Source organism: Hibiscus syriacus, unplaced genomic scaffold (assembly GCF_006381635.1).
Source record: "Hibiscus syriacus cultivar Baekdansim isolate YM2019G1 unplaced genomic scaffold, ASM638163v2 tig00112353_pilon, whole genome shotgun sequence".
Lineage (NCBI taxonomy): Eukaryota > Viridiplantae > Streptophyta > Magnoliopsida > Malvales > Malvaceae > Hibiscus > Hibiscus syriacus.
Window position 1 is genome coordinate 196,667 of NW_024063313.1, and position 72,089 is coordinate 268,755.

Here is a 72,089-nt window from a genome sequence, read left to right on the forward strand (position 1 = left end):
TCTCGAATTTCACCATCATAATAAACAATAGCTGAAAGTCGCGTCATTCTTTGAGTTTAAAAGTGCGACAATATTATATTTGCAAAAAAAAAATAACTGAAACGAACCTGATTAAATAAATTATATATGAACGAAAATATAACACAATAAATTTTTTACACATCAACGTAAATAATTTAAATAATATAATATTATATTATTACCTGCACCGCAAAACTATTTCGACGTATGCTCCCGCTTTTCAATTTTACAAACATAAAAATTAATTGAAAATAATTAGTATAATATTTTTTCAAATAATGATAATAAACAATAAGTATAATTAAAAAATTATAACAAAATTACCTTATAACGAAAAATCGCACGAACTTCTAAATCAAATATGAGAAGATTGTCTGAATTATTACTCGTTGACGGAATTATTGTATTAATTTATAAGTTGAGAGGAGAGATGCAGGAGATGTGAGAAACTTAACCGGCGGAGGAGGGTATTTATAACCATATAAGGCGCGGTACCTGCACCGCGCTATATGTAATTATTCATAAAAGATATAGCGCGGACCAGAGACCGCGTTAAATATAATTCTGGTACGGCGTATAGCGCGGCCCCTGATCCGCGCTATACTCCTACGTGGCATATAACGCGAATCAGGGGGCGCGCTATACGCACGTGTAACTCATGTCAGCATATAGCGCGGTATAGGAGGCACGCTATACCCCACGTGACGCCAAATCAACATATAGCACGAGACAGGGGGCGCGCTTTACTGCTACGGGTGTTAGATCGAGAAATATAATCTAACCGGTGTTAGATCGATTAATATACCGATCACCAGTGATTTTTCGAGAAAAACACCCAGCTTTAGAGCATGTGGATTAGCTGCAATCAGATTGATTTTATCAATTTCAGATCAACATATATACTTTTTTACTAATTAGTTGAATGAAAATGAAACGGGAATTATCTTTTCAAATCCTATTCATTGTAGGGATATTGAAAAGTGAAAACTATCAACTTTTTGTCAAGTTTAAGTTCAAGACGGGTTAGGTTCATAATCACTCCACATTTCCTTTATCATCTTGCTTCACCTACTTTTTTACTAATTAGTTGAATAAAAAATAACCTTAGTTTCAATCTAAGAGATTGATCAGTTTATTTTGGATCCGAAATAAATTACCGAATGTGGGTCGAATCTTCTTTGACGTTCCCGATTCAACCTATCGTTGAAATTAGGGGGAGGCATGAAAATTAGTGAATGAAATACAGAAATATGAAAGAACAAATCACAGATGAAGGTACCTCGGAGTCTATGGCGTGGGTGTTTTGAAATCCGACTCCTTCACGCTCTGGAATTAAAACACCAGATCCCTTTGTTTTATAAGTTATGAAATGAGGATAAAATGGAAGGGGGAAATGGCGAGATCGATTAAGTTTGAGAAACCTTGAGCTTTTCTGGTCCAAATCTGCTTGAAAATGTCTCTAGTTAAATCCTTGAAGAACAATTATACATTAATGTCAAACAAACTGATCCAAATGAGAAAACATTAAGGAGATTGATACAAATAAGGAAGAGATTACAGGTTCAAGAAGTGGAGTTTCGTTGTCGTCCATGGCGGGATTGATTTGATTTTGTTCCTCGATTTTGACATTTCGCCGGCGCCCGTCCATTTGATTCCCAATTATTTTTCAAGAGATATATGAAGGGAAGCTGAGAACGAGAATCCACCGTAGCTCAGAGCTCAGTAGTTTCATGCACATATTCAATTTCCCGGGAATTTTTGCCTTTTCTTATGCTTAAATTAGAAGAAATGTAAATATGAATTTGGCTCCAAATTTAATTTCGAGTTGTATTTTGGAGTTCCGATTGGAACTAATATTTTCTAATATTAATCTAAATATGTGTTTAAAAAATTTAAAAAAACAATTCCATACAATCTAATTTATAGTGATAAAATTATCCATTAACATTTATATAAATAGTCACTTTAATTTATATTCTTTTTCTTTTTACATTTTAACCGTTAGTATTTTGTCAAATTACCTTATATTAAAAAAATTGTTAGTTGATTAATAATTAATATATGTTGATGACTTAATTATTAATATTTTATTTGTCACACTCATACGTATCATATCACTCATAATGATGACGTGATATGTGCTATGTCACAAAAATGATAACAATTATTAATTGATATTTAATATAATAGACAATTATTTCAAATCGAATATATTACAATGGTCTATTACAAGGATGATCTTTTTAACCTATACAACGTCATTTAAATATTTCTAACTTTGTTAATGAACTTAATATTTTATCTTATTAAATTAGATAATAACTAATCAAGTTTTTTTTATTAATTATACATCAAATTCTTTATTTATTTGAATATATACTTAAATAATTGGATATAAACTAATATGTTTAAAAAAAATTCTTCCTTCTCATCCTAGTCTTAATGATCTTTAATTCATTCTCAACTATTTCTTGGTATACTTTCTTCACCTCTTATTAATTTAACAATAAATAATTTCTTACATATTATTTTTAGCTACTCATGATTAATTAAAGTATTAATTAAATTGATTCCTTTTTACGAATAATAAATTATTTAACCTACACCAACTTGTAAAGGCCTTTGCATCCATGTAAGGAAATAAACAATCATATGCCATTTATATTTCACCTACACTAACTTAATAATGTGGATGTTGCATTCATATCTACTTTCTTAACTTGCTTAAATTTTATCTCTCTAATTTGGTTACTGATTTTTTATATGAAACAAATTAATTTGTTATTTCAGACTTATCAAATAAAAATCAAACATGAAAATTGATGAATTTTATATAAAACATTCATAACGATCAACGAAATAATCTCTAAAAAAACATTTAATATACTTGATTAAAGTAATCAAACTTAAGACAATAAATAAATAAAATGGTCCCTCATGTCACAAACCCAAGCATTGCTGTTGGAATTGCTTCAACAGAAAATTATCGAGCCACGTGTAGTCAAAATGGGAAAACCTGGACCTCAACAGTGAAACCAATTTTTTTTAAAAGGTTGGTTTTGCACCTTATGTCCTTCTATTTTCCCATTATTGCATAAAGGGGCTTGATAAACTTCGCCTAATTCGCTTTAACAGTCCCTCGTTTTCAATATTTACCAAATTAAATCACTTAAACATTAAAATTGATTTTAGAATTTTAATTAAAGAATATCTCGACATTTAACTCTATAAACAAAATCAGTAATACCTTTATCAATGCCACCTTTTTAAAAGATATCTAACAACTCAAAAATAAATATTAATTAAAAATAATATAAAATACTTCTTAAGAAATAATAACATCCTCCTTAGCTAACAAATTTCAAGGGCTTAAATTCAAGATTTCATGGTATAAATCATGCGTAGATTCTTCTTATCTTTGTTATGGTTTGTATTAATTTTAAATTTATTTTAATTTAGATGTGGATATATTTTGTTATTATACTTTATGGTTGTCAATTATTGTTTCATTTATTTTAATACTTTATATTTTGTAATTATAATTATAATTAACATCACAAATTTTCTTTAAAATAATATTAAAACTCTAATTGAAGTCTTATAGAGAATATGAGGATTTAATAAAAAACAAGAATAAAATCAAAAAAATTAAATCAACATAAAATAATAAATATATAGTTATTCTTTTGAAGGATTAAATATGAATTAATAATAAGTTCGTCCATTGAGAAGATGTATTAGATTCTTCAAGAATAATAAAAGATTTAAATTCTAACGTTAAGAATAAAAAAAATTAAATTGAGAGAATCATATCAATAATGAATTTCTTTAACAATTAATTCAAAAATAATTATTTAATAAACTAAATACTTTTTATTAAAAATATGATAATAAAATAAGTTAATTATCAATTGATTTAGCGAGATGAGAAAATAAAATTAAAGTTTCAAATCTAGTTATTATAAATAGAAAATTAAATTAAAAAATATTGTTTTTTAAAATTTATAATATAATCAAAATAAATTAAATAATAAAATGAATATAAATGGTTACAATAAAATATGAAAATAAAAGGAATAATTATATGAGAAAACCGATCTAAAAAGACCCGCCACATAACAGTTCACACACACGCCAAAGGGATTCGCAGGTATATATAAATTTTCTAGGTGACAGTCATGGTGATTTTATCACTGCCCGTCTCTCTCTCTCTCTTTCTCTCAAACTTTGCTAAGCAGACGCCAAAAGAAACATTCTCTGAAAAGGACAGAACAAAGAAAATAACAAAAACTTGAAAATTTTGTTGAAAAATGTTCATCATCTTCTTCTAAATTTTCTTTTGATTCCTAGCTTCAATCCAAACCCCCAATATTTTTGTTGTTGCAAAGTTCGGGAGAAAACTGACGAAGAAAACATGGGTGGGGTGACGTCATCAATGGCTGCCAAGTTTGCCTTCTTTCCACCCAATCCACCTTCGTACAATCTAATTAAGGATGAAGCAACTGAAATTTTGCTCTTGGATCCTTTCCCTCACCGCGAAAACGTAGACGTTTTGCGGCTCCCAACTCGCCGCGGCAATGAAATCGTTGCTGTTTATGTTAGGTACCCCATGGCGACTTCGACTCTGCTTTATTCTCATGGGAACGCCGCTGACATTGGCCAAATGTATGAGCTTTTCATTGAGCTCAGCATCCACTTAAGAGTCAATCTAATGGGGTATGGATTTACTTCGTTTTCTGCAAATTTGAGCTAACTTTTTCATTATTATTCATCAATATGTTTGAGCGTTGTGATATTGGTGTAGAAGTGAGTATTTCCTTTATATGACAAACTTTAGATGTGTAAGGCTAAGATGTGATATTTGATGAGGGGTTTTTGTGTAAGTTCTAATTTATGTCTACCTTTGGCCAAATGTATGAGCTTTTCATTGAGCTCAGCATCCACTTAAGAGTCAATCTAATGGGGTATGGATTTACTTCGTTTTCTGCAAATTTGAGCTAACTTTTTCATTATTATTTCATCAATATGTTTGAGCTTGTGATATTGGTGTAGAAGTGAGTATTTCCTTTTTATATGACAAACTTTTCTAGATGTGTAAGGCTAAGATGTTGATATTTGATGAGGGGTTTTTGTGTAAGTTTCTAATTTATTGTCTACCTTTTGTTTTTATGATCTGATTGAGGTTCCTGGTTGGGAAAATTACTTGTTTATTGAGCTTCAAGAATGCCAGTTAGGTTGTTCATAATCATGGTTCGACTGAATTCAGCGCTTGAAATCTTGTGGTGGTTTATTTCTTAATTCAGATCTGTTTTCTCAAGCATCTTTGGGTTATTCTGTTATCGTGTGTGTGATTCTTGTTATCGACTCTAAACCACAAAAGGTCGGTATGCGATGGTGGTTTCTGAGGAATTTTACTCACTGTCTACCTTGCTTCATCAAATTAGATCAATGGTAGAATGGCATAGATCGGGACTGTTCTTGTTAGGATACTCCCAATCTATGTTACTCAAATCCAGGTATGAGTGTTGGACATGTAAATGTGTTCAATGCAGGTATGTTCAATTATTTCAAGATTTCAATGTGATTGGAGCATCTTTAGAGGATCATATTCCTATATATCCATATCCGGATATGCATCGGACACAAATACTTCAAGAAAAAAATGAAGAGTTGGGTGATATAGCTCTCAACTAAGGTCAATACCTTTTAGCCCTTCATGGTTTTCTGTACTGTCGGTCTTAGATCTAGGGTTTAATGGAAACTGTTGGTTATAATATGGTTATGGAGCATTCAATACTTGTAATTGTCATGCATGAGCAACGAATTCTTTTCTCATAGAGAAAGGAAAAGTTATCTATGAAAATGCAAATTGAGGCTTATAGCCTGTTCATGTATGCCACTTTATTGTTATATAAACAGCTATAATTGACTTGCCCTGCACTTTATTTTTATCGAAATACCCAAATTCGACATCCAAGTGTATGAGAGAACTTAGGAAAAAAAATAGCATTTTCGTTTACAACACTTACATATGAGTTTGAGTAGCATAGATTTGCTAGTAGTATACAGATCTTTCTTTTTGTGTTACATTGCTGCTTGTGTTTGAGCCTCTATGAAATGCTTAACTGCGGGTGACATCTGCTACGGCGCACACAGTTCCTAAGGTTAATGTGTGAAACTGTTTTTATCCCCTCATTAGCACGGCTTCTTGAATATTTCAAATAACGTATAAAAATATTTGCAGGTATGACTACTCTGGCTATGGACAATCGTCGGGAAAGGTAATTGTGGCATGAATCTTCTACTCATACTATGTGTCTGAATTACTTGCATCCGGAAAGCTCTCTCTCATGTTCATCTATATGTTTTTGCTCAGCCGAGTGAGCAGAATACGTATGCAGATATTGAAGCTGCATACAAGTGTCTTGAAGAGAATTATGGTGCCAAGCAAGAAAATATCATCCTATATGGTCAGTCTGTCGGAAGTGGTCCTACTGTGGATCTCGCTGCTCGATTACCTCGTCTAAGAGCTGTTGTTCTGCATAGTCCTATATTATCCGGGTTAAGAGTCATGTATCCTGTTAAGCGCTCATACTGGTTTGACATCTACAAGGTTCTATTCCCCTCTCATTGGTTCAGTTCTATAAATTCTGATGTTTGAAGCATCCATATGTTAGTTTCATCGTGTATCTTATCTTGATTTACATGGATTTGCAGAATATCGACAAAATCTCATTGGTAAAGTGTCCTGTGCTGATAATTCATGTAAGTTTCCGGAACTCAATATTTTGCATTTGTTAATTGCATGAAACAATAATGGAAATGCTACTTATTTCTAATAAATTGTGACATTCTATTTTGCCTATAATTTTTTATCAGCAAAGATATTAGCACAAGAAATCTGCAATTGTGGGATAAAAAGGTGTTAGTTATGTTATTCACTTCGAAAAACTTGAACACATTCATGTCGGGTACATAGCCCATATCCGACACTCACACCCAATTCCTAATAACATTGGGGACTAGTATGGTGATTTTTTTTTTTTTTAAACGACTGGTATAGTGAATTTAGGATGAAACTTTTGTGAGAAAAATGTAGGCTTTATGTCGTTTGCAATTAAGAAAAATGTTTGAAATTTGACAAGTTTAACGAAGTACCTTAAAGAGGAGTTGGGTGATGAAGTTTATTGTTAATCTGACGATTCAAGTTTATATATCCGAAGATGGAATAAATGGTGAAATAAGGTTCCTAATTGGCCTTAAACATTTAAGTGGGGATGTATTTGTGATTAGCCATGTGATTGGATTGATAATTCAGCTTGTCGATGGGAGATTGAAACCTTAGGGCTTGTTAATGGTTAACAAGAGTCTCATATCCTTTTAGGGTTTTGACAAAGATTCTGCTTACCTTTGTTTTATTAATCATTCCTTTAAATAGTCATATCTAAATCAACTTTGGGAGTCTTATGCTATTTAACATCGGTTTATTTTTCTCGTGTAGATTAATTGTATTGTTTTTAAGACGTTATTGGTTGGGAAGATATATGTGTGTGCTTGGAATGTTTTTATTAAATTGCAAAGAATATCTGCGATTGGCATTAACTTTGGTGATTTGGTGCTGGCAACGAACTTAGGGAACTAATGATGATGTTGTTGATTGCTCTCACGGGAAGCAACTTTGGGAACTGTGCCAAGAGAAATATGAACCATTATGGGTGAAAGGAGGAAATCACTGTGATTTGGAACTCTACCCGGATTATATTTGGCATCTCAAGAAATTCATCTCAACTGTTGAGAAGTCACCTTCTCGAAGAAATGCTTCCCGCAAAAGTACAGATGCTTTTGAACAATCTAGGCTAAGTACAGAATATTTAGAGGCTCCAAGAAGAAGCATCGACCGCAGGGACAAACCAAGGAAAAGCACTGATACTCGGGACAAGCCTCGTTACAGTACTGATACCCAGGACAAGCCAAGGAAAAGCATTGATCGGCCTGAAAAGTTGAAAGTTCACGAGTATAACAAGTTTAATAACATGGACAAGCTTGAAAAGCTTAAAATATCGTTAGACCAGATGGAAAGGATGGAGAGATCACGCCGAAGTGTGGAATACTTTGATAAATCCCGGACAAGCATCGACCTCCAGCTAGAGAAAGGAAGGAAGAGCGTTGATTGGATAGATAGAATGCCAGCTGTTTAGAACCTCGTGAAATTGGGGGAAGGAATTTTATAGAAAACTGAAACAGAGAAAAAAATGGTGGAATTGGTTTGGGACATTAACTTAATTGTTTTACAACTTGTAATTTGAATCTTCAAAAGCTGCATGACGACGGTGTTTACGGATTGTAGGTGTCGCAATGGCCGGACAAAGTATGGTTACAAAGGTAGGGTTTGGTATATGTTTTAGATTTGTTCTTCTTTGATTTTGAATGAGAAAAAACCGAGAATCTAACCTGCATGTTCATTTTGGGGAAAACTGAAAAAGCTTGTAATTAACAACTATTGTTTCACTATAGTTTTCAGTTTTTTGATGTCGTGGATTTATCACATGTGATTAGGGATGCTAATGGAGCGGATAATTACTCTTTTTCTTTTTATTTGTTTTGATCCCCCACTCCATTTTTATTTTTCTGTTTTCACCTCCAACTGCAAACGATATCTATCTTCTTGTCTCCATTTATTTAGGGGGCAAGTAAAACTACATTTTATTTTCTTTTTAAATTTTAAGTTATTCAAATTAATTCAATTTTTTATTCTGATTTTGAGTTTGAATTTACGAAACCCGATTAATCAAAAATTAAAATGATGATGTTTTGATATTTAATCAAGTAATTGTGATTTAATCATTGATTTTTTTTTTTTTTTCAATTAACATTATATTATATTATTTAAAATTCGAATAAATATATTCAATATGATTTGAAAAAAATCCAAATAAATTACGAATGGTAAGATAATATTTATAAATTTGACTAACTAATTTTTTCAATCGAGTACTCTCTTCTAAGTTCACCAAGGCTTTAGTTTCTACCTCTAACCTCTTCCTTAGAATGATATTTATGATCTGATCTCTAATGCTTTATATTATATTAAACTACAATGAATATATGTTATTGTAGATTGAAATCCAATATTCGATAGACTGGAAGTTGTTTTTCACCTGAGCTGTTCCTAGTTTCATGGCATTGGCATTGGCATTGGAAAGTTTACCTGTCATTGCTTTGCTTCATAACTTGTTTCTTAAGAAATAAATAGAGTTGAAGGAATCACTTTATTTTATATTATATTTCAAAATATTATTTTTTTAAAGAAAAATATATTTTTCTAAATTAATCGATGAGAATGAAGTTATGAATATAATAGATATTTTTTGGGGGTGATATTATACAATAGATAATTTAAATCAAACATTAAATATTTTAAATAAGAGTTACTAAAACTTATAAACGTTGTTAAATTTATATCTAATAATATATTTATTATTACTTTTATATGTATTAGTTCAACGATATATAATTTGATTCAAAAAAGTTAAAAGTTTAATCAACAACAGAGTGTAGTTTATAGGGGCGAGGGGGAAAGTTTTGATCTTCCATAATTGTCCTTTGGTTAACTTCACAATTTCAATCTGATTAAAACTCATTGGAGAACTCTCTCTTCCTCACTGTTTTTCTCTCAATCCCTCAATTACTTATCCAAATCCAAATCAGAATTCCTAATTCCACTTCCAATTCCATCCTCCGTCCAATCTTATCATGTAAGTCATCAAAATTCATTCTTCTTCTTATACTAGAAAATGTTGTAAATGGATTCTATTTGTTTTTCCTTTTTAATTTGAACGAAATTCAGCTAAGAAACATATCTTTCCAGGTTGCAAGAGGAGTTAGCTAGGGAAGCTATAAAACACGCTTTGAATGCGCTGAAGAAACGGCATTTACTCGAAAAAGGAGATCATGTTCCTGCTTAAATTGCTCTTTCCAGGCCCATCATCTATCAGGTTTCGTTTGTTTGCTTTATGGTGCTATTTTGATCATAACAATGTACTGAATTGCTATTTTTTGAAGAAGACGAGTTAATGTTGAAATAGGAGTTTATGACTATGTTGCAAGATTGTGAAAGCAAGTGGGTTTGAATTAAAGAATTGGATAAATCATTGGCTTTCCAATAGAATAGAAAGCCATTGTGCAATGTTGTTTGTCTGACATGACTCGTGAGTATCAGATACGAGTATGTATCCACACGAGTCCATTCAATCATTCTTTGAAAGCTTTTTCATGTATTTGGAGGGTTATTTCCTACACCCATGCCTGGTATGTGTTAGACACGAATACTAAAGTAAAATGAAGAGTCAGAGCAACATAGATATTGGGTAATTGGCTATTTACATGGATGTAGGTGTGATTGTCGGATCCGTGTCTGGGCCCATTGCCCAACACAAGTATGTTCTAATTTTTTAGGTTTCATTGGATTTTTGGATCATATCTTCTTCACTATCAAATGTACATTGAACGCAAGCGTAAGAGATGGATACTTCAAGAAAAATGATTAGTTAGAATAACATAGGTAATTGGTGAATTTCTTTGTAGGGTTCGGAATGGAAAGAGAAAGCTGAAAACTTGGAAGTGGAACTCCAACAATGTTACAAAGCACAGTCTAGATAGTCTGAGCAACTAGTGGTTGAAGTAGCTGAGTGTAAAGCTTTAAAAGCTTCTCTACAAGAAAAGAAACAACTATTGCTGAATTGGAGAAGGAATTGACCCAAACCAGGTTTGGTTGTGTTCTTTTTAGGTTTTGGCGGGTAAGAGTTTTTGTTTTTTTTGGATTTGAAGTCACTGTGAAATTAATAACAGATACAATATTTAAGCTGGCAGGAATGAGTGCTCTCAATTAAAAACAGATATAGAAGAAAAGATTAGAGCTTTGGATTTGGTGATGATTGAGCATCAGGAACTCAAAGCTCAATTAGAACAAATGACTATTAAAGCCAAAAATGCAGAGGCCGAAAATAAAATGTTAGTTGATCGTTGGATGCTTCAAAAAATGCAGGATGCTGAACGGCTTAACGAGGTATGGTATATTTTGGTTTTACAGAACAAGGTATATTTCGATTGGTTGACTCGGAGAATGATAAATTGCTAGGTCCATATGTGCTTGAAATTTAAGCATGTTGGGTTTATGATCCATTAAGAGGTTATTCATGCATACACTGTAGCTAATTCTGAACATCATGAAACTGTCTCTGTTGGCATTATTTGTGACTTTCTCATTTCGAAATTTAATTGGAAGCAAAGAATCTTACTATGATAATCAACTCTGAGCTGCATGCACTGTGCATTGCACAAGGAAGAGAAGAATTAAAAAATAAAAAGAAATGAGGGTTCAGGGCCTGGAATGCTTGTATTTAATCTTTAGGAGGTCCTTAAACAACTAATTTCAGTGTTTAGACCCATCATCTGTTTACTTGGAGCTGTCCGATTTTAGGTTGGACGAAGAGAGCATGGTCTTTGCTCGTGTCTTCTTGGGTGACTAGAGGCATTCAGTGGTAACTTTTTTGTTTTTATCAACTTCTAGGTTTGTTTGTTTTTTATATTCCTTTAACTTTGTCACGATCGAGAGGAGCTTAAATGAGCAATAGTGTCATTTAGAGTTATAGAACACTCCAGTGCGAGTATGAAACCTAAATGACAATTGACATATGTCAATGGAATGAAAAACATTGAATCCTACTCCTTAATTGTGAAAGAGTATGATTTGTTTTTCAATATGCCCGCTTGTTTGGAAATATTAGTGCTAACTTTAGTTTTCCTTTAATTAATTTAGGCAAATGCACTTTACGAAGATATGATTGAGCGGCTCAGGGCCAGTGGTTTGGAAAAACTTGCTCAAGAGCAAGTAGATGGTATTGTCCGTAGAAGTGAAGAAGGTGCTGAGTTCTTCACAGAATCAACTGTTCCTTCTGTTTGCAAATACAGGATCAATGCCCACGAAGGTGGTTACTTCAATACTGTTAGAGTACAATTCCGGAAAATTGATTAGTGGGGGATAGGATCGGTCGATCAAAATGTGGGATACTAGCACTGGATCTTTAATCCAAAATCTTTCTGGCTGCCTCGGTTCCGTCCTTGATCTTTCGATTACCCATGACAATAGATTCATAATAGCAGCAAGCAGTTTAAACAACTTGTTTGTATGGGATGTCGACTCAGGACGAGTCCGGCATACTCTCACTGGTCACAAAGATAAAGTTTGTGCTGTAGATGTGAGCAAAGTTTCAAGTCGTCATGTTGTTAGTGCAGCTTATGATCGGACGATAAAAGTGTGGGATTTGCAGAAAGGTTATTGCACCAACACTATAGTTTTTCACAGCATCTGCAATGCCCTTTGCTTCAGCACAGATGGGCTGACAGTATGCTTGGGTCACGTGGATGGAAATCTCCGTTTGTTTACATCTATCTCTCTGTTCCGAAATGGAAATGTTGTATTGACAAGTGGGAGAGATAATTTGCATAATTTATTCGATATACAATCTTTGGATGTTTGTAGTACATTCAAAGCAACCGGAAACAGGGTGGCATCTAATTGGAGTCGGTCGTGTATTAGTCCTGATGACAACTATATCGCTGCTGGCTCGACGGATGGATCCGTCTACATTTGGTCGATATCAAAAGCTGACATTGTAAGCACACTGAAGGAGCACACTGCTCCTGTTCTGTGTTGTACTTGGAGTGGACTTGGAAAACCGTTAGCCTCTGCAGATAAGAACGGGATTGTGTGTACCTGGACATGATCCGCTGGTTGTATATGGAACCGACACTGAATTATGTCACTCAATTTCTGAACGTATTTTGAGTTATATCCCGATGCTCATTTCTGAACGTGTCATACATACATGGGTACTTGAAAACCAATGTAGTTTTATATAGACAAATGCAAGACACTTTGAATTGGACGCGGATACGGCATCTTTTGTGATTTCAATAGGCATCACACCAGGATCAGAGGACTTCTTTGAGCGCTAAGCTTCGCAAGTGACGGTTCAAATTGGACATAATAATTAACATATTCGATTCAAAAGTTAAAGGCGAATGAAGTAAATTGGTGAAGAGAAAGTTTGATTATGTATGAAATTCAGGTTAGTTTGGTCAAAATCCTATAAGTTAATTGTAGCTTTCCCCCCAAATCTGTGATTCCTTTGCATTATATCATGCCTTTGGCAGTTTCAGCTTGAACCAACAAGTACAAGTTGAATCTATAATTTCTGTAGTCGTCAAACATGACAGACTCAACAAGGCTTAACTAACATACTGTTTCTCAACTAGGCTTAACTAACATACTGTTTCTCAACAAGGCTTGCACAGAATGCCAGATCGAACCTCTCTTCCGGTGGATCTCCGATGCAATCAAACACTGCATCTGCAGTTAAGAAGTCTTCATCGGCTGTATAACTGCAACCAAGGACCACTCAATGTTAAATATGAATTGCAAATGCATGACTGACATTATAGGGAATCTTGTCTTTTCGGTTTGTTAGTTTTGGACTGGTCACTGAAAGGAACATGTTGCAATGCAATCAAAAACCAATTATCTTCTAATGCAGCCTACAATTTACTAGCATAGATGTCTGGTTTAGTAAAGAGATTTACCCGCTCTTTGTCACTATGCAAGTCATTCCAGCAGTTTTGGAAGCAGCAAGTCCTATGGCACTTTCTTCTACAACAATACAGCCAAGGAAGAAAAAAAGAGTTAATATGTTGAGTATTGATCATGCGCATTTAACATGTTTATGTTGTTCCGACTCCTTATTTTTCTTGGAGTAGCAGCGGTTGACATCAGTATTAAACAAATATCTAGACATGATGGACGGGATTTAATTTCAGATGCCATTAAAATAGTTAAGCGTTTCAGTTTTCCTTCAAAAACCAAAAAAAGAATCCGAGTTACATACATATACGGGATTTAATTTGTTGTATTTTCTATATCCAAATACATCAGTAAAGGCTATGCTATGATGCAATACCTTGAAAGTTCAACACTGAGTGTGTTTGCTGCTAATGTATAGATGGCCTGCCAGAAAGAACATGTCAACTTTAAGATAATCCATCTTCATGTAGACAAACTTATGAACTTGACTAAGTATTAATGAGTTATCTTTGAAAATATATTGCCTTGTACATACCACAGATTAATAAAAAATAATAATAATGCGTCCCAACTAGATATAAATGTATTAAGAGGGATAAAATACTCACTGGATCAGGTTTCTTACGAGGAACCACATCTCCGGAAAATGTCTGTATTTTTTTCTACACGTTCTGTTCCCAGTAAACAAGAAAATACCGCAGAGACCTATAGAAATAGTAACGGATAAGGAATAGAATTGAGGATTCAAAAAGAGCAAATCCAGACACACTCGGCGTGAAGATATGATTGTCCTCTAAATACATGGAGATGAACACTTACATACTCATATCCGACACAGACACTCAAGTCCGAGTAACATAACTGCAAATCATCCTTAAACTTGGCAATATGTGCATTTGCATAGCGTTGTATATTTTGCGGTGTAAACATCAAATTATACAAGTCCTAATCCCTGTAGATAGTATCGTGTTTAAATAAGTTATGCTGTGTTTATCAAATGATTTGCAGGTGTAATAAATTGTTTGTGTCCAGAATTACCGGATTTAACCATACAGTTAATCATAGCTGTATAAAACCTGATTAGCATACCGCCTTCTCATTGGATGTACTGCACACTGCAACTTTTACTACTTCTCCAAAGCTTGATCAATCAACCTGTTTAATGTAATTACAAATAAGGCTAGAATATGGAATTCTCAAAATAACACAAACATTACTGGGGAATCTAGTGAGTCGGCAGACATGGGACGCAAATGTTGGACATCAACTTTTATAATGGAACATTATAAAGACTGCATACAAGTAAGAGGATTAACTTGGCTACACCGGGACGAAGAGGTAGCAATCTATTCTCAATGAGGGCCATGAACAACTCAGTTTTTCGTTTATGAAGTGAAGCAATGAACTTCTTTCTTCCTTCTTCACTCTTTGGAGCTGTATCTCGCCACCCTGTCTTGTTATAGTAAGATGTCGTTCTTTAAAAAAGAAAAAAAAGGAAACCATACAAGCAAATTAGTCGAACTCTGATTTCAAAGATAGAGTGAACTGTATGATAGTAATAAAATGATTACATTCTTCAAATCCATGCTTTTGTGTCTTTCAATAATCCAATTTCATGACTAATTTCATTCTCACCATTTACATGACAAATAATATTAATCGAGTGATAAATGTAGCATCCATGTTGAGTTATTTAGTAGTGAATTTGTAATGTATGAATCCCACAAGGTCATGTTTCTTATACTCTCAAATATATAGAGTTGCGATTTTGCTCTATCCGATAGCTGTATTCCGCAACAATTGGCATCAGAGCCAGATCAGAGTGTGTAATATCTACTTATTGTCTTTGTGGTTGCCACCAAAAGGTGGATCCTCCAACATAAGAAAGTAAGAAGGTATTACATATTCTTTGAAGGTTCCAGAGAACTATTCACGATAGTGAAATAGTGGGAGCTATCCGTAATAGAAACTATGGCTGGAAATTAGCAGCCATTGTTGAAAATATTTTATGGTATAATCACATCTCCCACTTGAAGATTTGATTGGAACAATCATATCTTCACACCATTCTTTCTACCTTGTACCTTCATGTTGCTTACGTTTCTGACAGACTATAAGAGGATCGATACCAGTAAATTTATCAGCATTGATTGCCTTCGTCAGAAATCTGCTATGTTTTCTTTAGTATAAATTTTTTGTATATCTACCTTCCCTTCTTCCATCTTTTCACGAATGAAATGGTACTGAACTCGTATGTGCTTTGTCCTTGAATGAAATGTTGGATTCCTTGCTAGATGCAAGGCGCTTTGAATGCCACAAAATAGAGAGTCATACTCTTGATTGTGCCCAAGCTCCTCCAAAAGCATCTTCAACCAAATTGCTTCTTTACTGGCTTGTGTAGCTGCTACATATTCTGCTTCTATTGTAGATGTAGCCACAACTAACTGCAATTTTGAAACCCAACTTACAACTCCACCAGCAACTTTGAACACATATCCTATAATAGATTTGATTTTATCCAAATCCCCTGCATAGTCATAATCAACATACCCAATGATAAGTAAGTTTGATCCTCCGTAACATAATGCAACATTTGAGGTCCCTTTAATGTATTTCAGGATCTCTTTATTGTATTCCAATGCTCTTTGCCTAGATTCGCCATGTACTGACTAACCACTCCCAGTGCTTGTACAATGTATGGTCTTATGCATATCATAGCGAACATCAAACTTCCCACTACGATGCATACGACACTTGAGACATCTTCATCTTCTCTTCTTCACTGCTAGGACTCATACTGGAGGATAATTTGAAGTTAATAGGAAGAGGGGTAGAAATTGTTTTACTATCTTGCATGTTGAATTATGACAAGATTTTCTTCAAGTAATTCTTTTGTGAAAGCCAAATCTTCCTATTACTTCTATCTCGGTGAATTTGCATCCCTAGAATCTTGTTTGCTGATCCCAAGTCCTTCATTTCAAATTCCGTAGCCAATTGTGCCTTAATTCTTCAATATGATCTTTGTTGGGTCCTGAAACCAACATGTCATCCACATACAACAGTAATATAACAAAATCGTTATCACCAAACCTCTTAAAATAAGCACAAGGGTCTGCATTAAGTCTATTGTATCCAAGGCATATAATGAAGGAATCAAATCTCTTATACTACACCTCGGTGCCTACTTTAGACCGTACAGAGATTTGTTCAACCTGAAAACCAAGTTCTTCTTTTCGTCTTCTTCAAAACCTTCAGGCTGGAGCATATAAATCTCTTCTTCAAGATTTTCATGAGGAAAAGTTGTTTTAACATCTAGCTGCTCTAGATGTAAGTTCAATGTAACACATATTGCCAAGACTACTCGAACTGTTGTCAGTCGAACCATAGGAGAAAAAATTTCATTGAAATCAATACATTCTTTTTGAGCATATCCTTTGACCACCAGTCTTGCACGATACCTCTCAACTTGATCATCACCATTTCGCTTGATTTTGAAGACCCATTTGTTACCAATTGGCTTCATTTCTTGTGGTAGTGACACAATGTCCCATGTATTATTTTTATGAAGGGTTTCAATTTCTTTTTGCATCGTCATCATCATAGTGAAGCATTTGAGCTATTTATTGCCTCCTGGTATGTTGATGGCTCACCGTCCTCTGTTAAAAGATAATATGAAATATTTCCTTCTATAACATAATCTGAGTGCCAATTGGGACGTCTTCTCACACGATCTGATTGACGAGTTGTTGGAGCTTCAGAACTCCCTGGTTCTTGTTCATCATGTGTTGGTTATGCTTCAGAAGAATCTCCTTGTTCAAACTCCTTTTCCACATGTATATGTGTAGTCTCTGACTTTTCAGCGCTATCATCTTCTTCTTTTCTTTGTAGTTTATCTTCTACAAAGATAATATCCCTCTTGATGATCACTTTGTGGGCAGTGGGATCCCACAAGCGATACCCCTTTACACCATTAGCATACCCCAAGAATTTGTATTTCCTGGATTTTGGATCCAGCTTTGAAATTTCTTGGGAGTTATACATCACATACACAATACTTCAAAATACATGGAGGTTTGAATAATAAGCTAGTTTACCAGTCCACATCTCCATTGGTGTTTACAACTCTATTGCAGTTAATGGAGCTCGATTCACCAAATAACAGACGGTATTGACTGCTTCTACCCAGAATGATTTTTCTAGGCCTGTATCCCTCAACATTGCTCTTGTTTTTTCTAACAAAGTTCTATTCATCCGCTATGCCACTCCATTTTGTTGAGGAGTGTTCGCTATTGTGAACTGTCTTTTAATGCCTTATTTCCTGCAAAAGTCATCAAATTCTTCACTTGTGTATTCTCCTCTATTATCTGTTCTGAAACACTTGATCTTATTTCCAGAATCAAATTCCACCTGCGCTTTTAAGTTTTTGAAAGTGGAAAACATGTCTGACTTCTTCTTAATAGGGTACACCCAACATCTCATGGAGTAATCATCAATAAATGAGACAAATTATTTCAACCGGTGCTGCTTACTTGTTATGCAATGCTCACACAAAGTAAGTGATACCTTTGTTAAGCCTTGAAGTAGCTTTTGCTCCACTAGGACTTTCATTCCTTGTTATGACATGTGTCCAAGTTTTTGATGCCATAACATTGCAGAATCTGAACTACATGAGGCAACAGAGGCTTCTGCTTCTAGCAAAGTCTCTCTCTTTAGCATGTACAAGTTTACAGCTATATTTTCGCCTTTCATCACCACAAGCGCTCCACGGAACACCTTCATGGTTCATTTTTTGTTTCAATCTTGCTTGCATTATCATCCAATAATCCGTAGGATAATAAATTTTTCTTCAGGCCTTTCACGTGTCGCACATCTCGAACAATTTTAATTATTCCATCATACATCTTCAATATGATGGTTCCCACGCCAACGATATCTAAGACATAATCATTGCAACTATATACAGATCCTCCTGAGACAGGTTCATAATGATGAAACCACTCTTCTTGAGGTCATGTGATATGTTGCTCCGAATCAATGAGCCATATATCTGCAAATCGTTTTCTTCCTTCCACGGTGGTTGACGCTTCACAGCATAGAGCATCTCCATCATCAGAAGTGTTTGCGGTATTACCTTGTGGATTTGAGTTTTTATTTAGACTCCAACAATCCTTCTTTAAGTGACACTTCTTTCCACAGTTGTAACACTTTAAATTCTTCTTGCTTCTCAACTTCGATCTAACATGTTTGTAAATGCTGCTTTGGTCACGTTCTGTTGATATCCCTCTCATCGTTGCCAATGCTTCTGCTTGTTGCAGATTTACTTGTCTGTCTTCCTTGTTCTTGCACCGATTTTCTTCTTGTAGAACAGCAGCTGCAACGTCATCGAAGACTAGACTGGTGACATTACTGTTTGTCAAGTTGATGATGAGTTGATCATACGAATCAGGTAGACTTTGAATTAGAAGTTCAACATGTTCTTGTTCTCCTATTGTAGATCTTAAGGATGTAACTGAAAAAAATAAAGTGTTCAGTGTGTTTAAGTGCTCCGTCACTGAAGTAGATTATGGCATACGGAGAGTGTACAATTTCCTCTTAAGGAAAATTTTATTGTACAACGATGTGGCCTCGTAGAGTTTGGTGAGATGATCTCAAATCTCCTTAGTTGTCTCCTCCTCCTCGATGCTTGACAATACTTCATCTGCTAATGCTAGATGAAAGTTTGCCATAGGATTCCCATCTATTTCGATTCATTTGTTGTCATATGTGAAATCTACCGGCCTTTCACTGATAGCTGCTAGACAACCGTCTTTCCTCAGGATGACCTTCATCTTCAATTTTCACAATGAGAAATAATTTTTCAATATCAAATTTCATTGTCATAGCTTCTATTATGGATAGCTCCCACTATTTCACTATCGTGAATAGTTCTCTGGAACCTTCAAAGAATATATAATACCTTCTTACTTTCTTATGTTGGAGGATCCACCTTTTGGTGGTAACCACAAAGACAATAAGTATATATTACACACTCTAATCTGGCTCTGATACCAATTGTTGCGAAATACGACTATTGGATAGAGAAAAATCGTAACTGATAATTTGAGAAAATAAAAATGAAGATAAAGAAGATACAAAATTTACGTGAAAATCCCCTAAATAATATAGGGTCAAAACCACGAGCAACGGTAGAAGAATTTCACTATGAGAAAATAGGAATTACAACATCTCTCAATCTAACAAGGAGAAAACAATAACAATTCTCTCTTGATAAAAAGGATAAAACAACTCTCAAGAAAACTCTCTAAATTCTTTAGTATTGGGAGAAAGCTAGAATGACTTGGGATGATTTTGAAGCTAAATGAGCTAGGGTATTTATAGTTGAAGTTTAAGGACTAATCTTATAAATACCCTAAAGTACAATGATAAATTGTGATTTTACCATTGTTCAAAAATCAACATTTTCGGTGCATGCACCGAAAGCAAACCCATTTGTACATTTGCACCGAAAGTGGCTTGGCCACTTGTGCTGACTTTTCATCATATAGTTATGTTCACTCTTGCAAATTTATATAGCAAATGGAAACCAAATCTAAATGATCGAATTCACATTCTCAAACCTAGCATAAAAAGAAATAAAGATGTAAAGAGATTACCTTTCTTTTCCACCACCAATTTTGAGCAACTCTCCATATAAATCCACATCCCCATGAAACACCCAATTCTTTATGCAATTAGCACCGTAAAAAAATCCTTAAAAAGAAAACATACAAATAGACAAAGAAGAAGAAGGAGGAATATACTTCGTTGAAAGTATCACAACGAGAACACCATCACAGTAAAAAAAAGAGCAGAAGGAAGAGTATTCGAAGAAGAAGAAGTTGATGAGCATTTGATCCTGAAAGAAGTAGAAACTTTCTCTGTTCTTCTTCTTCTTCTTGAAGTAAAGAGTGAAGAAGAAGATGGTGAATTCTTTGCAATGAACAAATGACGATGGTTGAAAATGGGAGCTTTAGGTTTAACAGTTGAAGAAGATGAAGAAGAAGGGAATTGTGGTAATGAAAGAGAGATGACAGTGGAAGCCATTTTCAAACTATTATTTTAGCTTCAGCTTTGAAAGATTGACAGATTCTGTTGGTTATAATTGGTAGGTGTTTTTTTAAATCTCTCTCCACTTATCCGCTACAGTTTTCCACACAAATTCTATCCATATTTCAATGTGAAACCGGGTCGGATCTAATTTATGATATGGATCTGGTTAAGAAAATATGATCATGTATGAGTTGAATCAATCGAATAAATTTAAATTAATTGAATTGAAACTATTATTATTGTTTGAGTAGTCTTAGATAATTATAAGACAATATATGTTTAATTTTTTTTCTTAATTTTAACAATATATATATTTTGCATACCTAAAATCTTAAACCAAAATAATACTCTTTTTAATTACCGAAATCTTTTGATGAAATATGTTTTCTAACCAAATTGAATAAATATTTCATGTATGTCACATATGGTATTAGTAATCCAAATATGTATATGTTATAGGTTTATAATATGTTTTTTATGCAATTATAATATGTTTGTTTTAAATACATATACCGATAAATGTTACGTATATGTTACTTATGCTATTGGAAAGGCAAATGAGTTATTGCAACTAAGTAACATTTTTTAATTTTTTCCTGTTTTTCCAATAAAAAAAACTTTTGTCTGTTTTAGAAAAAGAAAACAAGACATCCTGCCAGGGTTAAAACCATAATTAAATATTGATGGGCTGAAATATTAGACTATTTAAGAAAAATATAAATACTTATTAGATATTTAAACTCAAAATTAGCACGAAATAAGCGACTTTAGTGATTAAAGGATTGTTGCTACCCTTGAGATCTCGAGTTTGAGCACTGCACATGTAGGGGTATGAACGTTCATTGTCAAATAGTTGAGAGTCTTTGTATAAATATTACATTGTATTTACCCTAGATTTATATATATATAAAAGAACTCAAAATTCAAAAGAGAACACTTAATTTATGTAATATTTAAACTTATAATGATCTAAATGTTATTAAACCAAAATTTTGAGAACACAAGGTTATCCTTCTTTAGTTCTGTCCCCCCTATTTGATTAAATATTTAATAAATTATTATATATTTTTTAATTTAAATATTTATTTTCACCTGAGTCAAAAATACTATTTGTAACCCCTAGACCCGACCTATGTGTAACGACCAGATCTAGTAAGTTACAATAAAATTTTTCAAAAATATTCTTCGATAATTTAAATACCTATTATGAATAATCACCTTTAAAAAACATAGTTATTAATAATAAATTTTAATTCGAGTAATATATAAAACCATAAATGACTAAGTAAAACCATATCTTCACAAATCAGCATCGATGAAATTCTAACATCAGTCGCAAAAGCAATATACGTTGCAAGACAAATATTTCAAAATAATTAGGCACATGTCACAAAAAATAATGGCAAATCGGAAGATAAAACATTACAACAAAATGCATTGTACGAATGTGTTGATCCTCCAAGTGTCAGGTATGGATCGCCTATCAAAGAGTTTCTTACAAAAATATTCAGTTCGAAGGATCTACTGAGCATTGGCTTCAATACGCTCTTCGACTGTATGAGAATGAGTATTCACTGGCTCTCGCGGACAGACGAATCTGGAGGAACTGGGTCGAGCAGACGAACGGTCAGGAGATCCATGAGTACCCACGGCAGATGGCGAGAACGGTGACGGTGGATAATAAACCCGGTTGGGTTTTGGTCGGATGATGATAGTGAGTTCAGTGCCGACGACGGTGAGGTAAGAAGATGATCGTGGCGGTTGGAAAACACAATTAACAGAGGTGACAGGGGGTTTCGACGAAACTTTAAATGTTCATCCACGAAGAATGACGGGCGTTTAGCGTCGGTGGTTGGCTGAGGTTGCTTCGTGGTGGCCTGACGCTTCGATTGGAGGTGTCGGAGTCGCTCACTGATGAGTGATGACAGAGGAGGGGCGATGAGGATTTTGAAAGCATTTGCTCTCGATTAAGGCCAAACGATAGCTGATTTGAGGTAGTTGACGGTTGGGGACGGGTCGTGGGAGGACATTGATTCTACTGGTAGTGACGAAGCATGACAATGGTAGTCGAAACGAGGTGGATCGATGAAGGGATTGACTAGGGATTTGGGGGAATTTGGGGAACTTGGGGTTTGGCTCCCGTGGGGGGTTCCGATTTAGGTATTTTTAACCCAAGCCTAACCCTTAAAATTTTCTTTTATTATTATAATCACTAATAGTGACATAGGCTAGATGGTTAAGGGATGGTTGACCATGCCCTAGATTATGGGTTCAAACCATCACATCCACTAAATTCCAATTTTTAAAATTTTCTCTACATCCCAAAATTGGAAAAATTCAAGACTAAGTCCTTGAACTTCCCAAACATACGAGATTAACCCAGATTTTTCAAAACTATCCATTTTAGTCCCTTAATTAAATTAAATATATTTTAAAATTAAAATTAGGGTGTGACACTATTAGACTAAAATTATACTGAATATACAAATTTTAACATAAGCCGGAGCCCTTTTAGGCTCTAACTAAGCTCCACCCCTGTATCCAACATTGTTCATGAAAATTTTGTAGGGTTTTAGAAGAGAAAATACCATGCCTTATTTAAAGTTATTTTAATAAAATTAAATTATTATAATTTAGTGTATATATATATATATATTTAAAAATAGGACTATGATATATTCATTAGTAAAATAAAGTAACATCAATACGTCTTGTCATATACATATTGGAAAATATATTTATGACTATCATAAACAAAATATAACAATAAGCGATCACTGATAGTTTGAAGAGAAAAAACGTGAATAGTGGAGACAAAAATATACAAGACAAAGCACTCAGACTTCCCTAAGCACCAAACATAAAAGAGGTGTCGTTGTTGTCTTTCGGGTGGGCCCATAATTGGGCTTCGACTAAAAAAATGTTAGAGCCACCACCGATCATTTAAAAAACATTAAGGTTGATCGGACACCATCTTTCATGATCTGCGTCTTTACCAAAGATATGTCGGATTCAGGAGTCAGTTACAGTCAAGGAATGATTAACACACTGGTACTGCCCTTTCGGTACTAATTTTCCAGTTGTCTTAATTAAGAGGGTAAACTTCAGAACAGTGGAGACAATCCAACATGATTTTCAAATCATTTAACTAGAGATCTGCTGTAACCAGACCTCTCTCGGCTTCTCTTTTAAATTCGGGAGCTCCCAAACTTCTCAACTCTTTTGCTACATTTATTCTTTGAGTTGGTGGGATAAGAGGTTGAAGACGCGTCAGAATAGCATCCAACGTCTTGAAGAAAGTGTCTTGGTCTTGTACATGCACTCCCTGAGATGCCTGTCCTTCACCTTACCTAACCAGGGTAGGTGAATTACTGCTTTCAGTAGGCTTATCTTCTCCCACTTCACTTCGGGAGTTATTATGTCCGGACATCTAATAAAATAAACACATTGTTCTATTAGCAAAACAACATACTCATACTATACCAGATCAGAAGTTATCACTATATGTTAGCATGTATTTCATTTAAAGACTCTATAGACTCTGGTTTATGCCTAGAATCGGCTAAACCATAGATCTGATACCATTAAATGTAACACCCTTAACCCATACCCTGTAACACCCCCAACCCATACTCGACCCGGATACGAGTCTGAGGTGTCACATTGACTTTTCAAACTTTGACTCTTGACAAAATTCAAAGAAAATTTAAACCTTTCATTAAAGTAAAAGCAGTTTAGTTACATAAACTGACCACAATAACCAAAATCAATCAGAGCATACTTAACTCAACCAATTAGTACATGCCAGCTATATTCAAAATTACCAAAATCATTTAAATCATATATTTTCTGATCTGAAATCTTGTAAGGGAGATGCTAACCTGTCTTGCTCCTCACAGCTTCTATATCCACTTTCTGTAACCTGCGTGTGAAACACTCACACGCTAAGTCGATGACTTAGTGAGGCATATAAAACATATAATAAAAACCATAGAATAATTATACTATCATATCATACAAAATCATATAGTAATTCATATATCAATTTCATACAAATTCACATACCTTTTTATGTAACAAATACATCCATGCACATATATCATCATCTATCAATATCAACATCCTTATCATAATTTCTATCATTATCTTTAATTCATTTAGAATATGATCTTGTACTTATCATTTCTATATATATATCATATAAAACATATATCATTTCACCTAGAAACACCCAAACATCATACAATTCATATAACATTTTGTATAATCAAAAGCATATCCATCATATATATATATTGTATTTGTTATTATTTCTTTATTAGCCCATGATACACTGGTGAGAACTAAAGATATTTGAGTGCATGAGGTTATGCACAAATCCTGTCACCACAGCTCATATAAATGCACCGAAGTGCTGCGTAGAATTGCACCGTAGTGCCACGTAGAATTGCACCGTGGTGCCATATAATAATGTCTATAAGGACCACATATCATTCCTTAAGAACCATATATATATGCCAAGGATCACATAGGTGTCTCAACAGGCCCCATACATGTTCTAAAGAATACATATATGTCCCGAAGGACCGCGTAGACCCTCGACTCTTGGCATGCCAACTATACCCCTAGCTCTCATGACACATAACATGAGCATTATCATTTATTGCATTTCATATTCACACATTCATATTACTTATCTCTTATCGCATGTCTGATATCTTATAATCATGTAATCACACAGCTCATGTCATTTCTTGTGAAATCACACATATCTTGTAATACATATAACTCCTATACTTTCTCATATATTCACATAGGTAATATCATAGGACTTATATCTTTTCATATGATTTATGTTATATTCTCTTATATTCACATACATGTAATACATATCAAACATGTTTACATAAATCATTTCTATATAATTCACAGGTACTTATATTATTTTTCATATACTCACATAGTCATATAAGATAATATTTCATATGACCTCATATATCACATCACTTATATACATATCCAAATATTCATAGATACATATCACTTAAATTATTCTAATTTACATAATTTATGGTCATATAGTTCCTATTACAAGTCACTTATCTTATCTCGTCTTCTCATATGTTCATATTTATCATACAACACATAAGTTTTATTACATACTTATATCACATTCATATATCACTAATTCATAATATAATTTACATCACATCATCTATCTTATTTTTTATTCCTTGGTATACACTTATATTACATAACCTATATTATACTGATAAACATATATATATTACTTCTATTATTTCTTTTATATATACAAATTAATCAATTTACTTAATTCAATTTCATATAACTCCTATAATTTTCTCATATCACTCCATATTCTATAACTCCTATTATATTAAATTCTCATAATTAATTAATTATACCACTATGTACAACTCATAATCCTATTATTCATATAACTTTTCCACATAATTACCTAGTTTCTATCGTTTCTTGTGGATTCACTTTCATCATATTCTTTTATTTTTACATATTTTATTTCATAATCCTATACTCCCTTTATCATATGAATTATGTAGGTTCTCTTATAACTCTTCATAGACATATATTTTCAATTCTATATATCATGTAGATCTTATCATATGACATATTCTTTATACTTACATAAATTATATAACACATACAAACATATCAGCTCATATAATCAATCATACATACATTTCATGTCATTCACCTACTTATAATCAACACTTCATGCATAATAAAATAACTATCAGAAATAGACTTATCACAAGTCCAATTTCCTTATAATCCTATAAAATAAGATGCACTCACCTGGGCCTCACTAAGTTAATACCGATCTCTCATATTTCCCCTTGATCGATCTTATTTGCCAAATATTCCGAAACTGATTTAGGCTCGGTATCTACACAAATATACAATTTAAGGCAATCTATCAAAATCTAACCTTATAACTTGATACTAATAGCTTAAACGACTTTAAGAAATCAACATTTCCATTTTCCTTTAGGGGGTATCGATTCCCTACTGTGGGGGTATCGGTTCCCCTCTGGCATTCTGGAATTATGGAATTCTGGAATTCCATGTTCGTTTGAGGGGGTATCGATTCCCCTTGAATCGGTTGGGGACGGGTCGTAGGAGGACATTGATTCTACTGGTAGTGACGAAGCATGACAACGGTAGTCGAAACGAGGTGGATCGATGAAGGGATTGGCTAGGGATTTGGGGAACTTGGGGTTTGGCTCCCGTGGGGGGTTCCGATTTAGGTATTTTTAACCCAAGCCTAACCCTTAAAATTTTCTTTTATTATTATAATCACTAATAGTGACCTAGGCTAGATGGTTAAGGGATGGTTGACCATGCCCTAGATTATGGGTTCAAACCATCACATCCACTAAATTCCAATTTTTAAAATTTTCTCTACATCCCAAAATTGGAAAAATTCAAGACTAAGTCCCTGAACTTCCCAAACATACGAGATTAACCCAGATTTTTCAAAACTATCCATTTTAGTCCCTTAATTAAATTAAATATATTTTAAAATTAAAATTAGGGTGTAACACTATTAGACTAAAATTATACTGAATATACAAATTTTAACATAAGCCGGAGCCCTTTTAGGCTCTAACTAAGCTCCACCCCTGTATCCAACATTGTTCATGAAAATTTTGTAGGGTTTTAGAAGAGAAAATACCATGTCTTATTTAAAGTTATTTTAATAAAATTAAAATTATTATAATTTAGTGTATATATATATATATATATATATATATATTTAAAAATAGGACTATGATATATTCATTAGTAAAATAAAGTAACATCAATACGTCTTGTCATATACATATTGGAAAATATATTTATGACTATCATAAACAAAATATAACAATAAGCGATCACTGATAGTTTGAAGAGAAAAAACGTGAATAGTGGAGACAAAAATATACAGAGACAAAGCACTCAGACGTCCCTAAGCACCAAACATAAAAGAGGTGTCGTTGTTGTCTTTCGGGTGGTCCCATAATTGGGCTTCGACTAAAAAAATGTTAGAGCCACCACCGATCATTTAAAAAACATTAAGGTTGATCGGACACCATCTTTCATGATCTGCGTCTTTACCAAAGATATGTCGGATTCAGGAGTCAGTTACAGTCAAGGAATGATTAACACCTTGGTACAGCCCTTTCGGTACTAATTTTCCAGTTGATCGGACATCTTTCATGATCTGCGTCTTTACCAAAGAGAAGCGGACAGGTTTACCCTCTTCCCAAAACGCACCGTTTCATCATGAAACGATGTCGTTTTGTATCGGGTATAAATACCCCAAAAGGCTGGCCCTTCGGGCCAGCTCTATCATTTCTTCTTTCTCTTTTCTCTCTCTAACTGAGAGAGAATTTTAACTCTCTCGCCTCTCTCTAAAACTGAGAGAGAGACCACCGGTCGACAGCCATGCTCCGACGTCGGCAACCACCGCCGGCCACCGTTGACGGTGGCCAGAAAAAACCCAAAATACCCTAAAATAGAGCTCTAAACATCCTAAGGTCCGATCCAAGGTTATTTTAATCTAAAACCCCATAATACATCGTAAATCTACGATTTTCACCTTCGGCATTTTGGTTCTCTGGCGACGTTTGAAGCTCTCCGGCGACAGAGTAAGTTCCTCTCTTTTTTTTTTTTTGGCTTCTCGTTGCTGTGTTGTTGGTTGGGATCGTTGGTAGCTTTCTGTCTTCCTTCGTTTTTTTTTCTCGTTTCTGTTTTTTTTTTCGGTTCTTCCTCTCTGTGTTTTTTTTATTTTGCAGGTAAGCCACCACCGAGGCTTTCGTCGGACCAGGCCCTTAGGAGGCTTTCGGTGAGTCACCATAACTATGGTGGTGACTCACCATAGGCAACAACGTGGATGATCAGAGTCATGGCAGCAGAGCTTCTAGAGGCTTCGGCGGCGAGGTGGCGTGGCACTGGAGTGTCGGCAGCTGGACGTTGGACCACCTGGCAGAGGCGACGGCTGGCCTTCTGGAATCTTGGAGCGGCTGGAGCTGAGAAGTGTGAAACCCTAGTTGGGTTTAGGGTTCTATTGGGCTAGCTGATCGGGCATGTACTGGATTGGGCCTCTGATGTAATTTGTAATATATATATATATTTAATAATAAATAATAATAATAATATATTATATTAATAATAATAATTATTATTATGAAAAAAATAATGTATACACACATTTTATGACACTTTGGACTTCAGTTTATGCCGAGAATCGATTAAACCTTAGCTCTGATACCATTAAATGTAACACCCCCAACCCGTACCCGACCCGGATACGAGTCTGAGGTGTCACATTGACTTTTCAAACTTTGACTCTTGACAAAATTTAAAGAAAATTTAAACCTTTCATTAAAGTAAAAGCGGTTTAGTTACATAAACTGACCACAATAACCAAAATCAATCAGAGTATACTTAACTCAACAATTAGTACATGCCAGCTATATTCAAAATTACCAAAATCATTTAAATCATCTATTTTCTGATCTGAAATCTTGTAAGGGGGATGATAACTTGTCTTGCTCCTCACAGCTTCTATATCCACTTTCTGTAACCTGCATGTGAAACACTCACACGCTAAGTCGATGACTTAGTGAAGCATATAAAACATATAATAGAAACCATAGAATAATTATACTATCATATCATACAAAATCATATAGTAATTCAAATATCAATTTCATACAAATTCACATACCTTTTTATGTAACAAATACATCCATGCACATATATCATCATCTATCAATATCAACATCCTTATCATAATTTCTATCATTATCTTTAATTCATTTAGAATATGATCTTGTACTTATCATTTCTATATATATATCATATAAAACATATATCATTTCACCTAGAAACACCCAAACATCATACAATTCATATAACGCATTTTGTATAATCAAAAGCATATCCATCATATATATATATATTGTATTTGTTATTATTTCTTTATTAGCCCATGATACACTGGTGAGAACTAAAGATATTTGAGTGCATTGAGGTTATGCACAAATGCTGTCACCACAGCTCGTATAAATGCACCGAAGTACCGCATAGAATTGCACCGTAGTGCCACGTAGAATTGCACCGTAGTGCCACGTAGAATTGCACCGTAGTGCCATATAATAATGTCCATAAGGACCACATATCATTCCTTAAGAACCATATATATATGCCAAGGATCACATAGGTGCCTCAACAGGCCCCATACATGTTCCAAAGAATACATATATGTCCCGAAGGACCGCGTAGACCCTCGACTCTTGGCATGCCAACTATACCCCTAGCTATCATGACACATAACATGGGCATTATCATTTATTTCATTTCATATTCACACATTCATATTACTTATCTCTTATCGCATGTCTGATCTCTTATAATCATGTAATCACATAGCTCATGTCATTTCTTGTGAAATCACACATATCCTGTAATACATATAACTCATATACTTTCTCATATATTCACATAGGTAATATCATAGGACTTATATCTTTTCATATGATTTATGTTCTATTCTCTTATATTCACATACATGTAATACATATCAAACATGTTTACATAAATCATTTCTATATAATTCACAGGTACTTATATTCTTTTTCATATACTCACATAGTCATATAAGATAATATTTCATATGACCTCATATATCACATCACTTATATACATATCCAAATATTCATAGATACATATCACTTAAATTATTCCAATTTACATAATTTATGGTCATATAGTTCCTATTACAAGTCACTTATCTTATCTCGTCTTCTCATATGTTCATATTTATCATACAACACATAAGTTTTATTACATACTTATATCACATTTATATATCACTAATTCATAATATAATTTACATCGCATCATCGATCTTATTCTTTATTCCTTGGTATGCACTTATATTACATAACATATATTATACTGATAAACATATATATATATATATATATATTACTTCTATTATTTCTATATACAAATTAATCAATTTACTTAATTCAATTTCATATAACTCCTATAATTTACTCATATCACTCCATATTCAAGTTTCCTAATTGATACATTATTCTCATTTCATTCTATAATTCAATCTTAAATATGAAGTTGATGGCGACACGGAATTCCAACGGTCTTGAATTTTTTGCAGGAGTAAATTAGGGTTTTCGTACGAGAATCAAAACTAATTTCAAATGTTCTATTTTTTTCTTTGTATTTTGTCAACATATAATGTTGACATTCATCTGATAAGGACTGGATCTCTTCCTCAATCTGGTACAATGTCTCCCGTTGAAGTTCATCTTGGAACGCATGAAAAGATTCGTGGGTAAAAATCTCAGCAGTATGGCTTTCAAGTTCGACCAGTTTTGTGATCTGGAAGGGCTTCGTCTGGGAACTTAAGTAATCCACTTTCAACTCATTCATACATATTCTACTAATTCCATATTCAATTGCACGAACAACATCTAAATATGTCTTCTTGTGTTTCAGTGTAATCGCTAGTGAAGCATTCATATACTCGCACCTTTGTGTTGAGCGAATATTGGCAAAAAAAAATGACCGGTTAGATATGCTTGTGCCTATACGTGCCTAGTATTTCCCTTCTCAATCACCCATGGATGCTTTTTGACGTTGAATTCTGAAACAACCGAACGCCATTGAATATTGAATTCCTCAGTTGTCTACTAGGAAGCCATGCATTTTGAGAATGCTGCTGTAAATTTTGGGTCACCAATGTTAGCTTGTGCATTGCGAGAAAGATGCCAAGAACATAATTATTGCTTAGCATAAGGGATAACAGATTTGATAGCCTTTTGCATTGCCCTATCCTCATCGGTGACAATTGAAATAGATGATTTATTCATCATGGCTTCTAAAAAATTCTGTAGCACCCACTCGAAATATTGGGACGTCTCGTCAGCGATTATGGAAGTGGCAAACACAATTGTGTTATGGTGATGATTGACATCGACAATAGGCATAATTGGTCGACCATACAAATTATCTTTGTACGTTGTGTCGAACGCAATTACATCACCAAAGCATGTGTAATCTGATCTCGATGTAGAATCCGACCAAATAAGATTATACAATGCCCCTGATTCGTCTACCGAGTATGTCATAAAAAACCCAGGATCATCATGTTTCTTATAATCAAAGTAAACAATAAGCGCATTCACATCCCCATCGACGATTTCCTTTGTTTTACCTCTTTGAAGTGCATTGTAGAGGTCTTTATGCGTAAATCCAACAATATGATAGCCCCCTGCTTGCTGCGTTAAATAGTTCATTACTTGTGATGTGCCGACACTGACCTCTTTTATTGTTGTTGCCTCATCGATATCAGTCTTACTTACAGCTCTATTAGAATGCATAAATGGTGTCATAGCAGGCGTGCACAATGCATGATTATGTTTCTAATAAGACTTACTTATAACCTAGTGACCGTTTGTATTTGTTGCTGTAACTACGACTCTAGCCTTGCATCCTGTTCTTGTAACTGGCGTATGAGCACGTTGATGATCAACAGTATTGGCTTTTGATTCTCGAAACCCTTCTTTGGAACAACAAAATTCTTGTGTCTTCAGATTCCCTTCCAAGTCAAGCCGTGTTGTTCCCTTACGTGCACTAAACCCATGTTCCCGTGCGAATCCCTTGTAAAAGTACCAAGCTTGATCATGTGAAGAGAAGAGCTAACCAACCAATCTGTCATATTCATCAACATTATGTACTTCATGGCATTCCTCGGTTGGCTTAATATTGTCTCCATCAGTATGATCCATGGCAAAAATTTTGTTGTGCAAGTTCAGTAGTCCCGGAGTTGATGGAGATGTAAGTAAAGGTTCATTCAACATGTTTCAGTCGTGCTTTTAATAGGATGTGGTATTGGTAGTGGTAGTTGAAGGGTGTGTACAACATTAAATTCGCGTGACATATTTAGGTTTGTACAATAACTACCTAAATATGTGTCGATACATTTTCTAAAAGTATCGACCCAAAAAACATCAAAACCAATAATTATAATGTAATAGGTAAATTAACAATGTAACCGGTATAAATATACCGGTTAATTAGAAAACATGTAAACATAATGTATCGACACTTGTTTAGTTTGTGTCGATACTTATTGTCCAGAATGAATGCCCAAATGGGTGCACGCATAAAATGTCGATACAATTATTAAAAGTATCGATCCCAATAAAATCGAAACTGATAATTATAATGTAATATGTAAATTTACAATGTAACAGGTATAAATATACCGGTCTTATGAGAAAATAGGTCATCATAAAGTATCGATACTTATTAAATTTGTGTAGATATTTTTTTTCCATAATGAATGCCAGACGGGTGCACTCATAAAGTGTCGATACATTTTTAAAAAGTATCGATCCAAAAAACATCGAAACCCATAATTATAATGTAATAGGCAATTTTGTAATATAACCGGTATATTTATACCGGTTTTATGTGAGAATAGGTCTACATAATGTGTCGACACTTTTTAATGTTGTGTCGATACTTTTTCCAGAATGAATGCCCAAAAAGGTGAACGCATATAGTGTCGATACATTTATAAAAAGTATCGATCCAAAAAACATCGAAGCCGATAATTATAATGTAATAGGTAAATTTGCAATGTTACCGGTATAAATATACCAGTTTACTTATAAAATAGGTCAATATAAGCGCTACATATTACATTATATAAGCGCTACCTAATATGTTATTGTACTTGATAATATTTTTGGTTAAATACATATTTTATTATATAAGCGCTACCTATTACATTATATAAGCGTTACCTAATATGTTATTGTACTTGATAATCTTTTCGGTTAAATAATATAACATAACCAGTCACTTGTTTAACCGGTCACGCCGTATATAGCCATTTTTTAGGCGCCGCACAGCAGAAGCACCCCACTACCACTGCCCTTGAAGAAAAGGAATTTTAATAATTGCCCTATGTAAATGTAACAGCAACATAACACTCAAAAAGATTGTTTGAATTAACAAATTATTATTTAGTACATTGAATATGTGTTATTATATTAAATATTAAAATTAAAAGATTTATTGATGGTATATTAAAATTATATGTTAGTATATTAAATATTAGTTTAATTATTATATGAAAACTTTAGAGTGTACGTCGTAAATCGAAACATACCACTAATATAATTTATAGATCACACCACTAACTAAATTATTCTTATTAAATAAATATGAAAAATATAATGATATATTCATAATTAATTATTATTATTTTGTTTAAATTTTATTAGGAATATAATTAAATTATATTTTTTTAATTAAAATTATAATTATTTAAGAATTTTTATTTGTTTAATATTGAAACACTTAATTTATAGAACTTTGCATATTCATCTCACCCACCACCATAAAAATCAATCGCGATGATCTTATTTATCACTGAAAAATCATATTCTTCAACATACACACCCGCTGGAGAACTATTCTAAGGGGAAATTGATCTTTCTCTTCACCAAACGTTACCCAACTGTTGAAATACAAGCCTTTCGGTGCATAAATGCACCAAATTAATTAGTTAAATGGACGGCTGGGCTGCAGATTTTTTTAAAAAAGTGGAAGGGATAATTGCAATTTAGTCCCTATACTTTAGAATATTTATAAGATTAGTCCTTAAGCTTCAACTATAAATACCCTATCTCATTAAGCTTCTAAACCATCCCAAATCATTCTAGCTTTCTCCCAATACTAGAGAATTTAGAGAGTTTTCTTGAGAGTTGTTTTTCTCCTTTTTATCAAGAGAGAATTATCATTGTTTTCTCCTTGTTAGATCGAGAGAAGTTGTAATTCCTATTTTCTCATAGTAAAATTCTTCTACCGTTGCTTGTGGTTTTTACCCTATATTATTTAGGGGGTTTTCACGTAAATTTTGTGACTTCTTTATCTTCAATTTTATCAAATTATCAGTTGCGATTTTGCTCTATCCGATAGCCGTATTCTGTAACAATTGGCATCAGAGCCAGATTAGAGTATATAATATATACTTATTGTCTTTGTGGTTGCCACCAAAAGATGGATCATCCAACATAAGAAAGTAAGAAGGTATTACTCATTCTTTGAAGGTTCCAAAGAACTATTCACGATAATGAAATAGTGGGAGCTATCCGCAATAGAAGCTATGACAACGAAATTTGATATTGAAAAATTCAATGGGAGAAATTTCTCAATTTATTAATTGAAGATGGATGCTATCCTGAGGAAAGACGGTTGTCTAGCAACTATCAGTGAAAAACCGATAGATTTTATAGATGACAACAAATGGATCGAAATGAACGGGAATGCTATGGAAAACTTTCATCTAGCATTTGCAGATGAAGTATTGTCAAGCATCGAAGAGAAGAAGATAACTAAGGAGATATGAGATCATCTCACCAAATTGTACGAGGCTACACCGTTGCACAATAAAATTTTCCTTAAGAGAAAGTTGTACACTCTCCGTATACCAGAATCTACATCAGTGACGGAGCACTTAAACACGCTGAACACTTTATTTTCTCAGCTTACATCCTTAAGATATACAATAGGAGAACAAGAACGTGCTGAACTTATACTTCAAAGTCTACTTGATTAGTATAATCAACTCATCATCAACTTGACAAACAGTAATGTCACCAGTCTAGTCTTCGATGACATTGCAGCTGTTATTCTATAAGAAGAAAATCGGTGCAAGAACAAGGAAGACAGACAAGTAAATCTGCAACAAGTAGAAGCGTTGACAACGATGAGAGGGATATCAACAGAACGTGGCCAAAGCAGTAGTCACAAACATGGTAGATCGAAGTCGATAAGCAAGAAGAATTCAAAGTGCTACAACTGTGGAAAGAATGGTCACTTGAAGAAGGATTGTTGGAGTCTAAATAAAAACTCCAATCCACAAAGCAATATCGCAAACACTTTAGATAATGGAGATGCTCTATGTTGTGAAGCGTCAACCACCATGGAAGGTAGGAAAAGATTTGTAGATATATGGCTTATTGATTCGGGAGCAACATATCACATGACCTCAAGAAGAGAATGGTTACATCATTATGAACATATCAGGAGGATCTGTGTATAGTTTTAATGATCATGCCTTAGAGATTGTTGGCGTAGGAACTATCAAATTAAAGATATATGATGGAACAATTAAAGTTATTCGAGATGTGCGACACGTGAAAGGCCTGAAGAAAAATTTATTATCCTACAGATTGTTGGATAATAATGCGAGCAAGATTGAAACATGAAAAGGAATCATGAAGGTGTTCCATGTAGCACTTGTGGTGATGAAAGGCGAAAAGATAGCAACAAACTTGTACATGCTGAATGGAGAGACTTTGCCAGAAGCAGAAGCCTCTGTTGCCTCATTTAGTTCAGATTCTACAATGTTATAGAATCAGAAACTTGGACATATGTCAGAACAAGGAATGAAAGTCCTTGTGGAGCAAAAACTACTTCCAGGCTTAACAAATGTATCACTTACTTTATGTGAGCATTGCATAACAAGTAAGCAGTACCGGTTGAAATTCAACACATCAAATTCTAGAGGCAAAAGTGTTCTAGAATTGGTTCACTCTGACGTATGGCAAACACAAGTTGCATCCCTAAGCGGAGCAAAATACTTTGCCTCACTTATTGATGATTACTCCAGGAGATGTTGGGTGTACCCTATTAAGAAGATGTCATATGTGTTTTCAACATTCAAAAACTTCAAAACACGGGTGGAACTTGATTCTGGAAACATGATCAAGTGTTTCAGAATAGATAATGAAGGAGAATACACAAGTGAAGAATTTGACGACTTTTGCAGGAAAGAAGGCATTAAAAGAAAGTTCACAATGGCAAACACTCCTCAACAAAATGGATTGGGAGAGCGGATGAGTAGAACCTTATTAGAAAGAACAAGAGCAATGCTGAGAGTTAGAGGCCTAGAAAAATCATTTTGGGCAGAAGCAATCAATACTGCATGTTATTTGGTGAATCTAGCTCCATTAACTACAATAGATCTGAAGCAACCAATGGAGATGTGGACTGGTAAACCAGCTGATTATTCAAATCTCCATGTATTTGAAAGTATTGTGTACGTGATGTACAACTCCCAAGAAATCTCAAAGTTGGATCCAAAATCCAGGAAATGCAAATTCTTATGGTATGATGATGTAATCAAGGGGTATCTCTTGTAGGATCCCACTGCCCGCAAAGCGATCATCAGTAGGGATATTATCTTTGTAGAAGATAAACTACGAAGAAAAGAAGACGATGATAGCATTGAGAAGTTAGAGACTACACAGATACATGTGGAAAAGGAGTTTGAACAAAGAGATTCTTCTGAAGCAGAACCAACACATGATGAACAAGAACTAGAGAGTTCTAAAGCTCCAACAACTCATCAATCATATCATGTGAGAAGACGTCCCAATTGGCACTCAGATTATGTTATAGAAGGAAATATTGAATACTACCTTTTAACAGAGGACATTGAGCCATCAACATTTCAGGAGGCAATAAATAGCTCAGATGCTTCACTATGGATTATGGCGATGCAAGAAGAAATTGAAGCCCTTAAAAAATAATACATGGGACCTTGTACCACTACAACAAGGAAGAAAGCCAATTGGTAACAAATGGGTCTTCAAAATCAAGCGAAATGGTGACGATCAAGTGGAAAGGTATCGTGCAAGACTGGTGGTCAAATGATATGCTCAAAAAGAAGGTATTTATTTCAATGAAATCTTTTCTCCTGTGGTTCGGCTAAAATATTTCGAGTAGTATTGGCAATGTGTGCTACATTGAACTTACAACTAGAGCAGTTAGATGTTAAAACATCTTTTCTTCATGGAAATCTTAAAGAAGAGATTTACATGCTCCAGCCTGAAGGTTTTGAAGAAGACGAAAAGAAGAACTTGGTTTGCAGGTTGAACAAATCTCTGTACGATCTAAAGCAGGTGTCGAGGTGTTGGTATAAGAGATTTGATTCTTTTATTATGTGCCTTGGATATAACAGACTTAATGCAGACCCTTGTGCTTATTTCAAGAGGTTTGGTGATAACGATTTTGTTATATTGTTGTTGTATATGGATGAAATGTTGGTTGTAGGACCCGAAAAAAGATTATATTAAAGAATTGAAGGCACAACTGGCTAGGGAATTTGAAATGAAGGACTTGGGATCAACAAACAAGATTCTAGGGATGCAAATACACCGAGACAAAAGTAATAGGAAGATTTGGCTTTCACAAAAGAATTACTTAAAGAAGATCTTTTCACGATTCAACATGCAAGATTGTAAGTCAATTTCTACCCCTCTTCCTATTAACCTCAAATTATCTTCAAGTATGAGTCCTAGCAGTGAATAAGAGAGGATGGAGATGTCTCGAGTGTCGTATGCATCGGCAGTGGGAAGCTTAATTTTCGCTATGATATGCACAAGACCAGACATTGCACAAGCAGTGGGAGTGGTTAGTCAGTACATAGAGAATCCAGGAAAAGAGCATTGGAATACAGTAAAGAGGATCATGAGATACATCAAAGGAACCTTAAATGTTGCATTATGTTACTGAAGATCAAACTTACTTATCAATGGGTATATTAATTCTGACTATGCAGGGGATTTGGATAAAAGCAAATCTACTACAAGATATATGTTCAAAGTTACTGGTGGAGCTGTAAGCTGCATTTCAAAATTGCAGTCAGTTGTGGCTATATCCATAACAGAGGCATAATATGTAGCAGCTTCACAAGCCAATAAAGAAGCAATTTGGTTGAAGATGCAAAATCAAGAGTATGTCTCTTTGTTTTGTGACGGTCAAAGCGCCTTGCATCTAGCAAGGAATCTAACATTTCATTCAAGAACAAAGCACATACGGGTTCAGTACCACTTCATTCGTGAAAATGTGGAAGAATGGACGGTAGATATGCAGAAAATACATACCAAATACAACATAGCAAATTTCATGACGAAGGCGATCAATGCTGATAAATTTACTTGGTGTCGATCCTCTTATGGCCTATCAGAAATGTAAGCAACATGAAGGTACAAGGTAGAAAGAATGATGTGAAGATATGATTATTCCAATCAAATCTTCAAGTGAGAGATTGTTGAAATTCAAGCATTTTGGTGCATTAAATACACCAAATTAATTAGTCAAATTTGGACGGTTGGGCTGCAGATTTTTTTTGAAAAAGTGGACGAGATAATTACAATTTAGTCCCTATACTTTAGGATATTTACAAGATTAGTCCTTAAGCTTCAACTATAAATACTCTATCCCATTTAGCTTCTAAACTATTCCAAATCATTCTAGCTTTCTCCCAATACTAGAGAATTTAGAGAGTTTTCTTGAGAGTTGTTTTTCTCCTTTTTATCAAGAGATAATTGTCATTGTTTTCTCCTTATTAGATCGAGAGAAGTTGTAATTCCTATTTTATCATAGTAAAATTCTTCTACCGTTACTTGTGGTTTTTACCCTATATTATTTAGGGGTTTTCCACGTAAATTTTGTGTCTTCTTTATCTTCATTTTTTATTTTATCAAATTATCAGTTGCGATTTTTCTCTATCCGATAGTCGTATTCCGCAACAACTCGTTGTCATCTTGTAACAGACCTTCGATTACCTCTGTAGTTGCCGTTTGCATCGCGAGCTGAAAACTGTTTGATTTTCATATTTTCAACACAGATATGAAGAACTAGAGGCAAATCAAAAGCATATATTAAAGTTCTAGTTGAAGAGGTCAAGTCTCTCAGGAAATCTTGAAGAAAAAAAAGAAAACTGAAGTAGCAGGAGGTTGGTTAATCACTATTAGAAAAATCAGAAGATGAGGTAACCGTCTGTACTTAAGTATTTGTTGGTCGTTAAGTTTCTTCTTTAGGCATTCAACCAGAATAATATATGTTGAAAAATTTCATCTTCATTAAGTATTCTAGAGCTATTAGGCGTAGTCAGAGCAAATCATTGCTCCAAGTGAGATGTAATCTTCTGGATTTGTAGGCACAACTAGAACATGAAAGACAAGTAATTAAGCATGTAAGAATTGCAAGAGAAAAACTGCTCAATGGTTGCCGACTTGTTGAATGCAGTGTGAATTTTTCTACAGATAAAGATTTAATCAAAGATCATTCCTCCGTTGAAGAACATTTAATTTGTAAACTACTTGTGATGATTAAATCGCTCTTCTACTTGTTGAAGTGCCTTACCTTTTTGGCTATTCAATATTGTTAAACTAAAAGTGCTTTGATGCTTTTTTAATATTTATTGAGAGATATTTAAATAGAAAATAAAAGTTAGTTTTAACTAATTTTATTCCTAGTTAATATTCTTTAATGTTGACTGGAACATACAGATTTTCTCTACAATTTTTATATTAAACCTTTTAAAAATAGTACTATGATTGAATATATTTTAAAATGATTATTTTTAATTTAAGAATTAATAATGATAACTTTTAAAATCTTTGTCTAAACCTGAATTAGACTAAGCTGGGCCCGAAGAAAAGGTAAACTGGATGAGCTTGAGTGTCGCTTTCATAGGTTCTCTGCCCAGCCCGCCATATCTACCAGTTCCTCTGTAAAGGAAAAACAGAGAGCTTAGAAGAATCTTAAGCCTTTTTAATCTCTGTTTTTATTTGATTTGTTGTAAGCTTTCAGAAAATGAATAGTCAATGATTGTTCCGAATTCTGATCAAACTTTACTCTCCATTTTCATGGCTGCTTCAAGTCTTTCACTTGAGCCAAGCCAAGAAGCGTTTTCATGGCTGAAGTCATTGCCTTTAGCTCCAGAGTACAGGCCTACTTTAGCATCCAATTGCCGCGGTTGCTTTTGAGGAGGTCTTCAGGGTTGATGGCTATGCAGGAGAGTTCAATCCTCTTGGTTAGTCTATTCAAACTTTGCTACTGGATGACACTTTCCTTGACTTTGCATTAGTAGAGCCCATAAGTGAGATATCATTGCTGGTAAGCTATTCTGCTTTTAGAAAAAACAAACAAACAAATTCAACTTGGCGGTCATTGTCGAGTCAAGTGTATTGAAACTGCGCTCGAACTTGAGTACAAATTCCCAAGCTTGAGGTCAAGCATGAGGTTTGAGTTTACTTTTTACCGGTAATCGAGAGCGGTTTGACTTTTTATCTTGATTCAAACTTTAAAAGTGAAACTTCGTCCGAGCCCTGGACTAGTGAACTATTATTTTGTCTCCTCTGTTTCTTTGTTAGCTAATGAAGTCCATGTGAAATACTTTCAATTAACGAATTTTCGGTTTTACTTGCCATTTTGGATCCATTCAATTTATTCCATCAAGTTTCTATGCTTTGATGTTATTTTGGTTAAACTGGAAAAATGATTCGAGCTCTCAAATTTAAGTATTGATTATATAACTTTTTCCTGTTTTAGTTACCTTTTCTACACTTGGTGCGGTTATGTCTCCCAAGTATTTGTTCATCCTGGAATTCCATGCTGCAGGTGATTTTTGTCCTCCATGCTTTGTAGCAATTTTATTTATATAGTTTTTTTTACAAAATTAAAAATATTACAAATTGTAAAATATTTATATATTTTCTTTAAAAAATTAAATTCATAATATTTATATAAAATGTTTTTACAAAATTTAAAATATAAAAAAAGTTTAATGAAAGGATAAAAAAAATTTTAACCCCTGAACTTCATATAAAATTTTAATTATAGATTTTTTTTTTGTAAATCTAAAATAATTTAAAGATAAATTTGTAATTTAACCTTCATATAATTTTTATTATTCAATGACAGAAGAATGATATTTTTGAAAAAAAATAAAACTTTAAGGGCATTTTAGTCCAAAAAGCCGATAATATTACAATACCTAAGGGAAGAAAGGTAATGACATTCCCGGTAATATACCCAAAAAATCTTCTATTAGTAATAAAACATTACCGGGAATGAGATTCCCGGCCAACCAAACATGGGAATGTGGGATTACCTTGAACCAAATACCCCCTTATAGTATCATTATTCTGAAATCAGGTTAGCGCAAAATGCTGGGGAGTTTGTTGTCACTTTCCCAAGAGCCAGGGTTCAGTCATGGTGAACCTGTAAAATTAGCATTTATGATGAACCTGTTGTTTGATCGGTAGGGTAAGGGTTACGTTGAATAAAGAAAGGTTAGGATTAGTCCCATTGTTTGCATTCTGAAAACTGTTAGTTATGTATTATCATGGGATTTCATTATGCCCATTCATTCACTTGCAATCAGAGCAATCTGCAAAACTGAGATACTCCCTCCTTACTCATCCTTTTATTTTGCCTAGTTTGGTCAAAAACAGGAATCATGAATCCCAACTTCGAATACGTGGATAAATCTGTAAGATCTAATGAGTTAACAAGGATATTATTATTATTTTAGTAATATAGTAATAATAATTTACATTCCACCACCAACTGGTTTTGATTGAGCCTATGACTCAACCATAGCACATATAAACAACACTGTAAGGTTGGGAAAGGAAAAAGAAAAAAGAAACCCGTGATAAATGAGGATTTTAACTCTCCATTACACTGATCCAGGCATATATTAATAGCCAAATTGTCATCATCACGGTATAGCCTTAAACTCCAACACAGCAAAACCATTTACTCTGAAAGAAATAAAAAGAATATATAATTAAAGGGTTGAAAGAACAAGTATAATTGACTCATTTCTCTATGTATATGTGTATATAGTACCTTTGGAGTAGGAGGAGATGGGGGAAGGTCAGTCTTTTTAGAGGAAGCAGTAGACATAGCATTAACACCTTTGCCTCTGGTTTTCTTCTCATCTCTGGCGTTGTTGAATATTACTGTGAATCCTTCAGCTGTGGCTGGATTGTTTACATCCCACTCTCCAAATTTAGGCAATGGTTTCCCCCTTTGCTGCTGAAAAGAACCAATCAAATTCAACCTTAATCATTCATCTAGATTCGAGTGACTATCAAGTACGGATTATTAGAAGATCATATAAAGCTGTTGCAACTAAAGCCATGATTGAAAACAGAAATGGTTGTCCCCTGAATCTCACAATATGCTAGAGGTCATTGATTCCAAGTCCCTTCGCTCTCTTCAGAAGAGAGGGCATAAATCTTCGGCAATCATTTTTAAACGTAAACAATATCAGAAAAAGACGACGATATATTTACGTTATCAACACCATACTCTTAACACTTGTCGAATTGCATTGTTTCATGAATAAAATACCCAGATAATATATCTATAAGAGAGAGCGCGCGTGCACACACACGATGTTAAAACAACATGAAATCACCCTCTAAAAGAACACCAAAAAACCCAATCTTTCTTTTCAAGCAAATTGAACTTACAACTTTCCTACAGAATTGCTTCATTTCAATTGTTACATTTATGAATATAAAGAGGAATGGGAAATTACCGCCATGACTGGAAGACGTCGCAATGGAAAGAAAAATGGAGATTTGGAGATGCGGAGAGAGGGGGAAAAACAGAGAATTTGTGAGGATGAGATGAAAACAAATCAAAATGAAAAGTGGGGTTAAATAAAAGAGATTAAAGAGGAATGTTTGTTACTTTTGTCTGTTCATAAATCAACTTTAACCACAAATTTGTTAATAGCGGCCGAGGATCAGTTTAACGAACAAATTCAAATTTGGATAATTTAATTTGATATTTTGATTTTAATGTACTTAATTTATAAACAAACAAATTCTATTTTTTTTAAAAAATCTGTTATTTTGATTTTTAAATTTAAACACTATTTAATCTTACTCAAGAAGAGTGAGGTTGAAATAACCAATTCAATCAAACAAATTAATTTTAGCTCGATTAGCTCAAATTCTCACTTGTATTTAGATCAATCTACAAATTTACATCTCGAACATGTTGGATGTTACTTCTTAAAGATAGCTGCATGAACCAACCGAGCAAAACTAAGTCCATTACTCTTGTTATAGTCTTCCTAGCCATGCTAATGTTTGAATGCTTAGCCAGATTTTAAGGTTGGCCGAGAACTATCAGAAAACTTCATATTTGCAACCTATATTTATGTTCTGAGGAGTAATAACACCAAATGCATCAGATATCAAATCGTTTGATAATAGAAAACTGTCCGGTTCATGAGCCGAATATAAGCTAATCCTCATCCGATATCATCTTCATATTGTATTCATCTGCAGCTATACAACTCTTCTCTGCTCATTTAAGCAAAGAAGCTTTCAACTAAGCATCACAAAGAAAAGCTACAACTGAGTTCCCGCGTGCACATCAAAAAGTCTTCAACGAGCCCCATTGCAGTTGCATGAGAGAACATCACAACATCTGAAGCAAGTATTCGGTTTTTATTAGTGTTCCCAGTGTAATAAACCGTTCATAAGTTTAGATTGTAACCCTTCTATCTTGTAGCAATAACCCACATGCAACCCTTACCATAAAAAAGTTGACATTCGAAACCCATACCCCAAATGCAATAGATATTAATTTGTTCGATAATAGAAAGCCATCCGGATCACAAAGATGAATATAAGCTAATCCTTGTCCCATATCATCTTCATTCAACAAGGCACTGTATTCATCTGCAGTTGCAATTTTTCTTTGCTCATCCAAGCAAAGCACATGCCCACTTTCAACATATGGCTTATAAGCCTCCCAAAGAGAAGCTACAACCAATTTTCCAAATGCACATCGGAAAGACTTCAAATTGAGCCCTCTTGCAGTTCTATGAGAGAGCATCACAAGCCAAGTCTCTGGTGTCTGTATCAGTATTCCCAGTGTAATTGACCCTGCCATTCTCCAAGCACCGTACAAAATCGATGTACCCTCCCAATTTCTTCGGTCTTGAAAACCTCGTTCCCCATACATAACTAGCAGACCCCAGGCCAAAGCCATAAAATGGTTTGTTTTTCCAGTATGTAAAATTGTGCTTACATTCGAACCCGTATTGGCAATAACTGCTGATCTCATAATGGTTATAACCGACATCCGAAAGCATTCTCGACGCCATTCTGTAAAAGTCGGCAGACTGCACATCTGAAGGTGAAGGAAACTCCCCTGGTGTGTACCTACAAGGATTCAAACATTCACTTTTCAGTTCATGATAAAACCAAAAGACTACTCCAAGTCTTTATTTTTATTAAAATATCCGCATTCAACACAAATATTAAAATATATGCTCCAAAATCAAACATTTCTATACACATACACCTGAGTACGAGTATCATAGTAATGCTTACAATGTTCCAAATTTGATGCCTTGTTCAAGTTGCAAATCACAAACGGAGACATGCTTCAGCCGAGCTTCAATGGTTAACCGCAAGCTTTCCTCCCACATTCGCAGAGTTTGATTAGGAAGAGGAGAGATGAGATCCAAACTCCAATTTTCAAACCTACAAGATTCCACCATCTCAATGGCCTTGTAAACTTAATTAATGCCATCTGCTCTCTCACAAGCCTTTAACAACTCTTCTTGAAACGCTTGAACTCCCAACGACACTCTGTTCACTCCCAGCTCCATCAACTCCTCCATTTTCCTAACGTCAAAGGTTCCAGGATCCATTTCCATTGATATCTCGGCATTCGAAGTCATCCCAAATTTTACTCTCAGCAAATCAAGAATCGACAAAACAAGCCTCGGTGGCACGAGAAACGGTGTTCCTACAACGAAAAAGACGGTTTCAAGTGATGGGTGGGACTAGTTGAAATTTACTTAGGAAGCATTGATTTCCCGGACTAGTAATTGGATGTAATTTGATATATGGGGATCGTCGTCGTCGTTGTTGGTTTGTGTTGATGACTGAGAACCCAGGGCGACGATTGGGAAGTTGCAGTAGTGGCAGCGTTTTCGACAGAAAGGGAGGTGAATGTAAGCTGAAGTTGGAGCAAGTTTAGGGGTAGTGAAGAAGTCGGGTGAGACATTTTGTCGAACAGTTGGAGTGGGTTCAGATTACCGGAGATTGCGGCACCAAAAGAGTCTGGATAATTGGGTTTGGCTGGAAAAGTGGAGAAGATTTGGTGTAAGGGCTTGATTTGAGCATTACTTTACTTGATGAACAACGATAGGTTATCATTACTTGATGAACAACGATAGGTTATCATTACTTGATGAACAACGATAGGTTATCATTCCTTGATGAACAACGATAAATTATCACGTGAGGGAGTGAGGATGAATATGATGACCCGCGTGAGATGCTCCAAGGGAATACGGACCGGGCCGATAGTGGTGTTATGACTTTTGAATACAATCCGTCCTAATTTTAAGTAATTAATAAATTTACTTTTTTTATTTAGATATCTTTATAAGCTAAATGAAGAAATTGTTAGAGATCATTTTTTACAATCTAATATCAATTAAAACTAAATGATATTTTTTATTATAAAATTTGTTAATAAATAATGATTATTTATGATTTGATGATCGTCATGTAATTATTTGTAGAAAAATATCTATTGAATCAAATAAAATAATCTATTTTTTTTATCAAAGCTATAATTTGGAAGGTATGCATTAAGAAAAAATATATTAGATTTTCAAAGAGAGTTCTTCGTATCAATATTCTAAATTGGGCGACGTGTGAGAGACCCAAATTCACTGTCGTTCGAGATCGACCTCCCCGAAGAAGCTAGTGGGGTTATGGTTTGGGACTGAAACAAATTGTTCATTGTTGTTTGCTGCCGTCGTCATTTCTCCACTGTATTTCAGGTAATTTTTGTTTGCCGAAACTTAACCAAATCATTGCGATGGAGTAATATTTGTTGTTTGACCATGGGGTTTAGCTTGAATTGAGTAAGTTATTTGTTCGAATTGAATGGGTTTACTGGATTTGAGTGCGAAATAGGACTGTTGGTATTGCGTTAGAAGAACAATGCTTGATTTTACTGTTGGTTTCATATATTTTAGGGTCTCTAAGTGCTGGTCCATTTTTGTCAACAACATTAGTAAAAGGATTCCTCCGTCAAGCCTTAAAGGTGCATTTCAATCATATGGTGAAGTGATTGATGTGTTTATAGCCTACAGAAACAAAAAAAAAGAATATCAGCAGGTTCTACTTTTGCTTTTATTAGATTTAGAAACAAGTCTGGAGCGATCATAGCAGTTCGTAGGGCGTATGGTAGGGTAATGGACAGGTTTAGACTTAGAGTTTTTCATGACAGAACATCAGGGGATAAAACTAGGTAGACAGAGGTTGATAGATCGATTAATAAAGTTTGGAGGTCTTCTTTAAGGGATTTCATGTCTTATAGGGAAGCTCTTGGAAGAATGCAGGGAGCTATTGGAGGAGTGCAGGGAGATGAGGATAAATCAAAGGGGAATGGTGTCTTTAAACATACATATAAAGATAGTGCAGACATATAAAGATAGTGCATCAGAAAATGTTGTTCATGTTAATATTGCAGATGAGAGGCGTCCAAGCTCAAGTCCAACAGTAGGAGTTTTCTGTAGCAATATTTTCATCCCAAAGAAGGATTTATTGTGGAGAGAAAGATGTCTGGTAGGAAAAATAAAAAATATGTATAATGAAGATATAATCCTAATAGCCTTAACAACAGCAAGTTTTGATGTTAAGGTAAGTCTTTGGCAAGCTTTTTTGTGGTTATAGAATTCAAGAATGAAGAGCACCGAGAGGCATGCTGGTAATGAATTAGTCTGAGACTGGTTTGAGGAGTTAGAATTATTGGAAGGATATGACAGTAAGATCAAAACTAGAGTCTGGGTTACTCTGAAGGACGTTCCTCTCACAGTTTGGAGCGAAAAGTTTTTTTAAGGATTTAGGTTGTATGTGGGGTAAAGTTATTAAGATTGATGATGAAACGTCCAGTAGAAGCAAGTTTGATGCTGCAAGGTTCTTGCTAGAAGTCCAAAATGAATCTTCCATTCTAGAAAAAGTGTCTATCATTGTTAATGGAAGTGTCTACAAAATGCGAATTCAAATAGAAGTTCATGAAGAGGAAAGAGTCTTCATTGACGGCTCCTTGGCAGGTGGTGGAGCGTGGTATACAGGTGATGTAGAAGCGACGGGTGTTCCAATGGTAGAAGTGGACATTGCTGAAGGATGTTGTCCCGATAAAGACCAAAATGATGGAGTGCAACTTGAATTGTTGAGCCAGAGGTGTGACAATGACAGTGTAACATCGCCTGTCAGTTTGTTGCATGCAAACGAAATCGTGGGAAATTCTGAAGCTTTGGAGAGTGGGCTTTATGAAGTACCGATTATATCGTATGTTGGGCCGGGTAGTCAGCTGGTTGATGAAAGCTTTGGGCTGATGGAAATAAATAGAAATTTGGATCAATTCTGGGCAACCTAATCAATCTCCAATAGCTCTAGATTGTAGGAGGTACCAATTGAAGAGGATTATTTTGTCAAGGATATGGACGAGGTTTGCTCGGTTGAGATAAGAGGGGAGACGAAAGGCATGACTACAATTAAGAGTCAAGCAGTGATTAAATCAGCGGAGGAGAGCAATATCAAATAAGTGAAAAAAGGGGCGAGTATGGTGAGTGTTTGTATTTCCAAGAAAAATAATAGCTACAAAAGGAAAAAGGTGAGTGTTGTTGGTCGGTGTGGGGTGCTAAATTCAAGTGTTGTACTAAAAATGGGGTTCTTCGTGGGGACAATTTAGGAAAGAAATCGGGGCTAGAGAAAGAAGCGGAGGCGACCTTAGCTATCGGGGAGAATTTGGGAGTGGAATTTGTAGCTTCAAGGCAAGAAATACTTCATAGATTAGAGCTTCTCGAGACGTCGGGTAAGATTTGAACAATGTCATAGATGGTTGTTCGTTCATTTGATATGTGTGTTATGAATTTTTTATGCATTTGGGTATAGCTATGTTATCGTTGAATGTTAAAGGCTTAGGCTAAAATGAAAAAATTAGGGATATTTGTCGGGTTATTGATTCAAACAAAGCTAGTGTGATTTTACTTCAAGAATCAAAAGTTTCTGAAATTTCTACTTATGTCGCAAGGAGGTTAAAAGGTTCAATAGGTAAGGAGTTAGTCTTTGCGTCAGCTAAGGGTTCTTCAGGAGGTCTAATTTCATTGTGGGATCCCAAAGTATTTACTATGAGTATGAAAATAGTGCATAGGGGAATCATTGCTCTAAAGGGTAAACTATTATTGAATAATTTAGAGATAGGCATTATAAATGTTTATAGTCCGAATATTCAAGAAGAAAGATTGGAATTTTTCAGAATGCTAAATTAAGTTATAGCAAATCTGGATATTCCTGTTATTGTGGGGGTGATTTCAACACAGTTAGGTTGGTTTCAGAAAGAACAGGGGGTCAAGATCATTCATCTGTTATGAGAAGTTTTTAAGAGTTTATTTCTAGTTGGAATCTAGTCGATGTCCCAATATCGGGTAGCTTGTTCACTTGGTTTAGGGGAGGTGCGAATGTGGCCGCGAGTAGGTTTGATAGGTTCTTGGTTTTAACTGATATAGTCTGTTCGTTCCCACAGCTTACACAATTCACTTTTCCTAGAAGTTTATCGGACCATAAATCGATTATGCTTAAAGAAAAGAGATTAAAAAGGTTGTCCGTCCCTTTAAAAGGCTGAAACTGAGGCTTGGGTTTCGGCAGTCTGAGAAAATAATCTAGATTCTATTGAAGAGATTGACAGAAAGCTTGAGTGCTTAGAGAATTTCTGTATATCTAATCCCAGTAATTGTCAAGTCCTAACAGAGATGGCGACATTGAAGGCAAGGCTATGGACAGAATTGAGAAACAAGAATGATAATGGTTACAAAAATCTAGATTGAAGTGATTCAAAGAATGAGATAAAAAAATACAAGATTTTTTCATCTTACAGCTGCAACAAGAGGTAGAACAAACCAGATCGCAAAATTAAAGGTTCAAAATTTGGTCATCAAGCATCAAAAAGGTATACAACATGAGTTTGTTAATTATTTCCGTTCTAGGTTTAATGATGTGAAAACACTGCCAGTGAAGAGCTTTCATATACTGTCCGCTTTTTGTGAGTACTATAAATGGTGCGGATATGTGTGCAAGTATCCATAATCGAACAAGTAATAAAGTGATGAGTGAGTATCGTTCTCTACAGGGATTGGGGGAAATCAAATAAGTTTGTCATGTCATTTTACTCTGTCACCTAAGTAAAGTTAGAGACAATATATATACAAATGGTAATGTTGTGGCAAAATGAATGGATGGTATGGAAATGGAACGATGACAATGTGGTAGCAAATGGATATGTTGTGGCAAAAAGAATTGTGTGTACTGTAATCAAATAAAAATGTAAAGGCAAAATAAATTGTAAATACTGGATTTGATTATAAGGACTTTAGACTCCTCACACGACAAACTACTATGGGAATGAGTGATAGGAGTTACTTAGGAAATTTAAGTCTACTTCTCAGAATGGTCTTACTTCTATGTCTCCTCTGCCCTACATAGTTTACTAAGGGTGCCCTATGCTATCTCTAGTAAGGGACTCGACAGATTGAAGATGCCTTGGCAAAACCGATTGGTGTTAGCTACTGCAGGGATCCTATTGGTCCAGATAACAGGATATGTCTTGGCAATACCTTTTTGCGGTAGTATTAACATCTAACCTATCGCTCATGCACAACTCCTTTTAGTCGAATGAAATCCTAGCCTTATCTCTAAGGTGAATTAGGCCTAGTTACTATCTAGAACCCCTTGCTTATGTGGTTCCTCCCTAGTTTCTCTCAAATACTAAGGATATGCTACTTAGGCATTCTCTCGAACACTAAGTAATCACCTAAGGAATGACTACTCTCATAGCTCCTACAACTTAAGGCATTAAAATTCATAAGCAAAACAGATTATAACATAGAAAAACAATCATTCATTAAAGCAAAACTTAATATAAAAAATAAACTCCCACCAAATAGGATTAGTTCATGGTGAGGATCGAAATAAGGAAGCACAAAGCAAGTTAATCCGTTCCTTACAACCCAAATAATAAATAACGAAAGCAAAGAGCAAAGAGAAGGAGGAAAAGCCTTCGACGTGCACTGCCGGAGCTTCCCTCGACCACCACGAACAGTCCCAGCGATCTAGCTCCTCTCGGACGCCTAGTTCACCACTCCCTATAGCCTGTCAATGGAGGAATGCCATGGCAAAAATGATTGACGAAAAAGAGAGATCTTTTTCTTCGAATTTTTAGGCTCTTGGCGACTGTCTAAAAATCTCCAAGTCTCCTCAAAAAGTCAGGCTTCATCTTCTATTTATAGGGAAGAATGAACCTAGGGTTTTGTGTTAAAATTACACTAGCACCCTAAAGTTCATTCCTTTTATGTGAGAGTCGGTGCAAAGATGGTAACTAGCCCCTCCTTTAATGTTGATTACAAAAAACACTTTTTATGCCATGACAGCTGGCTCTTACTAAAAATATATTCTTTGACTTTTTCTTCCCAGAAATGTCGTCCGAGATTACGTGGCAATCGCATTTTGCTCAGTAGTCTCATCATGTCATGGAAATTACCTTTTGCTTATCCTTGTTTCCAAATCCTACACATCATTAAACAAAACACCTTCCCCATAAAGCAACACTGATTACAAAATAAAATGTCGCGGCAAACAGAATTTCACCACATACAACTATATGCTCCTGAGGCATCTATAAGATCCTATATGAGCTCTAAGACAGTCAATAACTTAAGTGAAAAGGTCCCAAATATGACCTTTTTACGGAGTTATCACACCCCCAAACTTAAGCTATTGCTTGTCCTCAAGCAATGGATAGTATTAAGCAAAATAAAAAATACCATGGCAAGTTCAGAAGCAGAATAGTTATATGGGATAGAATTTCAGCCCTTAGAATATTTGGCTTCAACATGCTAGACTAGTTTGAGAAATCAAGTACTGTCCCCTAGGGCAAGATTCTTTGTGTGGGTGTGTGTGTTTGTATCCAGTCCATGCTTAACAAACCTAAAAATTTTCTACGCAAGTTTTCTTGTTTTGCCACGACATTTACAATTTTTACTCCCACATTGTTTTCTTTTCCTTTTTTTCTTTTTTAACACTGCTACGAGGGGAGTCATCCCATCACACCTACCATCTCACACTCTAGGTGAAAGGGAGCATACCTTCCACCCCCGAGCTAGTCAAGTAGAGTCATCTCATGACTACTTTCATTCACTCATATACCATAGCTGCCATTTATTTATTTAGAGTTTCCAGGAAATGCCATGGCATAGCGGAGTGTCTCTCTACAGATATACCGAAGTATTTATTCACAACTTCAATTTTTTTTACAAAGTGGGGTTTTATCGTTTATGCCAAGACATGAAAGAATTCTCTTATAAAAAATTTATAAGTTCCTTAAGCATGAAAAAACATACAATCGTGTATTCAAGGGTTTCAAAGAAGCAAGTCCTATAGTTGGTTCTATTATCCTCAACAGTCATGTACATTCAATCCTAGCCATCAAGAGTTCATCATCATCGGGCATCCATAATTTATTCATTCTACTAATACTATCATGCAATGATTTAAGAACCCTACCCACCCTAAACTTGAGAGAAACATTGTCCTCAATGCTAAATAAAAACTAAGGAAAAATCTAAACTACATGCTATGAAATTTAATGCAATGCAAGGTACCTTGACTTCATGCTTATGGTGGTGCGGCGGTCGTTCGACGTGTGCACTTTTGTAATTGTGTGGGGCTGGAATGTTTAGAATATGATTCTGGTACGGTTGAAATCTGGATGGACCCTAACCTTGCAAAGAAAAATAAAATAGTAAAATAAAAGGAACCTGAATAAAATAGTAACAAAATAAACATTTATTTATGCACAAGAGTAAATCTAAAATGTCACGGCATCCTTAAGATGTTGGGCCAGTATCAACTTCATGCAAAAGAAGTGCAGTCTTGTCACGCAATGGTGGGACTCCTTGGTAAGCCTTCAGGCACTGGCCATTGACTTTAAAGATGGACCCATCGTCCATGTTCTTGATATCAACAGCGCCGTACGAGTAAACATGGTGGACTTCGAATGATCCCGACTAATGTGACTTTAATTTGCCCGAGAAGAGTTTGAGCCTAGAGTTAAACAGCAGCACTTTCTGGCCCACATGAAAATGCCGAGGCAAAAGCATTTTGTCATGCCACTTCTTCATTTTTTTCCTTGTAGAACTTGGCATTTTCATATGATTGTGCTCGAAACTCCTCCATTTCATTCAGATCGAGCAGTCGTTTTTCCCCAGCAAGTTACGCATCGAAGTTTAGCTTTTTGATTGCCTAGTATGCCTTGTGTTCTAGCTCAACTGGTAGGTGGCAGGCTTTTCCATATACCATCTTGAAGGGCGACATTCCCAGAGGTGTTTTGAATGTTGTTCTATAAGCCCAAAGCGCTTCATCGAGTTTTGGGGGCCAGTCTTTCCTTCGAGGGTTTACCACATTCTCAAGGATTTGCTTGACTTCACGGCTGGACACTTCAGCTTGCCCATTTGTTTATGGGTGATATGCCATGGCAATTTTATGTCACACTCCATATTTTCTGTAATGCCTTGGCAATTAGTTTGTTGTCAAAGTGGGTGCCCTCATCACTGATGATGGCCATTGGTGCTCCAAATCGAGTGAATATGTTATTGTGAAGGAATTGGAGCACAGTCTTAGAATCGTTCCTTGGCGCAACAATTGCTTCAACCCACTTTGAAACATAGTCCACCGCAAGCAAAATGTATAAGTCTCCAAAGGAAGATGGGAATGGTCCCACGAAATCAATGCCCTAAACATCGAAAAGTTCTATCTCCAGAATATTTTTGCAGCAGCATTTCGTGTCGTCTGGAAATATTTCCAGTACGTTGGCATCTGTCGCACGTCTTGCAAAATTTGTGGGTATCTTTAAATAGCGATGGCCAATAGAAGCCCGATTGGATGACCTTTGTAGTAGTCCTCAAACCTCCAAAATGCCCTCCAAAGGTTGCTGTGTTACAATGGTGTAAGATATCACTTTGCTCTTCTTCGAGGACGCACCGTCGGATCATTTGATCAGCACATTGCTTGATCAAGTACGAATCGTCCCAAAAATAGAACTTGACATCATGCAGAAACCTATTTTTGCCCTGGTTGTTTAGTTCATAAGGAAAAACACCACTAACAAGGAAACTAACAAGGTCAGCGTACAACAGAATTGTCGTGGCATATAAAATTTTCTCATCAGGGAATTCTTCCTTAATATAAAAGTGTCATGGCATTCTGAAATATTCCCTATCCTAGATAAATTATCTGCAACCTGGTTCTCAGTACCTTTCCTATCTATTACCTCTAAGTCAAATTCCCGCAATAGTAATATCCACCTAATAAGTCTAGGCTTGGTATCTTTATTGTTCAGTAAATATTTTATAGCTGAGTGATCAGTGTGAACAATGACTTTGGTGCCTATCAAGTACGGCCTAAACTTGTCAAATGCAAATACCACGGAAAATAATTCTTTTTAGTGGTAGTATAATTCAATTGTGCCTCATTCAAGGTACGACTAGCATAATATATAACATGACAAATTTTACCTCTACGTTGCCTAAGTACAACTCCCACGGTAAAATCACTTGCATCACACATTAGATCGAATGGTGTCGTCTAATATGGGGGAACCACGATCGATACAGAGATAAGTATTTGCTTCAACTCTTTGAATGCAGCATGTCATTTCTGATCGAACACGAACGACTGGTTCTATTGTAGCAGGGTGCACAAGGGCTTGGATATTGTGGAGAAGTCCTTGATGAATCTCCGATAAAATCCAGCATGTCCAAGGAAACTCTGAATGCCCTTGACAGAATTTGGTGGGGGTAACTTCTCGATCACCTCGATCTTTGCTTTGTCCACCTCAATGCCCTTTGTAGAAATTTTATGGCTAAGAACAATGCCCTTGGTCACCATGAAGTGGCATTTTTCCCAATTCAGCACAAGATCGGCCTCCTCGCATCGCTTCAGTACCTTCGCAAAATTACCGAGGCATTTTTGAAAATCATCTCCAGAAACAGAAAAATCATCCATAAAAATTTCCAGAAAGTCCTCAACCATGTCTGAAAATATGGCTTGCATGCAGCGCTGAAAAGTTGTCGGGGCATTACAGAGTCCAAAAGGCATTCTTCGAAAAGCATATGTGCCATAAGGACACGTGAATGTTGTATTCTCTTGGTCCTCCGGTACGATGGCAATCTGATTATACCTCTATTATCCGTCCAAGAAATAATAAAATACCTTGTCAGCAAGTCGATCCAGAATTTGATCGATGAATGGCAAACGGAAGTGATCCTTCTTGGTAGCCTTGTTTAACTTGCGGTAGTCCATGCAAATCCGCCACCCTGTGAACGTGCGAGTAGGTATCAACTCGTTGTCTTCACTCGTCACCACGATCATGCCTCCCTTCTTTGGCACATATTGAACTGGACTCACCGAAGAACTATCTTAGATGGGGTATATTACTCCAACATCAAGCCATTTGAGAATCTCTTTCATCACAACTTGTTTCATGATTGGGTTTAATCTTCGTCTGTGGCTCTATGGATTTGCTGTGGCATTCTTCCAACATGATCTTGTGCATGCAGATAGTTGGACTTATTCCCTTCAGATCTACCATAGTCCATCCTAACGCTTTCTTATGTTGTGAAAAAATACTTAACAAACTAGATTCTTGGTTAGGAGTAAGGGCAGAGGAAATAATCACAGGCAAAGTTTCATTACTACCCATATAAGCATATTTAAGATGTTGTGAAATTCTTAAGTTCTAGGGTAGGAGCATGTTGTAATGAGGGCTTGGGAGGAACAAACTCTTCAAAATTCAAAGGTTCAAAGCGTGAACCTGGGCTAGCTTTGAGGAAGCTAGCCTTATGTTCCTCGGATAAAAAATCATTAGGTTCTCCAGCCTTTAAGTCTTCGATTAGAAGCTCATCAGGTCCCAGCTGAATGAAATTGTCCTGGCAAAATTGATATGTTTCTTTCGTGATTACTGTATCCACTTCTAAAATGCTCTAGCATTCTTCAGAATCATCTATGTAATTGAGAGATCGGAAGACATTCACAGTGACATATTTATTGGCCACTCGCATGGTCAGCTCGCCCCTCTCATAGTCGATGAGAATACGACCGGTAGCTAGGAAGGGTCTCCCCAAGATGATGGGTGCTGTGGCATCAACCTCACAGTCCAGAATCAGAAAATCGATAGGAAAAACAATTTTCAACCCTCACGATGACATCTTCAATTCGCCCTTCAGGACGCACATGTGAACGATCGGCTAATTGTAAAATGACAGATGTGGGTCTCGCATTTCTTATCCCAAGCTTTACAAAAATTAACTTAGGCATCAAGTTTACACTCGAGCCAAGGTCACATAGTTTCTTCCCAATAAATTTGTCTCATATCGAACATGGGATGATAAAACTGCTCGGATCATGTCTCTTCGGTGGCAGCTTGCTTAAGGATGAGCAAAATTCTTTTGCCGTGACAATTGTCTCATACTACTCAGCCTTTCTTTTCTTGGTCACAATCTCCTTGACGAACTTATCATAAGTGGGCATTTGTTCCATAGCTTCCAAAAAAGGAACATTGATTTGAAGTTAACTCAGAATGTCAACGAACTTCTTAAACTGGATATCTTTATTATGCTTCTTCAGTCTTTGCGGAAAATGAGGTGGGGGTCTGGCTTCCTATACCGACGGGGTGCGAACAGAAGTTGCCTTGACATTTTTATTAGCCCCCTCAGTTTCTTTACTTGACGAATCCTCAGCCTTGTCCTCTTCCTTGGTGTTTCTTCTAGCACTTCTTGCTCAGCTTGCATGATTACAGGGGGTGAATCATCATTCGGTCTTCCCCCAAACTTGTCTTCAACATTAATTTGTGTACCACTCCGGAGAGTTAGCACACTGCACTGTTCTTTGCCATGAGGTTTTGTGACTTCAGTGTCACTCGGTATATGTCCTGGTCTGCGCTCTTGTAATTCTGTAGCAATTTGACCAACCTGGCTCTCCAGCGCTCTTAATGACGAACTATGGCTCTGAAGCAGGGCTCCTTGGTTTTTTATGGAGGTCGCATGGTCTTGCAGCATAGTCTTCGTTGTTGCTATGAACTCCTGCATTGTGGCCTCCAAGGAACTGGCGTTAGATGAAGATGGCCCTCCCTTGTTAGAATTATGCCATGGCATATTCGATTGAAATCCCTGGGAGTCATTGAAATCCTACTGCCGAGCTGGTTGATGAGCAGTGCTGGTTCCTCGATTTCCCTACGAAAAGTTTGGATGTTGACACCATCCAGGATTATATGTGTTGGAATAGGGGTTGTGGTTGCCTCGGTTGAAGTTGCTTACAAAGTTGATGGATTCTTGATTGGTCGGGCAGTCACTCTCATTGTGATTATTGTGGCATAATAAACATGTTGAATGGGTTGCCTTTACTTCTCTCACCTCACTTGGCCTTTGCAAATTCTTCAACATATTGGTAATAGCAGTAACTTGGGCGGACACGGTATCTTTAGAATCTAGCTCGAAAGTTCCATGTGATTTGCGCCCAAATCCAAGCCTTGTGGATGGAAACTGATAATCATTGGTGGCAATCCTATCCAGAATGTTAAATGCTTCTGCTGGTGATTTGTCAAGTAACATCCCATTTGCCGAGGCATTTAGCATTATCCTCGTGGGTGCATTTACTCCATTATAGAACATCACCACTTGTGTCCAATCTTCAAAACCATGATTCAAACATTTGCAAAGCAATGCCTTGTATCGATCCCAGCATTCATACATCGACTCGTCATCAGCCTGACTAAAGGAAGCAATGTCATTCCTCAGTTGGGTATTCATATTCGAAGGATTATAACATAGTAAATGTTTTTTGCACAGATCAGTCCACGACTCCATTGAACCTGTTGGAACGCCACTCAACCAAGCCCTTGCTCGGTCACACAGAGAATAAGGAAATAACTTTAGTTTCAAAACATCTTCGTGCACTCCTTGTTGGCAAAAGGAATCGCAAACCTCCAAGAAGATACGAATGTGCTGCCTGGCATCTTCATTTGGGATGCCCCCAAATTGCCGTATAGAATTCAGTATATTGAACATTACAGGTTTGAGCTCAAAATGGGTTGCCTAAATTTCTGGTGCCACAATTCCAGGATTTAAGTCATCCAAGATAGGGTTTAAGTGATCACAAATGGCGCGAGGTCTGACTGTATTCCCATCATTTGGAAATGCCCCGACATTCTGATATTCCTCATGACCAATAGCTTGATTTCTGATTTGATACATATTTACACGTTAAGCACGTCTTCTTTGCCTAAAAAGCCTCTCAATCTCAGGTTCAACCGGTTCTAATGGCTCGTTCGAGTGTCTTCTAGTCATACACCGAGAATAACCTGAAAAAAGATAAGAAAATCAAAAGTAAAGCTATCTAAAAAAAGAAAAATAAACAAGTAAAATAAAAATGCTATGGCAAAACAAATTATCTTCCAGTTGCCAATCCCCGACAACTACGCCGAAAACTTGTCCGCTTTTTGTGAGTACTATAAATGGTGCGGATATGTGTGCAAGTATACACAATTGAACAAGTAATAAAGTGATGAGTGAGTATCGTTCTCCACATGGATTGGGGAAATCAAATAAGTTTCTCACGACACTTTACTCTGTCACCTAAGTAAAGTTAGAGATGATATATATACAAATGGTAATGCTGTGGCAAAATGAATGGATGGTATGGAAATAGAACGATGACAATGTGGTAGCAAATGGATATGTTGTGGCAAAAGAAATTATGTGTACTATAATCAAATAAAAATGTAAAGGCAAAATAAACTGTAAATATTGGATTTGATTATAAGACTTTAGACTCCTCACATGACAAGCTACTATAGGAATGAGTGATATGAGTTACTTAGGAAATTTAAGTCTACTTCTCAGAATGGTCTTACTTCTATGCATCCTCTGCCCGACAGAGTTTACTAAGGGTGCCCTATGCTATCTCTAGTAAGGGACTCGACAGATTGAAGATGCCTTGGCAAAACCGATTAGTGTTAGCTACTGTAGGGATCCTATTGGTCCAATAACAGGATATGTCTTGGCAATACCTTTTTGGGACAGCATTAACATCTAACCTATCGCTCATGCACAACTCCTTTTAGTCGAATGAAATCCTAGCCTTATCTCTAAGGTGGATTAGGCATAGTTACTATCTAGAACCCCATGCTTATGTGGTTCCTCCCTAGTTTCTCTCAAATACTAAGGATATGCTACTTAGGCATTCTCTCGAACACTAAGTAATCACCTAAGGAATGACTACTCTCATAGCTCCTACAACCTTAAGGCATTAAAATTCATAAGCAAAACAGATTATAACATAGAAAAACAATCATTCATTAAAGTAAAACTTAAATATCCAAAATAAAATCCCACCAAATAGGATTAGTTCATGGTGGGGTTCGAAATAAGCAAGCAAAAAGCAAGTAAATTTGTTCCTTACAACCCAAATAATAAATAACGAAAGCAAAGAGCAAAGGGAAGGAGGAAAAGCCTTCGACGTGCACTGCCGGAGCTTCCATCGACCACCACGAACAGTCCCAGCGATCTAGCTCCTCCGGATGCCTAGTTCGCCACTCCCTATAGCCTATCAACGGAGCAATACCACGGCAAAAACGATTGACGGAAAAGAGAGAACTTTTTCTTCAAATTTTTAGGCTCTTGGCGGCTGTCAAAAAATCTCCAAGTCTCCTCAAAAAGTCAGACTTCATCTTCTATTTATAGGGGAGAATGAACTTAGGGTTTTGTGTTAAAATTACACTAGCACCTTAAAGTTCATTCCTTTTATGTGAGAGTCGGTGCAAAAATGGTAACTAGCCCCTCCTTTAATGCTGATTACAGAAAGCACTTTTTATGCCATAACAGCTGGCTCTTACTAAAACTATATTCTTTGACTTTTTCTGCCCAGAAATGTCGTCCGAGATTACGCGGCAATCGTATTTTTCTCAGTAGTCTCATCATGTCATGTCAATTACCTTTTGCTTATCCTTGCTCCCAAATCATGCACATCATTAAACAAAACACCTTCCCCATAAAGCAGGACTGATTACAAAATAAAATGTCGCGGCAAACATAATTTCACCACATGCAACTATATGCTTCTAAATGCATCTATATGATCTTATATGAGCTCTAAGACAGTCAATAACTTAAGTGAAAAGGTCCAAATATGACATTTTTACGGAGTTATCATATACCTTTCAAGAGGTTAAACGCTACGACTAGAAGGAGTATTGAAAGTCCTTTTTCGGAAGAAGTTGGTTTATTATAAAATCGTCGGATGGTTCAAGAGCACCGGGTCCGGACGGATTCAACTTGGATTTTTTTAAGATGTTCTGGAAGGTAATCAAATGGGATGTTATGAAATTCATGGCTGATTTTTACTAGGGCAAAATATAAGATTTTTCGTTCAACAAATCATTCATTGCCCTCATTCCGAAGAAAGTTGAAGCAACTAATCTTGAGGACACTAATCTTGAGAACTTTGACCTATATCCTTGGTGGGTTATTTGTACAAGATTGTGGCTCGTTTGTTGGCTAAGAGGATGGCGAGTTGTATTAATGAAGTCATTGGCGAAAATCAATTTGCTTTTATTGCTGGGAAGCAGATTATAGACTGTATTCTGATTGCGAATGAAGTAATCGATGATTTGTTTAAAAGTAAGAAAGAAGCAGTGTTATTCAAGGCTGATTTTAGCAAAGCATATGATACTGCCGATTGGAATTTCTTGAATTATATTCTTAAGAAAATTGGCTTTGTCAGAAGATGGAGGAAATTGATAAATATGTGTATCTCGACCCCTTCGATTGTTGTGTTAGTTAATGGTTGTCCTTCTTCAAATTTTTCAATAAGGAGGGGATTAAGACAAGGTTTTTCATTGTCGCATTTTCTGTTTAATGTTGTGGGAGAGGCACTCATCGGGTTGCTAAAGAAAGCGGTTGAAACTGGTCTTTGTGGTGGAATTAGAGTAGGGGATGGAAGTGTTGTAGTGTCACACATTCAATTTGCAGATGCCCTTTTAATATTCTCGGAAGCAAGGGGCAAGATGATTAAGAATCTCAAGCGAGTTCTAAAAATCTTTGAAGTGGCCGCTGGATTAACAAATGTATAGGCAATTTTGTTTAGAATGGTAGAAGCGAGAGAGGAATTCACTGGATTAAGTGGGATAATATTTGTGGGCCAAAAATGTATGGGGGGTTTGGGTATATATAATGTAAATTCGAGGAATCGAGCTTTGCTTAACAAGTGGATTTGGTTGTTTAGTGTGGAAGGGGATAGTTTATGGAGAAAGATAGTAGTAACAAAGTATAATTATGATCAGAATTCGATTATTTCAAAGGTTGTAAATGTTAAGAAATCATCATGGGTTTGGCGTAGTATTATAAACCCGATAGTGTCTATCGGGGCTGAATTTTTATCTGATGTTAGATACGTGATGGGCAATGGTTCCAAAATGAATTCTGGTCTGATCATTGGACATAACTGGTTTCTTTAAAAGAGTCTTTTCCTAGACTGTTTCGGATAGCTACTAATAAAGTTAGAAAGATTTGTGAGTTTGGTCATTGGGTCTGTGGAGTTTGGGAGTGGAAGATAGAATTAAAAAGACTGCTTTTTATTTGGGAAATGGCTCTTTGGAGTGATTTCATTCAAGTCCTGAATAGAGCTGTTAATTTAGCTCCTAGTGATGATAAATTAAAATGGTTAGGATCACTAGATGGTTCTTACAATGCTAAATCTTTATGTAACAAGTTGGCTTGTGTCGGCAAGCTGAAATATCCTATTTGGAAATTGGTGTGGTATAAATTTACCCCTCCAAAAGTTTCAACGTTTGTGTGAAGAGCAGTTCATCAAAGGTTGTCGGTCATCATAGAGCTGTAAAAGCGAGGTATGATTTGCAATGTTCAATCTCTTTGTGTCATTGCGATGTTGTTTGGAAACGATGATGTAGTGTATGGAAAGTTAATCTAGTGGTCCCTATGAAGGTTAAAGGTTTGCTTGAGGTATGTTTTAATCAGAAAATCAGAAGCAAATTTCAACCTTTAAGGGAATTGGGTTTTTTTGGTCTGATCTGGAATATTTGGCTGCGTAGAAATAAAGTAAGGTTTAAGGGGAGTGTCTTTTCAGTGGATTTTTTTAATACAATCTTGATTCAGATAGGGTTTTGGGTGAACGTTTTATGGCCGAAGTTGATTCCGGTTGTTTAAGATTTTGTGCGAAGTCCTCAGTCTATCATTCTTGGCGTGTGTTGACAGTTCATTTATAATGTTATGCAGTGTTATGTTGTTGTGTTTTTTTAGCAGGTTTGGTGAATATGGTTTCTATTGCTGATCTGTTGCTGATATGTTGTATCCCATTGGTGCTGTGTTTTGCGGTATATCAAAATTTGCTTTCCATTTTGTTATAATTACTTATAGATGCTTGGTGGTGTTAGTATGATTTGGGGTGTGGATTGATGTAGAGCTGGGTTGAAGATTGATGAAGTTTTGGTGTTATGATGTCGTGTTTTAGCAAGTTTGGTGATTCTGGTCTCTACATTCCATTGCTGCTGTGTTTGCTTTAGATCAATATTTGCTGTCCATTTTGTTTTAATTACCTACTGCTGCTTGGAATGTATTGGTGTTAGTATGAGATGGGTTGTGGTTTGGGGTATGTCTTGTTTGATTTAAGAGTTGTACTTGTATAAGATACTTTCCACATCTAGGTTCACTCTTTTTCCTTCATTTAGGGCTAGGGAGGTTTTTTAAAGTGGTTTTGAGGTGATGTACTTTGTTATTGATTATGATACAAAGTACCCTCTTTCAAAAAAAAATTAGAAGGTATGCATATAAGACACCAAATCAAAAAGGAAAGAATTCGTTTTAATCATCGATAAATCATTTGGGAAAAATACCTTGCTTTCGGAATTTTTAAATTCTCTTTATGATTGTCAGTACAAATCTTCGGTATGTATTGCTATGGAACAATATCCATGCTAGTCCCACTGCTTTCTTAACATTCGATAAAAGCTAAAATTCATTTCACTGATCAATTTATTTCGAATAATAACAGCTGGCCTGACGGAGCAGATAAAGTTGAACCGTTATTTGCATCCACATTTTCTGTTTTACACGAGGGAGGTCAGAACTGTTGTTTACTCTCAATTTCTCGAATCTTACAAGTGTTACCATTGAAACCATGGCAAAGGCTTTTGGAGTGTCAGTTGAATCCATTGATCTGTAAGTGATTACGTCACTGATCATCTTATTTGGTTTCATACACCCTTTTCTCCATTTCTTATCATTGCTGCTCAAATCTTCAATTTTCTTTAAATTCTCGTATGCAAACCCAGTCCCATGCTCGAGTATTACATTGCCTGCCCTGGGCTTGATTGTTTTGAGTCACTTGATTCCAGGGAGTTATTGCGTTTTATTGCATTAGGAAAGCTTCACTGCAAGATCGACAAGGAGACTTGTTGAATCGTATCCAGAAGTTGTCTCGTGTTATCGATCTATGAATCAGTTAAGCATTTCTTATAAATTAGAAATGGGTAACCAACATTTTGAAGTTTCGAAGAAATCTAGGAACATTCGTTTCTTGCCTCTTTCTCTTGGTTCCTTGTAGGCCAATGAATGTTCTGATAGTGAAGTAACCAAAGTTTCAAATTAGGTGTTTTTCTATTGTGTTCTTATTATCTCTGATTCTGATGATTCATACTATAAACGAGTTTGATTAAAGATTAAAAATCGAGTCGAGTTCACTCAATTTGGTATTAATAATAAGCTTGATTTTTATGTTGGAATTTGAATTCTATTATTTGGGTTGGAGTTATAGATTTGTAAGTATGAATTAATTAAAAATAAGAGAAATTTCAATTAGGCTCATAAGTTATTCAAATATTAGTACACTCAAATTTGTTTGGTTCTATAGTTTAATTTGGCAGTTTCTGGAGTCAAAGCCGAACGCTTGTCGCAGAGCCACAATTGGTTGAATTGTTGTGGGGGGTGATCTAAGGCTTGGTCTCATTTGTGGCGGTTATTATGCCTAATTAAAAGTCTATGCAAATTAAGCAAGCCCTTAGTTGGAGTTGGTTCGTGTTAAAATTATGGCGAAAACGTATAGACATTAATTAGATAGGTGGACTAATTTTAAGTAAAGTTGTAAAATTCATCTTTTTTTACCAAATAGAAACCATATGATCCTAGATTATTGTATAATACATATGTATATTCAATTCTTGTTTTTGAAAATATTTTTCTATTTTTAATTTAACTCCTCAATTTTACCTAGTTTCTTTGATTTCTTATTTTATTTTTTATTAAATTTGAACCATATACTTCATTGTTACTATAAATTTGATTCTTTAATACTCCCATTAATATTTTATTCTTTAAACAACATTGAACTTAAAATCTTAATAATTTAAAAAGTATTAATTAGTTGACCCTTATTCTTTCATGGGACACCTCCGAATTATGAATTGTTTTCTGTGAGACTCGATCCCACGATCACAAGATTAAAAACCTTATGTTCTACCAACCTGGTATGGACTTCCTTAGGCAAAATTATATCATTAGACAATATGGAGGATTGCTTACTCAAAAAGAAAAAAAAAGGAAAAATCCAAAGACAAGCCCCGAAGCCATTAGGCAGTTGAAAGGCACAAATCCATAAAGCTAGCGGCCCTTGTTTCTTCACCATTTGCATTGCATATTCTTTCTTCGCTTAAACTCCGCTACTTTGGAATCTTACTCTCTTGGGCTTCTCCGCCACAATATATCTTCATAATTCTACATTATTCTTATCTTTATACAAATGGTTTCTCTTTTTTCTCTGAAACTCTTCACCCTCTTCTTCTCTCTCCCTCTGTTCCAGCCTTTCTAAATGGTTCAACATTGAGAAATGCTGAATTCTCTTCTTCTTTTACATTATACAATTATTAAGGCCAAAAAGTGGGTACGAAAATGAATGGCATGGCTTCTCGTTTTGATTTCAAAGAGATTCAGGAAAAGGTTTCTCTTCATTTGAGGCCATGGCATCGCTCTTTTCAATTCTGGGTTCGAGCTGCTGATATTTATACAGGATACAAGGTCCCTCTTTTACTCTCATCTCTCTCGCTCTACACACACACATATGTCCTTTGTTGGGTTTTCTTTATTTCTTAATCTGGCTGAAATTTGGTTGATGGGTAATTATTTGAAAGGCGTTTCAAGTTCGAGTGAGTTTTGTGAAGGATAGTCAAAAACAACATGCAATGTGGGAAAGACAGCATGAGCTTGCTGCTGACAAGATTTATGCTATGTGTTCTGACCTTGGTGGGTTCTTCCTTAAGGTACTTAAATTCGGCCTTCAGTTTCCATTTCCTTTTAATATCAATGTTACTCACACTCAGAGTGTGAATTTTGGATATGGGTAGTTATGTTCGGATTTTGCTCAAGTTTTTTCGTGTAATTAGATATTCCTTGGACAGTCACATCTCCATGCTCATGTATGAAACTGTGTTGGAAAATTGAAGAGTGATGACTTGAGTTTTGTTGTGAAAAACTGTTCAATTCAAGGTTTTTTCTTTTTTACTTTTTAGTTTCTTTACTGTTTGATTATCTTATTGATTGTTTCTTTTGTTGATTTCGGCTATTCTTAGGTCTTAGAAAACCATAAAGTCTTTTCTTTTGTGAAAATTCGTTCATAGCTTGTTTGATGCTTTGCTCCTAGGTTGCTCAAATTATTGGGAAGCCAGACCTAGCCCCAGCTGCATGGGTGAGAAAGCTTGTTACAATGTGTGATCAAGCCCCTGCAACATTTAATGCTGTTCAACTTGTTTTAGAGAAGGAGTTGGGTTGAAGTATTGGTGAGATTTTTGAAAAGTTTGATGTAAATCCTCTTGGTTCGGCTTCAATTGCGCAGGTACTACTTTCCATTTCTTTACATAGCTCGAAATTCTGAATGAGTTGGCTGGGAAGGGTATGTATTCAAATTTGGAGCTTTTCTATAATTAGAATGGATAAAGAACATATATTTTCATTGAATAGGCTTCACACTTGCCAAAATATGACAGGCTATTACACAATTTAGCTTTAAGGACACGGTTTTGATAATTTTGTTTATTATTATTTTTAAGCCATTGGCTTAACTCTTAATTCTTACTGGTATGATATTGCTTATGAGAATCCTATGGATATACCTATATGTGTTCATCGAGCAAGACTCAAAGGTGATGTGGAAGATGTTGTTGTGAAGGCAAGTCCCGTTTACGATGATATTGTAGCCTGAAGTCAAAGTTTAGTGTGTGAGATTATAACTTTTAAGTTTATGGCAGGTGCAACATCCTGGAGTCCAAGATCTGATGATGACTGACATCCGTAACTTGCAAGCATTTGCATTGTACATGCAAAAGACAGTTATCAAATTTGATCTGTATTCTGTTACCAAGGAAATGGAAAAACAGGTGTCAATATTTACACTGATATTCCTTTCAAAGCACATCTATACTTGTTTTCCAATTTCTTGTGTTTCCAGGTCTTCTTTTCTTTTCTTTTCTTTTTCTTTCCAGTGTTAAAGTGATTAATAACAATGGCTAGGAGAAAGTTTGATGAATGATGGGTCTGGTTTTTAGTAATAAATAAGGGACCATCATACTAGAGGGAAACCAAAAAAAGACCAATTATCACCCTCAAGGGCTTTTAGAGTTGATTCGTCTCATTAATCAATTTGTAATTAATCATTTTGAAGCACCAGAATGTAATTCTATTCTTATGGCTTAGCTTATTGACTTAAGCCATTTCAAAATTTGGTCAAAGCTAGACCCATCTTCTCCTTTTTCATAGTTTTGTTAAACTAATAATTTTTCTCCACTTGGATGAAACTATTATGAGGTGTGATGTCAAGTTAGTACATCTGGTCTATTTGTATATTCCAAACAGTACTTTATTTAGCGAATATCAGTGGTTTTATTCAGTATTACATGATTGTTTTGTCCAGAATCTACTATCTGATAAAAAAATGCAACTTATTCATGTTGGTAAAACTTTTAATGAAATTTATAATCATTTTAGACAGTTCTCAAGCCATTACGTTGATATAATCTATTTGTTGGTTTGACTTATGCTTTATTTACTTCTTAGATTATGTAAATTAAGAATATTATTCCACATGATTTGCGTTTCATTGTTCTTTTTGTATGTTGTTATTTATTTATCCTTTGTGCTGTTCAAGATTGGGTATGAATTTGACTTTCTAAGAGAAGCCAATGCTATGGATAGAATTCACCGTTTCTTAAACGAGAACAACAAAAAATCTCCAGTTCAGGTTCCGAGATTGCTCAAGGATTTGGTTACAAGGCAAGTTCTTGTTGTTATCTTCTTATAATGACATATTTGAACCGGTAAATCAGTAACTCTGCATCTTGCTTGTAGAGGTTTGTCCTAGGACTTGCTATGTGTTTTGAGTATGCATATGCCATTGCATTTGGGTCTGCATTGCTTTGTGTTAGGACTTTGCATTGAGGTTTACATATATAGCACTTGGGTCCACGTGTTGCCTCTTATTTCTAATGATATCACCTCAGTGTTTAGCATTTACTGTTAGCAGTTGCTCCTATTTCTTATGCATATGTTTATCATTTCCTCATGATTTTTGCATAAGATAGAGATTCAGCCATCATCTCTTTAACCATCTATTCGTCCTCTTTGCTAAAACAGTATAATAATTCAATTTGTGTGCTATTCTTAACGTATTGTCTTTTTCTAGATGGCGGGTGCTCTTTGTGTTGTTTATCATAATGAACATATTTTAATGCTTTATTACTGATCCTGGTATTTCCTTGATGTGAAATTTATCTGTTTAAATAGGAGGGTCATAGTGATGGAATATATCGATGGAATCCCGATCTTGAATCTTGGTGATGAAATGGCTAAAAGAGGAATAAATCCTTGCGGTAAGATGGCAGCAGCAGCAAAGAAGTAAGCATCTAGACTTCCCAAAAGACTGTAGTGTTGTCCTATTCCTTATCTCAAGGGATATTACTTTCCTGCTATTTATTCATCTTTTCCGTTTAAGGTTGAAATGAAGTAATAAGTTTCCACTTAACCAATATTGTATTTTCTCCAAAATCTTATATTAGACCAGTCCCTTTCTCTTTCCTTTATCACCCCTATAGTCTTAATATTGCTTAATACTTTCTTCTCCTTAGTGTTCTATTATGTTTTCTATTACTTTGACTCTTTATCACTTTGGGTTTCCTAAGCTATGTTTACTTGGACTCTTTACCCTAACAGGACACGGACACGTCCGAAAAACCATGACGGACACTTACTGAATCCAAGACTTGCACTCAAGTCCTAGTAACATAGTTAATAATTGCATTGGTTTGACATAACTATCCTAACAGTTTGCAATTACCAAGTGAGATCTATAATGACATCTTGTCTTTTTTAGGGAACTCAGCATAGGTACTGTAAGCAATTGTGAGAACGAGCAACAGGAATTGTTTCGCCTGGCGCAAACAATGTTTGATACTAAACTACCTCCCGGAGTGAAAATGCTCCAACCATTCTCTGAAGATTCTTCAATAAAAAAAATCGATGTACAGGTAAGGGGATAATAAAACACAGTTTAATCACCCCAATATCCCACCTCTGACCTCCAAAAGCCCGATTTTCGAGTTGATCTTATTGTCTAAACTCCGAATAAACCTACATTCAAGTTGTTTTTCTGGGCTATGGCAGTCTTTCCCCGAGGAACTTTTTTCAGTTCTTCGTACAGTACATCTTCTGAGTGGACTTAGTGTTGGTCTTGGAATAAACTACTCATGTGCAGAACAGTGGAGGCCTATTGCAGAAGAGGCATTGCATAATGCTGGAAAGTTGGAAGGTATCCTTTCCGAACCCTAAGCTGAAGATTAATGTAGAATTTATATCAATTGCTCAAAGGGACGCCTCTAGGGATCTAAATTTTTTCAGTAAAACCTGTCAAATATTGAACCGTGTTCCACTATAATGTTCATTTTATCTGTTCATGTTTTAGGAGCACGAAAGCAGAGTTATTGGAGAAGATATTTTCGGAGAAATTGATTGGCAATTGAAAGAATAGCAGGCTTAAATCAGTGTGTTGTACATCAAGCTAGTTTGTGAACTGATCAACTGTGCGAAATCCGGCTTCTTTCAGGAGATTTTTGTAGAGAAAATGATTGGCACTCAAAGAAGGTAGGCTTAAATCCGTCTATAATAATACTAGTTTGCTGTGTATTATGTATGTATATGCATAGAGAGATTACAAGCTAGTTTATGGACTGTTTCTTTTTCTTTTTCTTTTTTTTCCGATTTTGAAATTCGATTCATTTGTAAACATGCATTCATTCATTCATGTTTATGGTCACAGAATATAACATCATTCATGTTTATGGTCACAGAATATAACATTCATTTTTGTGATTTTTATGCAGTACTTTTACTCTGGCTTTGAGTTTTAGATTGCTGGTCATATATAAAGTGTTCTTAATACAAATTACATGAGCGTATCAAAATTTAGATGAATAAAATATTTTAAATACGGTTATAACGTCATAAATATAATACAAATAAACAAATTGATAAGTCGCCGATCACAAAGGCATTCAAAATTACCTTGCGTGCGTGCGTGTGTGTTTATTCACACGTTCATTGTTGGGTTTAGTAATATAAATGGGTTATTATTTCATGGAAAAAAAATTGTGATGACGGTCTTATGATCAAAATGTAATAATATTAATGATTATTTCTAAAACTTAATGATCAAAATAAGAAGAAAAAAATAGTAATTGATGTAGTTTATGTACAATAAAATATGAGAAAAGAGAAGAGCAACTTAGCGGGAGAAAAGCTTGAATTGGAACCCCAAAAGAAGTGGAGAGAGTAGGTTCCCGCTTCTTCAATTTATGGCGCCAAACAATCCAAATCCAAATCTCCTCCTTTTCTTCATTTCCTTTGTCTCTCTGTTTCCGCCATCCTCCAATACCTTCAAATCCTTCTTTCGAAACAAAGCTATTTTTGGGCGAAAAACACAGAGATGTTCGGAAGAGTAAGAGCTTCACCGTCGCCGTCACTTGACAGCTTCGAGACTCCCCCTTCGAAGATCATCAAAGATGATTCTCTCTCCATCTACGGTATTTCTCAATTTTCATCCTTTTTTTCTTCTTTAAAACTTCACGAATCCATTAAGATCAACTTTGGTTTTCCCCTTCTTTTTTTCATCTGTAATCTACAGAGACTACACTCATGAAGCTTAAACTGGGTTCTAAATGCCACCCAATTTCACCGGTAGATTTAACCGATAGCTACTCTAGAACCATTACCGAAGCTTGTCAAGAAATGCATTCCGATGGTGAATCTATGGTAATCGATACAGATTGTTCAAGCGATTGTCAATCGACGGGTGATTCTAAGTTGAATTCTCAGCAACGGAGCAGTAGTACGTCAATTCTTCACTTGTTTTCCAAATTTAACTCTCGTCAACGCACTCCAACAATCAGTGATGAAATATTGATGATAGACATTAATGGTTCTGCGAGTTCGATTGAGTTTCAATCTTTGAGCAGTGCAAAAGAGGGGAACCATGAATCTAGCAGAAACAATGGGAGTACTATCACATGATTCAATTGAGTTCTTGCATTAGTATTTAAGCCCTTTTTTCGTGATTATTGAATATTGATGTTCGGATTTAAAACCCAAATTTGTACGGTGAAATGATTTTGGAACATGTAATTGAAACCGATTTGAATGACCTGCACCTTTGATGCTCTTTATTTCACACCAAGATTAAACCAAACTGATTGATCTTGCACCTTGTTAAGACTTAGGAGACAGAAGCGATCAAATTTGTTACTGCAAATGCTTTCAATTACATTTACTATTTTCTTACTCATGCCATACACAATATAATTTTAAAATTTAATATTAATATAAATATTTTATTGTAAATTTTATACATTAATTAATAAAAATGAACAATTAATCTCTTAATTATATACTAAAAATACCAAATTATATTAAGTTCACATGAAATTTGTGTCTAAACATAAAAAGCACAGAATTATCAAACTAATTGATCAATCGGTTGAATTGAAAATGGAAATTTCATTTGAACCAACCTTTGCTTCAACCTTTTAACATTGAAAATTCATATTTTTTGAGTCCGACATGAAATCGTTCCATTACTCATACAAAAATCACAGCTCTAGTATTGCAGTTACAGAAATCTTAAATGAATACTTTTGACACTGAGAATATAATATCAGAAGATAACTTAGAGTGCTTTGCCTCCATCAACAATATGCTGAAAGATCACTCCATTAACCATGATGCTTGAGCAGGTGTCCACTTGCATAACTCACCTTCTTTGAACCAAAGAGCTGTACATGAAAACAAATTAAAAGTAATGTTCAAATAAACAGATATGAAATTGAACTAGTCGGATCTTTCACTCGATATACAAATGGTTGGTTTAATACTATTAGTGTTAAGAGGAACCTACCAGTTTCACGCTTGCCATTCTCAGGGCTGTCACTACCATGGATAACATTCCTGCACACATGTTCGTTATCAGAATATTTACAGCAAATTGAAGTCGAGGAATTAGTTAGAGAAACGGAAAACAGGGTAAACAGAGGCTAACCTTCCTGTTTGAACTGCAAGATCTCGTATAGTACCAGGTTCAGCCTGGAGAGGATTGGTAGACCCAATCAACTTCCATGCAGAAGCAACAACACCGACACCCTCCCATACCTTGAAAACATAAAATCGTTATCAGATTTCTCAATCAAACCGGGAACTTACGATATGGGAAGAAATTCGATGAAATCATACCATACATACGACCGGTCCTGAAGTAATGTAGTTGATCAGTGTAGGGTAGAATGGTTTGGCCTTGAGATCCTTGTAATGTTCCTATAACCATCATAACATCGATAATGTATATTATTAGTAAGCTCCAAAGCATAGAACAATGCTCTTCTAGCGGCTCAATCATTGTCGAGTCAAGCTCAAGCAATGATAGATGGATGACATTGGATTTCTTAATGTAAACCAAAACGGCAAACATGAAAAATCAACCCAACAACAAACTTACAAACCTCAGCCAATTCTTTGGGGCATTGAAATAGCTTCAAGCCGGTCAATTTAAAACCTTTCCTTTCAAACCTTGAAATAATTTCTCCAACCTAAACAAGAAAAATAAAACTCAACCAAAATTACAAAAATTCTAATATAAACAATTCCCTTTTTGGATACTAAAATGGAGTTCGACAATATTAGACACGACACGGTTACCTAGCACAACAA

The 72,089-nt window shown here is 35.3% G+C and overlaps 5 protein-coding genes, 1 long non-coding RNA gene and 3 pseudogenes across 8 annotated transcripts in view; 4 read left to right on the forward strand and 5 right to left on the reverse strand.

The window, feature by feature from the left end:
* Positions 1–867: 867 nt before the first annotated feature.
* LOC120178576 lies at positions 868–1,673 on the reverse strand. Its single transcript, XR_005521527.1, has 5 exons — positions 1,580–1,673; positions 1,443–1,491; positions 1,301–1,347; positions 1,179–1,218; positions 868–880 (listed from the first exon to the last, which is right to left on the reverse strand). It is a non-coding gene; the product is annotated as an uncharacterized LOC120178576 (long non-coding RNA).
* Positions 1,674–4,307: 2,634 nt separating this feature from the next.
* On the forward strand, positions 4,308–8,451 carry LOC120178567 (alpha/beta hydrolase domain-containing protein 17B-like). Of its 3 annotated transcripts, none has more exons than XM_039184382.1 (5): positions 4,308–4,737; positions 6,266–6,302; positions 6,398–6,634; positions 6,739–6,786; positions 7,666–7,740. In XM_039184382.1, the coding sequence occupies exons 1-5, from the start codon at positions 4,436–4,438 to the stop codon at positions 7,738–7,740; spliced, it is 699 nt and encodes a 232-aa protein (XP_039040313.1). In that variant the 5' UTR covers positions 4,308–4,435. The 3 variants fall into 3 exon arrangements, with proteins under 3 accessions (XP_039040313.1, XP_039040311.1, XP_039040312.1); XM_039184380.1 differs by having other exon boundaries at positions 4,436–4,737; positions 7,656–8,451; XM_039184381.1 differs by lacking the exon at positions 4,308–4,737 and adding an exon at positions 4,931–4,985 and having other exon boundaries at positions 7,656–8,451.
* Positions 8,452–9,681: 1,230 nt separating this feature from the next.
* On the forward strand, positions 9,682–12,866 carry LOC120178566 (annotated as a pseudogene).
* A 473-nt stretch (positions 12,867–13,339) lies between these two features.
* LOC120178568 lies at positions 13,340–20,743 on the reverse strand (annotated as a pseudogene).
* A 21,636-nt stretch (positions 20,744–42,379) lies between these two features.
* On the reverse strand, positions 42,380–43,305 carry LOC120178570 (protein NOI4-like). The gene is made up of 3 exons (XM_039184383.1): positions 43,227–43,305; positions 42,530–42,718; positions 42,380–42,441 (listed from the first exon to the last, which is right to left on the reverse strand). Exons 1-3 carry the CDS (start codon positions 43,230–43,232, stop codon positions 42,412–42,414), a joined length of 225 nt encoding a protein of 74 aa, XP_039040314.1. The 5' UTR covers positions 43,233–43,305; the 3' UTR covers positions 42,380–42,411.
* Positions 43,306–44,068: 763 nt separating this feature from the next.
* LOC120178558 lies at positions 44,069–46,490 on the reverse strand (annotated as a pseudogene).
* An 18,016-nt stretch (positions 46,491–64,506) lies between these two features.
* LOC120178551 (uncharacterized protein slr0889-like) lies at positions 64,507–69,078 on the forward strand. The gene is made up of 9 exons (XM_039184371.1): positions 64,507–64,868; positions 64,982–65,110; positions 65,491–66,015; positions 66,095–66,223; positions 66,991–67,115; positions 67,626–67,736; positions 68,212–68,365; positions 68,502–68,646; positions 68,800–69,078. Exons 3-9 carry the CDS (start codon positions 65,950–65,952, stop codon positions 68,844–68,846), a joined length of 777 nt encoding a protein of 258 aa, XP_039040302.1. The 5' UTR covers positions 64,507–64,868; positions 64,982–65,110; positions 65,491–65,949; the 3' UTR covers positions 68,847–69,078.
* Positions 69,079–69,716: 638 nt separating this feature from the next.
* On the forward strand, positions 69,717–70,515 carry LOC120178572. The gene is made up of 2 exons (XM_039184385.1): positions 69,717–69,916; positions 70,018–70,515. Exons 1-2 carry the CDS (start codon positions 69,820–69,822, stop codon positions 70,401–70,403), a joined length of 483 nt encoding a protein of 160 aa, XP_039040316.1. The 5' UTR covers positions 69,717–69,819; the 3' UTR covers positions 70,404–70,515.
* Positions 70,516–71,003: 488 nt separating this feature from the next.
* The window catches only part of LOC120178560 (nucleoside diphosphate kinase II, chloroplastic-like), a 9,169-nt gene continuing 8,083 nt past the window's right edge, over positions 71,004–72,089 (reverse strand). The window contains exons 4-8 of the mRNA XM_039184376.1: positions 71,882–71,968; positions 71,616–71,696; positions 71,425–71,534; positions 71,284–71,333; positions 71,004–71,161 (exon numbers count right to left, since the gene is read on the reverse strand). Coding sequence (XP_039040307.1) covers positions 71,094–71,161; positions 71,284–71,333; positions 71,425–71,534; positions 71,616–71,696; positions 71,882–71,968 — 396 coding nt within the window. The 3' untranslated portion in view covers positions 71,004–71,093. The remainder of the gene's footprint in view (positions 71,162–71,283; positions 71,334–71,424; positions 71,535–71,615; positions 71,697–71,881; positions 71,969–72,089) is intronic.

Excerpts from the sequence above, each read along its gene's own strand:
- LOC120178567 (XM_039184380.1), top strand. The coding sequence starts at position 4,436 with ATGGGTGGGGTGACGTCATCAATGGCTGCCAAGTTTGCCTTCTTTCCA. Across the intron at positions 4,738-6,265 it reads TTAAGAGTCAATCTAATGGG|GTATGACTACTCTGGCTATG; the intron begins GTATGGATTTAC and ends AAATATTTGCAG. Across the intron at positions 6,635-6,738 it reads ACTGGTTTGACATCTACAAG|AATATCGACAAAATCTCATT; the intron begins GTTCTATTCCCC and ends ATGGATTTGCAG.
- LOC120178570 (XM_039184383.1), bottom strand. Across the intron at positions 42,442-42,529 it reads CATCTCCTCCTACTCCAAAG|AGTAAATGGTTTTGCTGTGT; the intron begins GTACTATATACA and ends TATTTCTTTCAG.
- LOC120178551 (XM_039184371.1), top strand. The coding sequence starts at position 65,950 with ATGGATATACCTATATGTGTTCATCGAGCAAGACTCAAAGGTGATGTG. Across the intron at positions 66,224-66,990 it reads CCAAGGAAATGGAAAAACAG|ATTGGGTATGAATTTGACTT; the intron begins GTGTCAATATTT and ends GTGCTGTTCAAG. Across the intron at positions 67,116-67,625 it reads CTCAAGGATTTGGTTACAAG|GAGGGTCATAGTGATGGAAT; the intron begins GCAAGTTCTTGT and ends CTGTTTAAATAG.
- LOC120178572 (XM_039184385.1), top strand. The coding sequence starts at position 69,820 with ATGTTCGGAAGAGTAAGAGCTTCACCGTCGCCGTCACTTGACAGCTTC. Across the intron at positions 69,917-70,017 it reads TGATTCTCTCTCCATCTACG|AGACTACACTCATGAAGCTT; the intron begins GTATTTCTCAAT and ends TGTAATCTACAG.